The following is a 52,183-nucleotide window of genomic DNA, read 5'->3' as shown; positions in this document are numbered from 1 at the left end:
ATAACACACAGGCAGGTTTATTTAGTGGTAAATAACATATAGGCAGGTTCATTTAGTGGTAAATAACATATAGGCAGGTTCATTTAGTGGTAAATAACATATAGGCAGGTTCATTTAGTGGTAAATAACACATGGGCAGGTTCATTTAGTGGTAAATAACATATAGGCAGGTTCATTTAGTGGTAAATAACACATGGGCAGGTTCATTTAGTGGTAAATAACACACAGGCAGGTTCATTTAGTGGTAAATAACATATAGGCAGGTTCATTTAGTGGAAAATAACATATAGGCAGGTTCATTTAGTGGTAAATAACACATAGGCAGGTTCATTTAGTGGTAAATAACACACAGGCAGGTTCATTTAGTGGTAAATAACATATAGGTAGGTTTATTTAGTGGTAAATAACATATAGGCAGGTTCATTTAGTGGTAAATAACACACAGACAGGTTCATTTAGTGGTAAATAACATATAGGCAGGTTCATTTAGTGGTAAATAACATATAGGCAGGTTCATTTAGTGGTAAATAACACATGGGCAGGTTCATTTAGTGGTAAATAACATATAGGCAGGTTCATTTAGTGGTAAATAACACATAGGCAGGTTCATTTAGTGGTAAATAACACATAGGCAGGTTCATTTAGTGGTAAATAACATATAGGCAGGTTCATTTAGTGGTAAATAACACACAGGCAGGTTTATTTAGTGGTAAATAACATATAGGCAGGTTCATTTAGTGGTAAATAACACACAGGCAGGTTTATTTACTGGTAAATAACATATAGGCAGGTTCATTTAGTGGTAAATAACACACAGGCAGGTTTATTTAGTGGTAAATAACACATAGGCAGGTTTATTTAGTGGTAAATAACACACAGGCAGGTTTATTTAGTGGTAAATAACACACAGGCAGGTTTATTTAGTGGTAAATAACACATAGGCAGGTTTATTTAGTGGTAAATAACACACAGGCAGGTTTATTTAGTGGTAAATAACACACAGGCAGGTTCATTTAGTGGTAAATAACATATAGGCAGGTTCATTTAGTGGTAAATAACACACAGGCAGGTTTATTTAGTGGTAAATAACATATAGGTAGGTTCATTTAGTGGTAAATAACACACAGGCAGGTTTATTTACTGGTAAATAACATATAGGCAGGTTCATTTAGTGGTAAATAACACACAGGCAGGTTCATTTAGTGGTAAATAACACATAGGCAGGTTTATTTAGTGGTAAATAACACATAGGCAGGTTTATTTAGTGGTAAATAACATATAGGCAGGTTTATTTAGTGGTAAATAACACATAGGCAGGTTTATTTAGTGGTAAATAACACACAGGCAGGTTCATTTAGTGGTAAATAAATGTAAATGTATTTTATTTATACAGCCCTTTACAAACAATCCTTATGATGTACCAAACTGGTTTACAGCAGGTAATAAATAAAGAGAAGAATATTCGAGGTGGTACAAGAGTTTAAATACTTAGGAATCACTCTTGACTCACAACTTCTTTTCAAACGACAGATAAAAAACATTGTAAATAAAATTAAGTTCAACTTGTCCAACTTTAGGTTTATTAGAAACAATCTAACTCTTGAGTCAGCCAAATTGTACTTTGACACTATGATCATGTCACATGTCCTATTGTGTAACAAGTTGGGCATCGGCCTGTAAAACGACACTAAAACCGATTGAAATAGTTTATAAACGAGCTCTGAAAGTACTAGATAAAAAAAACAAAAACGTACCATCATTGTCAGATACTAAAAAAAACATGAGCGCTTAAACTGGGACAACACTGTTAAACACACCGATAATATCTTGATTTACAAAATCTTCCACGGCAAAGCTCCTCCTCCATTACAAGAATTTGTGAAAAAAAACTCAAACAGATCAACAAGAGCTCTAGAGGTGACTGAGTAGTTCCTTTCAGAAAGAGTGTCTTTAGTCAAACCACGTTTGTGCTTCTCACACTTGGAATTCAATACTGCTAACATCTTAAAGCTCGGCTATTTGGAGGAACAGCACTGTTGCCACAATCCTGCCTAAACATGTATATGTGTTTCATGATCCACTAAACTCTTCATTGTTCTTGCTTTTCTGTTTTATTTTCTGTCCTGTTGTGTTTTCTCTCTGTAATTATTCCCTCTTTTCACACTGGCCATGAAGGCCAACTATTCTAATTGTTGTTACTGTTGTTGACAACATTCTGTCGAAGGGACTAAAGATGGAAATTAGCCATTGGCTATAATCTTGCATATTTACATGTATATGTTCATTAATATGTATTTTCCCTGCTTTAAATAAATAAACTCAAACTCAATAAGGAAAAACAAATAAAAACAATAAAAGAACAGTGAAAGCAATAAAATACAACAAAATCGAATAAGATAAAATAAGATAAAAGCGTCATCATATAATAACACACAGGCAGTGTTGCACAACCCTTTCTTATTTGTGTTGCATCACTTCCTGAAGGTCCTGTGCTCCTTTGCCAGAGCTATGAGTCATCACCGCCCAGCTTCGAGCCTCTCTGGGCTTTAAAGTTTTATCTTGATGTTTCATCAGAGCTGATGCTGGATTGGATCCAAAACTGAGTTTTTGGTATCGGTTAAGAAGCTCAACCGATACTCTCCTGTTCGTTCACTTCCTCGTCCCATTTGCTCTGACAGCAGACTCCAGTTTAGCACAGCTACCAGCTGATTTTCATGCACAGACAGTTGGTTTCAGACTGGGGTCATGATCCACCATTATGTGACAGAAGCATCACTTATTATTGGTTTGATCCGTGTCACGTCCATGGGGTTTTTGCCATGTTTTTAGTTCCTGTTTAGTTCTTAGTTTTATGAGTTTTTTAAGTTTATCTCATGTCTTTGTTTTTAGTTCATGTTTAGCTTTTAGTTTTATCAGTTTAAGTTTATCTCATCTCTTGGTTTTTAGTTCATGTTTAGTTCTTAGTTTTGCCATGTTTTAGTTTTCTCTCATGCCTTAGTTTTCTAGTCCAGATCCGGTATTTAGTTTAGCCATGTTTTCCCATAGTTTCTGTTGCTTTGCCATCACCTTCATTCACTTCACCTGTTTTTCCCCTCAGCTGCACTCACCGATCACTCACTCAGTATTTAGTTTCCAGGTTTCCTCATTGTGTTTTGCCAGATTCCATCCGTCAATAACCTTCATGCCAAGTAAAATATTTCATGTCAAGTCAAGTTCTTTGTTTTTTCTCAGCCATAGTGATGTTTTGTTTTCTCACAGTTTAGTTATTGTCATCCGGGTCAGCCGCGCTTTGTGTTAAACTTGTTTTTTTTTGGAATATTAAATTAAGTTTGCTTTTTGAAGTCTGCATCATTGTCCTTTTACCCCTCGCAACACTCAAACCTGACAATACCGAGAGACGAGGAGGCCAACATCGGTGACACACAGGTTTTCCCCATGGGAGAAGGCCATCACTGTTGTCCTCGAGCCGTTTTCAAGCCAAGGTAAGCTGGCACTGAGGAGGGATGCCACGCTTTCATCAGAGAGGGACAGAAGGTTTATGGGATGGGACTTTCAGCTATGTTATTGGCAGTGAGTTTGATCATGTAGACACACATTCAGCTCCTTCAAATAATCTCTATATTAGGTGTAGTGACTATTTGTCTATGAAAATAATAGAAAAAAACTTTTAACTTAAAGGGATAGTTCGCCTCTTTTGACATGAAGCTGTATGACATCCCATATTAGTAATATCATTTCTGAACATCTTCTTACCCCCTGCTGCGTCCTGTGAGCAGAGTTCCAGCCTCGTTTTGGTGTTGACGAAGGTAGTCCGGCTAGTTGGCTGGGGTTTGAAAAATAAAGTGTTTTGCTTCTCAAAACAATATGCGTTCTAAGAGTAATACATTTGCATCACAAAATCGTTCTCCAGGAAAAAGTCAGACCTCACAATCACTTGGCCCTATTTTCTCTCCCTTCGTATCAATGCGTTCAGCCACCTGCCGACAGCCGCACCTGTTACGGTGTTTGCTGCTCGGAAGCAGGGGACTGCTCGGTCTGCACTTCGGTTTGCACAGTTTACACAGCACGCAGTGATACGAAGGGAGAGAAAATTGCGCCAAGCGATTGTGAGGTCTTACTTTTTCTGGATTAACGATTTTGTGATACAAATGTATTACTCTTTTGAACGCATATTGTTTTGAGAAGCAAAATTTTCGGGACCCCACCCAACTAGCCGGACTACCTTCGTCAACCCCCAAACGAGGCTGGAACTCGGCTCACAGGACGCAGCAGGGGGTAAGTGATATGATGTAAAACAGCCACCAAAATGCAGAAAACCATCACAAAGAGATTCAAAATGGCTGCAAACTGACCACTAAAACATAAAGGAATCACAAAAAAATGTAGAATAATTCGTAAGACTGCGTAAAGCAACGTTAACCAAGAGAGGCGGTAAGCAAGTGCCTACAAATAAAATTCCACAAGAATATGCAAAACTGCCCCAAACAGACACAAAACAACCACATAGAGGCATAACATTACAACTGAAAGGCAAAAAATGATAGCAAAAAGATATAAAAACAACTGCAGACTCTTAAACAAACAAGAACAAATCAGCAAAAAGACTCAGTGCATAAATTATTGGAATACAACAGGACACAAAGTGCCAAAGAAACCTCAAACAACCAAGAGGAACAACTAAAGCTATCACGAAATACAAAGCAAAACAACAAAGTGATGCAATAAGACTACAAACTGACAACTAAGAGAATAACTTCACTGATTAAGAGCTTTAAGTCAGCAATAAGAGACAATGCACACACCACAGATTACAGACTTCAGGCCCAAAAAGAAGATCTGGGATGTTTTGGAGAAGACTTCACGCATTGATCCGACTCTCCCATCGTTATTACAGGATCAGAGTAAAAGCTGATCAAAATGATGGCAACAAACTACGAGTCTGCAGCAATTTTTTTAGGCCAAGCAGTGGAACAAGAAGACACACAACAAAAGATCTAAACAAAAAGAATAAAAGAGCCGAGAGATGTGACACACCTGCTAAAAGCTACAGAACATCTGCATATCAATCATAGAAATATAAAACAGGCACACAGTCTCATTATCCATCATTCTGTTCTTGCCCTCTGTGAAGGAGGACGCATTTCTCTCTGTTCTCCACCCTCCCTTTTTTTTGCCCTGCTTCAGCGTGTCTGAGTTTTGTTTTTGGAGCCTCTCCTTACATATCATACGAATTCAAGAATTATGGATCTGGTCAGCTGGTCCCTCAACGCAGCTGAAAGCAGCTTTTCTGCCATCTTAGTTTAGTGTTTTACTTAATTCAGCTTCTCACCTGTAGATTCTATTTGTACATAATAAATTACGCTCTTATTAACTTAGAAGGAACCACCTCTACCTTTCTGACACCTGTAGCTCAGAAAGTACCAACAGCCCCATGTACCATGTTCATGTTTTAACACCAGGGGATGCCATTGCACCACACCTGCAGCCATAAGAGGCGCACAGAAGAATAGCACTGTTCAAGGGATGATAGCAGAAGAAGAAAGCTGGAATACTGGATTATTCTCACAGTGAGCACTTCTGTTTTTACTTTAATTTTACTTTATTTCTCTGGTATCGCCCTGGACTGGTTCAAGTCCTACCTGGCAGACAGAACCATGTGTGTAAGCCTTGGTGCTTCTGAGTCCCGCTCTGTCATATGGGGTTCCACAGGGTCCAATTTTAGGGCCCCTGGGTTCTATCCTGAGAAAGCATCTCTGGATCTCATTTTGTGATGCCAATGTATTACTCTTTTGAACGCATATTGTTTTGAGAAGCAAAACGCTTTATTTTTTAAACCCCAGCCAACTAGCCGGACTACCTTCGTCAACGCCAAAACGAGGCTGGAACTTGGCTCACAGGACACAGCAGGGGGTAAGAAAATGTTCATAAACGATATTGCTAATGTTGGATGTCATACAACTTCATGTCAAAAGAGGCGAACTATCCCTTTAATGCTCACTTGTTGGTTTTGTATTGATATTTGTCATTAACATGTCAGTAACACAGTGGAAGAATAAGGGGGAGGGTTACAGAATAATGAAAACACAAAACAAACTACTTTTATGTCAGACTGCAGCTCTCAGCACACAGACCGACATATATATTTGAGTTCTCCAAGTAGTTTAATAACAGCAGTAATGATGATTAAATCGTTTCTCTTTACTCACTGGGATTCTTTTGCCTCTGCCACAATGGTAACTTCCAGTGTCTCATTGATAAAAGCGATCAGCTGAGCCCCGTAAGCTGGGGTTGGAGGAAGAAACCTGGGCAGGTAGAGTCCCTCCGAGCAGGACGGCGCAGCAGGGTCAACTGTAACAACACAGAGATGACAGCGACCATTACACCCAAGAGCAAGATGGTTCGTAGCTGAAGAAATATATACAGAATATTCCCGTTTTCACACAATGAGCTGACCGTTTGAGACCGTCCTTACAACTCGAGTTGCAGCTTACAGTAGCTCTCACTTCATTTATCCTTTGCCAAGTGATTTTACTCCTACATTACTGAGTACTTCTGTGTCTACTTCCACCCTGAAGTTTACCAGTTGCAACTTTAGAATAAATACTACCTATCAAAGCAAATCTGACTGGTATTTTGCTGAGAGCGTCGGTGGGACTTCTTGTTGTCTTCACGCCGTCGACCTGAATGAGGGAAAGACTCTGGTTTGGGAAGTCCTCCATCTCTATCTGCACTGCTTACGGACCTTCGCTCTCACTGCCGGTAGGGGAGAGCGACAACGTGCACGACTGCCGAAGGACAAAACAAGAGACACGTTATAAGTTGAAAAACCAGCCCAGAAAGTGACATAACAGGAAACCGATTAACCAAATCTTTTTGGTTGTTGTTTTTTAGCCGCCCTTCATGACTTTCAGACTGTTTCTGCGTCCTGAGTTTCTTTGGCCTGACAATTACCACATACACACACTCATCAACTCATCAACGCCAAAACGAGGCTGGAACTCGGCTCACAGGACAGTTTTGCTAGGGTCCCGAAAATAAAGCTTCTTGCCTCTCAAAACAATATGCGTTCAAAAGAGTAATACATTTGCATACAAAATCGTTCTCCAGGAAAAAGTCAGACCTCACAATCGCTTGGTCCTATTTTCTCTCCCTTCGTATCACTGCCTGCTGTGTAGACCGAGCAGCAAACACCGTAACAGGCACGGCTGTCGGCAGGCGGCAGCAGGCAGTGATACGAAGGGAGAGAAAATAGGGCCAAGCGATTGTGAGGTCTGACTTTTTCCTGGAGAACAATGGTGTGATGCTGTCACGCCCACGTGACTTTTCCCCTGTTTTTAGTTTTGTGTTTTATCATGTTTTAGGTCTTGGTTTTTGAGTTCATGTTTAGTTAGGTTTTGCCATTGTTTTTCACTCACTCAGTTCGTTAGCTTCACTCACTTCCCTCACTTGTGTTTTCCCCATCAGCTGCACTCATTCACTAATCACTCCCAGGTCCCTATTTAGTTTCCAGTCTCCCCTTTCAAGTTTGGGAGATCCAACCCGTCTTACACCCTTCATTTGCACTCATGCCATGTCACGACCCTTCCTCGCTAAGTTAAGTATTTATTCATGCCATGTCAAGTCTTTTGTTTTGTTTTGTCAAGTATTTATTCCTCAGTTTAGTTTTTTTTTTGTTATCCGGCTCAGCCGTGCCTTTTGTCTAACGTTTGTTTCTTGTGAATAAATCCCAGTTTGCTTTCTACATCCTCTGAGTCTGCATCCGTGTCCTACCACCCCCCCCCAACCTGACAGATGCAAATGTATTACTCTTTTGAACGCATATTGTTTTGGGAAGCAAAACGCTTTATTTTCTACCTTCATCAACACCAAAACGAGTCTGGAACTCGGCTCACAGGACGCAGCAGGGGGTAAGAAAATGTTCATAAATGATGTCGCTAGTATGGGATGTCATACAGCTTCATGTCAAAAGAGGCGAACTATCCCTTTAAAGAGCTGTAAATGCTGCACATGAATACCTGATTCTGGTTGAGAGTCTTCACTTCAAACCCACAGTTATCTCATAGCTGGAGCCTGAATACGTTTTGATAAACAGCTGAAATATAAGGGTTGTGTGACTGTGACGGCTCACCTTGGCACCTGAATCAGCAGGTGCATAAAGGAATCAGCCAGGGGGAGCTTAGAGGAGTCGCCTGGGTAAGCCTTCAGCTTCTTCGCCTTCAGGACTTTAAGGACTTAAAAGCAGATTCTGCAAAAAGAAGTCAAGAACGAAGAACAACTAAATTTAAGAAGGATCCTGCTGCCTCCACAATACCTCTACACGAAAACGTGAGATTCTACACGAACATGTAAGAATACGTCTACACGAACATGTGAGAACATGATCAACACTGAGGTCAATAAGCTGCATTACTGTATTAAGCTGTATTATTAAAGATCATGCTGAGCTCATCGTGAAAGACAGTGACTTAAAGCCTAAATGAAACCTAGACAGAGTGGTAGTTAAAGCTGAAGAGATGAAAATTAAAGGAAAATGACTCAGTGGGACATGTTGTGGCACATTCCCGATCTCAAACCGTCGGCCTCTTATGACCCAACTTCTGGAAAAGGTATTGAATGTAGCTTTTTAACATCCTCTGGTAAGTGCTACTCTATGGGCCAAACAACTCTGTCTGTAAATACGAGGTTCATGCGAACAGTTCTGATCATGAAACAGGGAAATAACACAGAGATGCAGCCCAGAGTCGGTGGATAAACATCCGTGGAATTTGGGCTGGCCTGAACAGTGTTATCTGTTTTCCGTGTGTGGAAACATCCAGAGACAAGAAACCCAGTGACAACAGCCTTTATCGATAGGCATGGCTGCTAATTTTGTTTATGATAAATGATGCAGTTCTGCCACTCCTGCCTACTTCCTGTTATTGCTGACGCTAGACTTTCTACTCCCGTCTCATCATAAGAACATGTGCACGTTGCTCCAGAGTTGGTAAAAACACGAGAACAAATTAATTACTCATCATATTCTGTGTTGAAACTTGTGAAAGATATTTTATATATAAATATTGTAGGTATTTTATTATTTTATTGAGCTCAAACTTAGCGCCCTTGGAAGCAGGAGGTAGGAGACAAATGGTGTGATTTTCATGTAAAATTAATTACTTACGTTCACTACAAATGATTCATTTAAGTTTAAAATGTAAACATGGTTCTATGCATTATCTGTGAAATATGGTACTATGGCATTTGTATTTTTTGTGTCCATTTTACAGTTTTCACGGTGCCAAAATGTCGGTGGTGAAAAGAGGAGAGAATTAAAGTTGCACCAGTCGAAGCTCTGAGCATTTTGTGTGATTAATCCAAGTGGGCCGCTACAGGCATGACCGGACCTGACTGTGTTTGGAGGCATCAGATAAAGCTGATCGTATAACCCTGGTGTCAGAGCAGCGGAGAGACAGGGTGAAACTCTGAACGTTATTGTTGGAATCTTACCAACCGTCTGCTTCTCTTGCAGCCCTGAGTCAGAGAGGCCTTCCCAACACATCTCACAGTGTCAGGAACTATTCCCAGGCCTCCCCACGGGGAAGGTGGAGCTGCTCGGATCCACTCCAGCCACTGTTGGGCTGTGTTCGAAACCGCATACTACATACTTGCATACTTCCATACTACATACTACATACTGCATACTGCATACTGATCGATCAGACAGTATGCAGAGCGTTTACCCACAATGCATTTCGCTCCTGCCCGAGCCTAAATCAGCCGGCCTGAAGCTGATTTCGCTTAAGCTCTAAACTCTGTAAACTTTAGCAACATTTGAAACATTTTCAGGCGAGAAAGTAGTCGTTTAGATCCCCAACGTGTTGAAAACCTGACAAAATACCGAGTATTTACAATTTTGTTCCCACGAATTCGGCGCTACTAAAGCTAGCCGCAGTGAGCAACGCACTTCCGGTTATTTTCACAAAATAAAATACCCGTTGCCTTTTATCATGGGGAAAGCCATTACCATACAATTGGTGCTTTTGTTTTGAAAACAGGAAGTGAAGCTACCCTCGTTGTAGCTAGCTTGAAACTGCCGTTTTGACAGGAAATGACGATCGGCGACGTCACGTCCCGTTGCATCTTGGGTAGTTTGAGTATGAGTAGTAACCTCATGATGCATACCCAACATTTCGGCGAATCTAGTATGCATCCGGGAACTTCTCGAGGACTCAAACTCACTAACTCAAAAAGTTAGTAGCAGTAGTAGGAGAAGTATGCGGTTTCGAACACAGCCGTGCTCCCATACCTGTCACGTCCATGGGGTTTTTGCCATGTTTTTAGTTCCTGTTTAGTTTTTAGTTTTACCATGCCTTAGTTTTCTGTCATGTCTTTAGTTTTCAAGCTCATGTTTAGTTTTTAGTTTTCTAGTCCAGATCCGGTATTTAGTTTAGCCATGTTTTCCCATAGTTTCTGTTGCTTTGCCATCACCTTCATTCACTTCTCCTGTTTTTCCCCTCAGCTGCACTCACCGATCACTCACTCAGTATTTAGTTTCCAGGTTTCCTCACTGTTTTTTGCCAGATTCCATCCGTCAATATCCTTCATGCCAAGTAAAGTATTTCATGTCAAGTCAAGTTCTTTGTTTTTTCTCAGCCATAGTGATGTTTTGTTTTAAGAACGCCATTTACAGTCAGGCCGACTTACCGAGTTCAGGGAGAAGCCGAAGCTCCTGTCCTCTGTGGCCCGAGGGGTAAAACAACCATGCTGAGGCTAATAACACACGATGGTAGAGCTCCCCGCAGCATGGGACTCCATCATCACCTCCATTCGTACCACGGACATCACACTTATTGAGGGTTTTTACATCTCCTTAGAAGGCCATCACTGTTGTCCTCGAGCCCTTTTCAAGCCAAGGTAAGCTGGCACTGAGGAGGGATGCCACGCTTAAGGAAAAAGTCAGACCTCACAATCGCTTGGCCCTATTTTCTCTCCCTTCGTATCACTGCGTTTTACTATTACTGTGTTTACTGCTTGGTCTGCACTTCGGTCTGCACGGTCTACACAGCAGGCAGTGATTTGAAGGGAGAGAAAATAGTGCCAAGTGTATGTGAGGTCTGACTTCTTCCTGGAGAACGATTTTGTGATGCAAATGTATTACTCTTTTGAACGCATTTTGTTTTGAGAAGCAAGACGCTTTATTTTTTAAACCCCAGCCAACTAGCCGGACTACCTTCATCAACACCAAAACGAGGCTGGAACTCGGCTCACAGGACGCAGCAGGGGGTAAGAAGATGTTCATAAATGATGTTGCTAATATGGGATGTCATACAGCTTTATGTCAAAAGAGGCGAACTATCCCTTTAAAGGTGACCAAACTAAAAATAAACATAACTCAAATAGTCACTTGATGGACTTTGGGTTTCTGGTTTACGCAGTACAAAAAGGTCCAAAACATCAAAAAATGTAGTTCATCATGGATTTATTCCAAGTTTGCAGGTAAATCCAACATGGTTCATGCTTCACAGGATCCCTTCCTGCCTCTCCTGCCCTGATTCCCGCTCTTTCTGCCTGCTTGCCTCACCTGTTCACCCACTGATTGACTGACTGAGAACTGGTAAAAAAAAACCATGTGACCACCCAAGTGCGTCCAGAGCTCCCTAAAACCTACGTATTTACGTGTGAAACGCCCATTTCCCCAAACAAAAAATGAATTTAATTTATTAAAAACAATTATCCTAAACAACTAAAATTAAACAAAAATAGTAATTATCAACCAAAAACTAAGCAAATAATATAAAATAAATCTAAATACTAAGACTTAACTAAAAATAGAGACATAGCTCCTATAGCTTGATCATTTGTTGTTATGCATCTCTTCAGCTGAAATACCATCATCTGGTTTACTGTAGAATGGTTAAAAAGGTGGAGAATGTGGGGGGTAAAGTCCAAATGGAACTATTTAAAATAGATTTCATATGAGAATTAAAGCGAAAGAGATGCTTAGTTAGCATGGAAACAATTAAAAACATCTAATTTCTCTTATCCTTAGATTGTATAGTTTCCCTGTAGCATCTCTGGTCATTTATGCTGTCTCCTTCCTGTAAGATGATGTATTAAAGATCACTCAGACAGTTTGTCTCAGCTCCTTATTTGTCCGAGTATTTCCACAAGACAAGTGCGCCCACTAAAAAAGATGAGGACAGATGAACAGACATTTAATGTTACACATAAAGATTGCAAAGAACCGGGCGAGGGTCAGACTTAGTGCACGCCACCAAGTACACACATGAGAGCTATTATTAGTAAATGGAAATATCTTTTAACTTATCTAGACTGTTGCCTGTTTTTAAATTCATTTAAATGATTTTATTTGTTTCTCTTTATATTCTTTTATGTATTTTTAATGCTTCTTGCACTCCCTGCTGCAATACTTTTATTTTATGTAAAGCACTTTGAACTGTTTGTACATGAAATGTGCTATATAAATAAATTTGATTTGGTAGGTAGGGCTTTAGGTGTTAGTACATCGCGCCAAAATCCGAACTCCTTCCTGAACCGCTGCGTTCAGAGAGGCTTCCAGCGTCAACGAGGACTCGCCCAATGAGCCGCGCCTCGGTGAGCCGCGCCTTGATGAGCATTTCACTAAACACTTGTTGGACTTCTCAGCACAAGCTTCGGAGCACCGACACAGTCCATCCCACCACCTGCCTCCTCATTTCTTTATTACAGGTGAGTAAAACGCTTTAAATTACGTAGCCTGGCAAGTGCTCCAAGGAGGGGAAAACCATCTGTGCGCGCGAATTTTATTTATTAATTGAACTGGTTTTGCAATAATAATGCGTGTGCACGGTTTGTAAAACCATAAATACAGTTTAATAATAATAATGCGGAACGCAATGTCTGTGTGTGTTTATTTTTTTTGAGAACACAAAGTGTGCTTTTTGTATTACTTTGTTACTGATTTATTTGAGCGCACCTCACATGTGTGAATGTTTAGACCTGCTGTGAAGTCCTGTTGACTATTACTGATGAGAACGCGCACAACGTGTGGATATGTTTTGTGTTAATACTGTTTTCGAGAGATACATTCTTTTGAATGTTTGTGGAGGTGTAACTCTGTTGAAAATAAATTTGGCACACCCAATGTCTTTTCTGGCTCCGCCAGTGGTGCTCACGGTTTGTAAAACCATAAATACAGTTTAATAATGCGTATGCACAGTTTGTAAAGCCATAAATAAGTTTAATAATGCGTATGCACAGTTTGTAAATCCATAAATAAGTTTAATAATCTGTGCGCACGGTTTGTAAAACCATAAATACAGTTTAATCTGTGCGCACGGTTTGTAAAACCATAAATAAGTTTAATAATGCGTGTGCACGGTTTGTAAAACCATAAATAAGTTTAATAATGCGTGTGCACGGTTTGTAAAACCATAAATAAGTTTAATAATGTGTGTGCATGGTTTGTAAAACCATAAATAAATTTAATAATCTGTGCGCACGGTTTGTAAAACCATAAATACAGTTTAATAATGCGTGTGCACGGTTTGTAAAACCATAAATACAGTTTAATAATGCGTGTGCACGGTTTGTAAAGCCATAAATAAGTTTAATAATCTGTGCGCACGGTTTGTAAAACCATAAATAAGTTTAATAATGCGTGTGCACGGTTTGTAAAACCATAAATACAGTTTAATCTGTGCGCACGGTTTGTAAAACCATAAATAAGTTTAATAATGCGTGTGCACGGTTTGTAAAACCATAAATAAGTTTAATAATGCGTGTGCACGGTTTGTAAAGCCATAAATAAGTTTAATAATGTGTGTGCATGGTTTGTAAAACCATAAATAAATTTAATAATCTGTGCGCACGGTTTGTAAAACCATAAATACAGTTTAATAATGCATGCGCACGGTTTGTAAAACCATAAATAAGTTTAACAATGCGTGCGCACGGTTTTCCACTGTCTTTGTTTTTTTTACTCCTGGTGCCACTCGCCGGGCTTCGTATATAAGTAAAGGTTTTGCCTTATGAGTAAATATGAACCAGTTTGGCAAAGACAATAACTCAACAGTAACATAATGTCTGTACATTAAAAATGCAGTTTGTGTCTAATGCTGTAAAATCTGTTGATGATGCTTAAAAAACTAGTTAAAGGGGAACTCCGGTATTTTCAACATTAAGCCTCTTTTCTGAGTCGTCTGCAATGTTTTAGAACCCCCCTCACCGCTTTTTTGTTGTTTACTGCTGTCTCCGGTATTTGCCTAATATAAGCCCTTTTCACACTGCGACCCGCTACTTTAGCGGGTCCAAATTGCACCTTCGACCCGCGTCGAGCAATGTGAACGCTTGGCGTGTCAGGGTGACCCGTGTCGCCTGAAGCCGAGTTCAGGGGGCGTTGCCTAGTGGCAGAGCGTCACACGAAACACGTAAAATGCTGGGCGTGTACAATGACGTAGGCACAAGCCATGCGTCGGAGGTAGGGTGAAATACACCTGTCTGCATCAATTTTTTCAAACAAACGATGGCGGGACACCTTGAGAACTCATTTTTGCAATGCAGTTCATGGAGATGTTACTTTACGGTGCGTCTTGCTGCATGGGAAACCGGGCTCTCCCATCTTTCTCGCCAGCCCTTCCAGCAGAGGTCCATCTTTCACCGTCCCCGACATGTGGCGGAAAATAACGTCCTCTGCTCGGGGGCTGAGGAGCTCGCGGACCTCCTTGTCTCCCCAGTTGGCCATATTAAAAAATGTCTCCAACTTGGTGTTGGCTAAAACAGAGTAAAACTTGTCCTCACCTGTTGCTGTTGTTCTGAATCAGCTGTCCATTCTGTCTTTTAAACTCCTCACGTCACGCCCACGTCCGACCCGCGTCGATTGTGTTCACATCAAACTCGGCTCGGCAAAAAGACTAGGGTCCGACGCGGGTCGAAAGGCGAGTCGAGTTGACGCGGCAGCCCGGGTCAGCAGTGTGAACACAACAGCGGACACGCTAAATTCGCGAATTAAACGCGGGTTATTCGGCAGTGTGAAAGGGGCTATAGATTCTTCTCAACCTGCTTCAGAATGGCAAGTCATGCATGTCTTAAAAGGTCCGTAAAAGCACCATAAACGTCCGTTTTCAAAATCATCAACTCATCGGAGCGGTTACTGGTGTGCACTGGTAATCCATATCAAATTTCGTTGCGAAAAGTTGCTTCTGTCGTGTTTTATTTGGCAGCTCGTTCATGCTCGCACTATTTTCTTAGCGGTGGCGGAGTAATATCAACGAACATCCAGTACAAAATGTCAAATAAAACACGACAGAAGCAACTTTTCGCCACGAAATTTGATATGGATTACCAGTGCACACCAGTAACCACTCCGGTGAGTTGATTATTTTGAAAACGGACGTTTATGGTGCTTTTACGGACCTTTTAAGACATGCATATGACTTGCCATTCTGAAGCAGGTTGAGATGAATCAAAATTAGGCAAATACCGGAGACAGCAGTAAACATCAAAAAAGCGGTGAGGGGGGTTCTAAAACATTGCAGACGACTCCGAAAAGAGGCTTAATGTTGAAAATACCGGAGTTTTCCTTTAATGACGGTTACAGTTAAACAGACAATCAGTCTAAGAACACGGGTTAATGTGCTTATTACAGACTCGGTATGTTCTGGAATGTCTTGTAATATCCTGAATGCGGCTTAAAGCATCACTGCTGGAGGTCATTTTCTGATGAAAGTTAAGGAACATGTTGGAAGCAACGCGTCCTTGCTCAGTGTTCAGGTTTTTACTGGAGTGCGGAGCAGAGGATAAGCAGAACAAACCCGCTCCATCTTCAGCCTCTTGGCATATTTATCTAATAAGGTGCGAACTGATAGAAATGGTCCCGGTGTCGTCTCTTCCCCATGATTAACACAGAACAATTGGCGCTCACCTGGAGCGTGGTGACATCATGTCGTGTACGTACGGTAAACTCTAAACCAGTGTTTCCCAACCTTTTGCGATGATTCTCCAAAAGTAGAGCAACACAGTGGTTATTACATGAAAATCATTTTATTTAATATCCTTAACTTGAACATAAAAATTCTCAGGCTTTCTCTCTCTTTTTTTTAACCTCAGTTGAATTCAACATAAGAATAAAAACCTTTTTCTTGAAATATAAATAATTAACCAAAATAGTATAAATACTAAATCAAAATAACCTTCCTTTGTTATCTAACTTAAACAAGTAACATTTCTCTCTCTTTTTAAGAATACATTAACAGGCCTAACTCATGTAACATTTATCACAAAACTGGAGTCTCCTTCATAAACAGTCCTCCATAAAAGTGTGACGCCTTAATAAATAAAATAAATTAAAAATAGATAAATAAAAAAAACTCCCCGTGTGCCGCCAACCCCCTGCAGTACATCCGCGTACCCCCCCGGTTGGGAAACACTGCTCTAAACAATACAGCAGAGCAGTGCATCAGTTTACCGTAATATAGGGAGTAAGGGCGCCATCCATTTGCAACACTAAACACTCAGGGATGTTATGGCCAAATGTTTTAGTTAGGAAACCTGAAGTGTGTGCAGAGGAAAAATTAGCCCTGCTGCTGGGATGCTAACACAAGCTCAACATGTGTGCCTCCACTTCTCTTTAATAAAGACACACGTTGAGAGGACAACAACTCTAATACCAGCATGGCTGCAGCCCTGCTGCTCACTCCTCTGTTCCTGCTGGGTGGGGTCCAGGCTTCCCACTTCTATGGAACAGTGATGACTTTTACTCCAAAGGAAACCTGGGAAAATGGCTCCATCATGGTAGGCACCGTTCAAGTAAATATGCATCTTCTTTTGACTTAATTTCAATCATTGGAAACATCATTTGTCCTTTTTTTTTCAAATCCAGTTAGTGTTTGTTTTCTTACCTTTTACATTTAGTTTCGAAGCAATAGGTGTTTCATTTGGTAGAAACTGACCTGCAAAGATTCTCCTGAATGAAAATATTCCATTGTTAAAAGCTAGGCCTGGGCGAGTTAACGCGATAATAACGAGTTAACTCCATGATTATTTAACGCTGATAAATATTTGATTTTTAACACAACATTAACACAGGTTTTATTTAAAAAAAAAAAAAAAAAAAATATATATATATATATATATATATATATATATATATTTACATGCCATTAAAGGCACAAAAGCCCCCCCCAATTTTTATTTTTTAAAATTTTTTTGGGGCTTTTGTGCCTTTAATGGATAGGAACGTTCAGAGAGACAGGAAGCAGGGGGCAGAGAGACGGGGAATAACACGCAGCACAGGGCCGTCCGATGCGGGACTTGAACCGGGGCCAGCTGCAGCGAGGACTATAGCCTCTGTACATGTGGTGCCTGCTCAACCCACTAGGCCACGGACCCCCCCTGTTTTATTATTTATTTTATTATTGTAAAAGTCTGTCTCTGTCTGCTGTGGAACCGGAAAAGAAAGTAATCGGCAGATCCACCAAACATGGAGAAGGGTACGGAACTTTTACTCGGCCATTTTCATTTTAAAGTTCTTCCAGACGGCGGAGTCGACAGAACCAAAGTCATCTGTAAACACTGCCAAGTTGAATTGTCTTCTCAGCGTAGTAGTTCCAGGCTAAAATATCACTTAAAGGCAAAACACACAACTGATAGCAGCAAGTCATTCAAGGAAACAGACAGTGGAGCGAGGCTTCTACATAAAAACTACAGAAAGATGCTGATGTTAAAAGTGTGTTTGCACAACAAATGTTATGGCACTTTCATTCATATGGCAGCACATTTAAAATAAAACTAAATGCTAAAAGCTATACGCTACTTTTGGATTCATTTTCGGATTTTGCGTACAAATGCGATTAATCAGGGAAATCATGTGATTAATTAGATTAAAGATTTGAATCGTTGCCCAGCCCTATTAAAAACATATGACTGAGGCTTAAGCAGATCAGCCTTGAATTCTCAGCCTAAATGCTGGTTTCCACATAAATACACAGCCGTGGTCACCTTTCATAACATATTTTGCTCCAATGCTGCAGGTGGTGTTTCGCTATAAGCTGAGCTTTCGCTCATGCACAGATGAAGATTCATGGAACTGCATCAGTGGGGATTGCGGGTCTGAGAAAGTGGAGCTGGAAAACGTGGACGAGGAGACTGGAGAGTGGTGTCAAAGGGAAGGAGTCATGACTCGGCAGGTTTTCACCGATGCTCCATTTCAGCTGCGGTCAGCAACACGCCACAAAACACAAGCTGAAATAGCACTGACAAAAGTAAAACCAGCAAACAAACAGCACCTGCTCATCTGATTTATGACTCTCATTCAAATTTGAAAGGTTGGACGGTGGCAACTGGTTAGACAACATCCAAAATGGTGTCAGCAGCTGGAGAGCAGTGACTCAGGTGGACTTGAGGACTCGGTCTGACACGGGTAAACCCAACAGATCGCCTCAGACCACCATCCTGCCCGCCCTACGGTGAGCTTCTCTAGTATGTATACTGTAGTACATCTCCCATCAAAACAGTTAAAGGGATAGTTCGCCTCTTTTGACATGAAGCTGTATGACATCCCATATTAGCAATATCATTTCTGAACATCTTCTTACCCCCTGCTGCGTCCTGTGAGCAGAGTTCCAGCCGAGTTTTTGCGTTGACGAAGGTAGTCCGGCTAGTTGGCTGGGGTTTAAAAAATAAAGCGTTTTGCTTCTCAAAACAATATGCGTTCAAAAGAGTAATACATTTGCATCACAAAATCGTTCTCCAGGAAAAAGTCAGACCTCACAATCTCTTGGCCCTATTTTCTCTCCCTTCGTATCACTGCCTGCTGTGTAGACTGTGCAGACCGAGCAGTCCCCTGCTTCAAAGCAGGAAACACCGTAACAGGCCCGGCTGTCGGCAGTGATACGAAGGGAGATAAAATAGGGCCAAGAGATTGTGAGGTCTGACTTTTTCCTGGAGAACGATTTTGATGCAAATGTATTACTCTTTTGAACGCATATTGTTTTGAAAAGCAAAACGCTTTATTTTTTAAACCCCAGCCAACTAGCCGGACTACCTTCATCAACACCAAAACGAGGCTGGAACTCTGCTCACAGGACGCAGCAGGGGGTAAGAAGATGTTCATAAATGATGTTGCTGATATGGGATGTCATACAGCTTCATGTCAAAAGAGGCGAACTATCCCTTTAAGTATGCAAACTCTAGTATGTATACTATAATGTAGTGCATCTCCCATCAAAACAGTGAAGTATGCAAAATACCTTTGTATGTTTTGAGCAATGAGACTCATGCGATGGTGGTAACGTATTACTTTGAAGTCTGTGAAAGCACAAAATAACGCATGTGATGTGTCTGTGCCAGAGTTCCCTCAAACTGCCAAAGAGACTTCAGATTGTTGGCCTTTGACCCGGACGCAGACCGAGTGAAATGCAGATTTGGAAAGACAGCAGCAGACGAGTGTAGTCCTTGTTCACCGCCGTCTGTTCTGACCATCTCACCTGTGAGTTACACTTTCTGTCACAAAGTTACACAACGATCCAAGCCTCCATGCCACAGGAAACGATGAAGAAAAGTTGCACGGTGCTGTGGTAGTTAGCACCGTCGCCTCACAGCGAGAGGGTTCCAGGTCCAACTCCAAGCTGGGGCCTTTCTGTGTTCAGTTTGCATGTTCTCCCCGTGTATGCGTGGGTTCTCTCTGGGTCCTCCAATCGCCAACTCCAACAATACTCCAACAATCTTGCTCTTGGAAGTAATGGTTCCTCCCACTGTCCAAAAAACATGCATGTTTGGTTAATTGGCGCCTCTAAATTGTTCCGAGGAGTGAGTGTGAGTGTGAGTGTGGGCTGGTGATAGGCTCCAGCCCCCCTGCGACCACAGCAAAATACCAGTTAGATTTGCTTTGATAGGTGGGATTTATTCTAAAGTTGGAACTATCAAACTTCAGAGTGGAAGTAGAAACAGAAGTACTCCTTAATGTATGAGTAAAATCGCTTGGCAAAGAATAAATGAAGTGAGATCTACTGTAAGCTGCAACTCGAGTTGTAAGGACGGTCTCAAACCGACAGCTCATTGTGTGATAACGGGAATATTCTGTATATATTTCTTCAGCTAAGAACAATCTTGCTCTTGGGCGTAATGGTTCCTCCCACTGTTCAAAGAACATGCATGTTTGGTTCATTGGCATCTCTAAATTGTCCCTAGGACTGAGTGTGTGTGTGGTAATTGTCAGGCCAAAGAAACTCAGGACGCAGAAACAGTCTGAAAGTCATGAAGGGCGGCTAAAAAAACAACAACCAAAAAGAATCGGTTAATCGGTTTCCTGTTATGTCACTTTCTGGGCTGGTTTTTTAACTTATAACGTGTCTGTTGTTTTGTCCTTCGGCAGTCGTGCACGTTGTCGTTCTCCCCTACCGGCAGTGAGACCGAAGGTCCGTATGCAGTGCAGATAGAGATGGAGGACTTCCCAAACCAGAGTCTTTCCCTCATTCAGGACGACGGCGTGAAGACAACAAGAAGTCCCACCGACGCTCTCAGCAAAATACCAGTCAGATTTGCTTTGATAGGTAGTATTTATTCTAAAGTTGGTAAACTGGTAAACTTCAGGGTGGAAGTAGACACAGAAGTACTCAGTAATGTAGGAGGAAAATCACTTGGAAAGGATAAATGAAGTGAGATCTACTGTAAGCTGCAACTCGAGTTGTAAGGACGGTCTCAAACGGTCAGCTCATTGTGTGAAAACGGGAATATTCTGCATATATTTCTTCAGCTACGAACCATCTTGCTCTTGGGTGTAATGGTCGCTGTCATCTCTGTGTTGTTACAGTTGACCCTGCTGCTCCGTCCTGCTCGGAGGGACTCTACCTGCCCAGGTTTCTTCCTCCAACCCCAGCTTACGGGGCTCAGCTGATCGCTTTTATCAATGAGACACTGGAAGTTACCATTGTGGCAGAGGCAAAAGAATCCCAGTGAGTAAAGAGAAACGATTTAATCATCATCACTGCTGTTATTAAACTACTTGGAGAACTCAAATATATATGTCGGTCTGTGTGCTGAGAGCTGCAGTCTGACATAAAAGTAGTTTGTTTTGTGTTTTCATTATTCTGTAACCCCCCCCCCCCCCCACTTATTCTTCCACTGTGTTACTGACATGTTAATGACAAATATCAATACAAAACCAACAAGTGAGCATTAAAGGGATAGTTCGCCTCTTTTGACATGAAGCTGTATGACATCCCATATCAGCAACATCATTTATGAACATCTTCTTACCCCTGCTGCGTCCTGTGAGCAGAGTTCCAGCCTCGTTTTGGTGTTGATGAAGGTAGTCCGGCTAGTTTGCTGGGCTTAGAAAATAAAGCGTTTTGCTTCCCAAAACAATATGCGTTCAAAAGTGTAATACATTTGCATCACAAAATGAGATCCAGGAAAAAGTCAGACCTCACAATCGCTTGGCGCTATTTTCTCTCCCTTCATATCACTGCCTGCTGCTGCCTGCCGCGCCTGTTACAGTGTTTGCTGCTCGGTCTGCGCTTCGGTCTGCACAGCAGACTGTAGATACAGACAAGTTATTCTTCACTCAGGAGGATAATTGAGATTTTTGACAGAGATAATTTTACACCAATGAGGACTCATTTATGAATGAATATGTTGATTTGAGCTAATAAATTACTTAATTTATTACATAGTGTCCCTTTAAGCTAAAGGCTTTTCTAAAAAGGTGTGTATCTCGTCTTGCATTAAATAGCAATTCAGGTTGGACTATTATCACATTTGATTGTTTTTTGTTCCATATAATTATGGATGGCAGGCTGGCCAGTTTAATAACTCTAACTATGGAGCTTTGATGTAATCCAAGCTAACCTTTAACTGGAAAATATGGATGTGAAGCAAATGTTACCCCAAAAATACATATCCTGTAGCATTAAAAGTGCCATCACATCAGAATGTTACCCGTTCTAACCTCCTTGGACCATCATTCATGCTGAACAGATAGATGGTTTCTTTCATCTTTTGCTTTTGAATTTATTTAACTTTTTTTTGTAAAGGATTTCTAGGCTCGTGCTTAGTGGGCCTCATGGTGTTAAGAGCCGCCCTGAAGGATCGAACGGACAGTTCATTCTGGCTTTGACCCCATCAGAGGAACAAAATGGAGAAACCCACCCTGTGTGCTTTGTGGTCCAGTCAATGCACAAGTCAGTATGATCACTGGAAATAATCTATGAAGATATAAATACTCTTTACTTAGCATTTACTCTGTCAGAGTTACTCTGAATGGAGTTCAATGTCTTCTGTTTGTGTGATTTTCTCTTTAAAAAACTTTCCCCAGTTCATTCAGGTACCACTCTGAGCTACATTGTGTGATTGTGACCATCGACACCAGTGAGTGGCTGTTTCTTCACTTTGGCATGTTTTTTTTCATATTTTCCCTCCCTGCTTTTCTCACTATAAGTTTTCACATTTGTTTGCTATGTTTTCAGGACCAATCACTACAGTTCCTCCATCAACTTCAACCTCTGTGCCAACAACTAACCAAGAAACCACGAGCACCTTTCCATCGAGTATGTGATGGTAGATAATCATACAACTTGTGTTGAGCAACAATTCCTCTGGACATGGTGCAATCATTTCATTCTTAGACTCTGGCCCCTTTTTGCACGCTTCATACCCCAGAATAGTTTGGGATTAGATCTGAATGATGGAACACAGGATCTGGCTAATGTGTCCTCTGATTCGTCGAATTCCTGGAGGTTTGCTCAGCGTGGTGGGAGGGTGGTGACTAGGGCTGTAGCGATACACGAATGTCATGATGCTATTCGATGTGATGCGATTCGATTCGATGCGATTCGATTGATTGGACTGGTGTCCGTCCTTTGAAGCGGAAGGACAAACGGAAACAAACGTGAGAGCTGTGGACTTTATACAACATTTTTATCAACTAATTTATCACTGTTTTGTAGAAAGTGACCCCCTGGTATTGTATTGTATTATATTAATGTTCTGTGTTTTTACTAATTGGAACGGCTGACGATTCAATAAAGTTTGCTTTAAAATAAATAAATAAATAAAATAAAAATTTAAAACTCGATACTTTATCGGGAAACAAAATATCGATATATATCGCAGTATCGATAAAATTGCTCAGCCCTAGTGGTGACGCTGACACGTGAACGCCCACTAATTGTAGACTAATATAAACCAACAGCACGAGAAAACACTGTTTTCAAGCGTGACAACACATGAAATGCAGCCGTAGATGCTGGAGTCAGAATCGGATCCCAAACATCAAAGTGAGCAGCAGGATGTCTCTGGCTGGTAAATATGTTCAGTACCTGCTGAAGCTAAGCTGCCCTTTCATTCATGATGTTTCTACTAAAATCCATTCATACATCTCATGCCAACCCAACACAGACATTTGAAACTGTTTCACAAACTGCTTGAGGTTCAGATTTGTGTCCTTTTAGTGTTGGAACAGCCTCAACTTTTAGCTACAGTCTCCCTGCAGAGGCCAGAATCGTACTGGTGCTTGAAGAGTGAAACAAATCCAAACTTTTTCTCGACTGTAGCTGGAAGGAAAAGCAAACCACGTTCACTCATCCAAGATAAGACATGAACAATGGGCTGTAGCTCTATTTGCTAAGAAAAAGAAAAGTTCAAATATGTGTCAGAACACACAATACGTTGCAGTTTATTTCATATGTGGCAGTGTAGCTGCAGACCAATCAGGGCTCCCAGTCAGAACCGGATCCAATAAATAAGCTTCTGGCTGAGCAGTGTAGGATGATTCGCTATGAAATCTAATGTGTGGATTTGAATTTTCTGCTATTTAACAGCATCTGTAAACCAGAGAAAAGATGGTGACAAGACCAGAACCCTGGATGAGGCCTCTGTAACAGGTATATTGATCTTTTTTATCTTTATTTTTTAACCATATTTATCTTTTTATCTTTGCACTCAAATCAAAAAACAAACTTTTCCGCTATACTTGATGCTTCTTTGTCCTTACACACTCTCAGGGGATAAAAGCAGTGGAGCTGGCAAAGTAATTGGTGTTTTATTTGGAGTTGGAGTCGTTGCAGTGATTGCTGCAGCAGCTGTTTGGGTCTTGAGGAAACGTAGGATAGATAGAGTAAGTTACAAGGCTTTGTATCTGATCGGTTGTGCAACCTCTGGCCTTTGCTAATCTTTCTCTTTTTAATTTCAGAGACTCTAGCATGATGGCCGGCAGCGAAGGCAAAGCTGGGGAAAAACCTGTCTGTCAAGAGTTGGCAGCAAAGGAGGAGAACCGAGTACATTCATTTTATTTGCTCAGATTTACATCACAAAACAGTTTCGTACATTTTATTGTACAGATTTCATCATGTTCAATAAACCTTCTTTATGTTTGCTGTGATCGGAGTCTCTGTGGAGGGGAGCTGGCGCAAAATGCTAGAACTCATGAGCTTTCAGGAGTTGAGATATATTTGATTTATTTATCTGGTAAATAGTGCCTTCTTCAAGTTATTGCTTCTTTGCATGTTGATAATTGTAGTTGTCATGGGCTGTGTTCGAAACCGCCTACTACATACTTGCAAACTGCATACTCATTCGATCAGACAGTATGCAGAGCGTTTACCCACAATGCATTTCGCTCCTGCCCGAGCCGAAATCAGCCGGCCTGAAGCTGATTTCTCTTAAGCTCTAAACTCTGTAAACTTTAGCAACATTTGAAACATTTTCAGGCGAGAAAGTAGTCGTTTAGATCCCCAACGTGTTGAAAACCTGACAAAATACCGGCTATTTACAATTTTGTTCCCACGAATTCGGCGCTACTAAAGCTAGCCGCAGTGAGCAACGCACTTCCGGTTATTTTCACAAAATAAAATACCCGTTGCCTTTTATCATAGGGAAAGCCATTACCATACAATTGGTGCTTTTGTTTTGAAAACAGGAAGTGAACCTACCCTCGTTGTAGCTAGCTTGAAACTGCCGTTTTGACAGGAAATGACGATCGGCGACGTCACATTACGTTGCATCTTGGGTAGTTTGAGTATGAGTAGTAACCTCATGATGCATACCCAACATTTCGGAGAATCTAGTATGCATCCGGGAACTTAAAAAAAGTTAAAGTTAGTAGGAGAAGTAGGCGGTTTCGAACACAGCCTTGGTTCATAATTTGGGTTGTGACATTTGCTTTAATGCGCCAGCAGGTGGCATTTGTACCATAATGAACCCTGGACACTTGGTATTTCCTAAGAATACTTCCTGATAAAGACAAAGAGTGTTTTAGCAACAGAACACAGCAGAGCAGCCTCCCTTCACACTAAAACACACAAGTTTCCAGTCACTGCTGAATACAAAACACAGTTTTTGCAGCTGATACTCACTTTAAAGACACTGAATCATTTAAATCATCAGTTTATTTGATGTTTTTCTTCCATCCATTGACCTGTTTGTGGTTTAAAAATGGCACGGCATCCTCTCTTCAAAGAAACAAACAGCCTTTTTTTTTTCTGATAATCTAACCACAGCCGACACATATTCAGAAAAGGACGATTCAGCTAAAGGCAGACCATGAAACTTCCTGTTTTTCACTCAAAGATAAATAAAAAATAAAAAAAATAAAAAATACGGCTGTAAAAAAGAAAAAAAAAAAACTATAGAAACAACTGGGTGAAACCAAACCACAAACACCTCTTTAAAAGCACATGCAGGGTCCCGGTCCTGCCTTTACACGCTCAGCTGCCACGAACAGATGAAAACTTACATTTACACGATGCTTCTCATCTTAATTAAAACAAAAACAATAACCATCACTCAGACATTTAATCAGGACTTCTACATTTGATGCTGCCTCCTTAAGTGACTTCCTGTGGTGTCACTTTCACCAGTTTGGGTGTTAGACCAACTGCAGCTATACGACCGTTTCCATGACGACGTCGGCCCTGCCTTTCCGGTCCGTGACCGTCTGTGCTGCTGCGAAGAGAAACAGAGGAACAACATCAGCGGTTAAAGTTTCACACCTGCACGTCTCAACAGTTAAAATCAGGTAAAAGCTTTAAAGGTGTTGATCCACCCACATGTTGTGTTGCAATGACTGAATTTCCCTCGCATCTCAGCGGTGTTGGCAATGTGCTTTGAAATTTTGTTTTGCTGTAGCTCCAACATGTTTAAAATTATATATTTTGCACGGGGCTCAGTGGTTAGAGTGGGTCGTCCAATAACCTGAAGGTTCCCACTCTCACCACTCAAAAAGATCGGTGAAAGTCCACCTGATCTTAATCTTAATCTTAATGACAATAAATCTGATTTTAATCTTAATCTTAATGACAATAAATCTGATTTTAATCTTAATGACAATAAATCTGATCTCCATCTTAATGAGAATAAATCTGATCTTAATCTTAATCTTAATGAGAATAAATCTGATTTTAATCTTAATCTTAATGACAATAAATCTGATCTTAATCTTAATCTTAATGAGAATAAATCTGATCTTAATCTTAATCTTAATCTTAATGAGAATAAATCTGATCTTAATCTTAATCTTAATGACAATAAATCTTGATCTTCAGCAGAACAAACTCTGTGGGACCAGAGGACGAAGACGTTTGAACTTCTTTGGGATCTTTTCACTCTTTTGGCTCAGAGGCTTTTAGAAAAGCCAGGCATGGAATACGTTCTTAAATGCAAAACTCGACCTAATTTCGGAAACGTCTAAAGATTTTTTTTTTCTCTGCTCCACTGCCTCCCAGTCTCTGCTTTGGTCTGACAGGTGCAGCTTCCTCAGCCACCAGGACAAACAGAACCTATTTACAACCTAATTCCACAACGTTGGTGACCAGGACTGCCATTCAGCTCCTCCCGTCCACAGCACAGCTCCATCTGATTGGCTGATATTAAACACTGGCAGGCCTGCGTTAACACTGGGAAGGTTGACTCTACCTCTCTTCCTGTCTCTGTATACGAGTCCTAACAAGATGGTGGACAACAGGTAAGGCGCTCCCACCACCAGGTGGCACAGAAGTCTGGAGGTGGACAATGTCTTTGGGGCTGCAGGCGGAGCTGAAGGTGGCGGTAAAAGAGGAGCTGTAAAGAGAAACAAACTCTTTTAGAAAGAGATGATTTATATTCTAATTTTGCTTTTCTTTCAGCAGGGTTTGGTCTTTAACCCTAATCCCTGATAGGGGACATTTTTGTCCACTTGGGGTGTACTTTCTCCTCTAATTTCACACTGGAGATAGTGATACTCATCATATTTGGTCCAGTTGTGCATTTTTGACTATTTTTTCGAATTTCAAACACACATCATATACAATGCAATTTTTCATTGTGTAGAAAAAAAACTCCTTAATTTCTGAAAAGGGACATTTTTGTCCCCTTTTAAAATGACCTAAAAACATCATATATTAATATTTTTTTCCACTACCAAGTTTTCAATTATTTTCAAAAAAATTAACCCTTTCGATGCCAATTTGAACTTTTTAGCCCAAAATTTAAGCCTTTAGGTGCCAGTATTTTCAAAATATGGAATGCAAAGTGGAATTATTGAGTAGGGATAATTATGGTCTGGGATATGTTAATGATTAGCAACAACAAAATGGATTTTTAGGGATTTTTATTTTTTTGTCATGCCTGATTTAAAAAAAAACAACAAAAACTCCTTTATTTCTGAAAAGGGACATTTTTGTCCCCTTCTAAAATGATCCCCAAAATACCATATGTTAATATTTTTTTCCACTTTTATTTTCAGAAATCTTTTCTTGCACTTCAGTTCTGATCATAACCACCAAGTTTTCAATTATTTAAAAAAAGAAATAACCCTTTAAATACCAGTGTATATGAGGTGAACACCAATTTCTGTTACACCCTAACCCTAAAAACATGTGGTTAACCTTAGCCCTTCGTATCACTGCCTGCTGTGCAGACCGAGCAGTAAACACCGTAACAGGCGCGGCTGTCGGCAGCAGGCAGTGATACGAAGGGAGAGAAAATAGAGCCAAGAGTATGTGAGGTCTGACTTTTTCCTGGAGAACGATTTTGTGATGCAAATGTATTACTCTTTTGAACGCATATTGTTTGGAGAAGCAAAACGCTTTATTTTCTAAACCCCAGCCAACTAGCCGTAACTACCTTCATCAACACCAAAACGAGGCTGGAACTCGGCTCACAGGACGCAGCAGGGGGTAAGAAAATGTTCATAAATGATGTTGCTAATATGGGATGTCATACAGCTTCATGTCAAAAGAGGCGAACTATCCCTTTAAAGAGGGTTAAATCTTTCATTACAGAGTCTCCAAAAACATCCATCTTCTATGTACAGTCCATGCCAAAAAGGACTGAAAATAACCAGATTTTGCAGGTTCTCACTGCATTAATAGATCGTTTGTTTACATTTAGAAGATATAACTAATAAAAAAGTAGATAAACACGGTAAAACCTTCCAGAAACGTGTGGAAATGTTTACCTGCTCTGCTCTTGCCTTTGGCAAATAGATGCACATTCGGGGGGAAACAGAAGCAACATCATTGTGTCTGACTGACATCCTCTCAGATACGATGAGACACTCTAAGAGTGACACCAGAAGAAGAGGCTAATTTCTGGGATTTTTTTAAAGGATTGTTTCTTTTGCTTGGCTAAAGCACGGAAAGCATCCGACAGGCTTCTCCTCCCTGAGCCGCGTCACCTGTGACCGTCAGCCAGCTGCCGGCTGACTCTGCGCCTCCGGAGATGCTGCAGGTGTAGAGCCCCTCATCGGACCTGGAAGCGCCGCGAATGCTCATCTCTCCTGAGCAGTTGCTCCTGACGGAGCGGCCGTCCTTGTGGAAATCGTACGTGTGGTCCGAGGGGTTCGTCTCAGCTCTGCAGCGCAGAGTCACAGCGGCGCCCTCCGACACCGGGAGAGCTGGACTCTCCAGGATCACAGGCCGATCTGTAGAAAGGAAAAGCACCACGTTAGCGGTTCTAATACACTGAAAAAATTGACTTTTTGGTGAAGTAAACTCTATTAGAGAAACTGTCAAAATTTCTACCTTGTATTTTTAAGATTCAGTAAGAACTAGAGCTTCTTAAAGGGACAGTTCGCCTCTTTTGACATGAAGCTGTATGACATCCCATATCAGCAACATCATTTATGAACATCTTCTTACCCCCTGCTGCGTCCTGTGAGCAGAGTTCCAGCCTCGTTTTGGTGTTGACGACGTTGGCTGGGGTTTAAAAAATAAAGCGTTTTGCTTCTCAAAACAATATGCGTTCAAAAGAGTAATACATTTGCATCACAAAATCGTTCTCCAGAAAAAGTCAGACCTCACAATCACTTGGCCCTATTTTCTCTCCCTTCATATCACTGCCTGCTGTGCAGACCGAGCAGCAAACACCGTAACAGGCGCAACTTTAGATAAATTTGATATATCTGTAGTATTTGCTGTTATGAAGTAACTTAGTAGATTTTAACGATACACTTTCAGAGTAAAGTTTATGTAGTATTTCTAGGTTTATGTACATACAACTATTAAACGTTTAAATTGTATGAGGAAACCTAAGTAAAACTTACTCTTCCCCCATAATTCATGTATTACGTTAATAAAATGTTTAATTTTACTTAAGAAGCTCTAGTTCTTACTGAATCTTAAGAATACAAGGATGAAATTATGACAGTTACTCTAATAGAGTTTACTTCACCAAAAAGTCACTTTAGCGCTTTTTAAGTAAATCTTACGAGTTGTTTTTTCCAGTGCACTGACATAGATTCAGGTGTAAAATCTGCATCGTTTAAGGCGGTTAAGTTCAACTCATGTGTGGCACATCAGCACTTGAAAGACTTGTTTCTATGCAGTGTGAAGCACCAGTGATGGTGATGTTGACAGCGATGCTCCTCTGCTCCGTCTCCGACTCGCACCAGTACACCCCGGTGTCCGTCGGGTAGGTGGTGCTGATGATGCAGGTGGAGCCCGAGGAGGTGGAGCCCCAGCCGGAGGAGCAGGCCCGGACACCCACATCTGCCGTCTTCCTCTTGACCCTCCAGCCGGTGGAGTTGAACTCATCCTCACAGCTCAGAGAGATGGAGTCATAGCGGAAGAACTGAGATCTGTCGGGTTGGACCTGGAGACAGGCTGCAGGGAGGGGAAGAGGAAGGGAAGAAAGAGAGCAAAGAGAGAGAGAAAAAGGGAAGAAACAAGCAAAAAAAACATAATGAATTGTATGAAACAGAGAAGGCAAACACAAAAAAGTAAGATAACTTTCAAAGAAATAAAAAGGGGAAAACAGAGCTAGAAAGATATAGAGAAAAAGAGAACACTGGAAAAAATGCCCCTCCAAAAATAAGTAAAAAAAACAACAAATAAAAGACGTTTTTGCTTGAAATAAGCAAAATAAATCTGCCAATGGAACTAGTGAAAATCAGCTTGTCAAGATTTCTTGAAATAAAATGTGATATTTAGGACTTTTGAGATGAAACAAAAGGAGGGATGAAAGCGTCACAAAAGATCGAAAAATTAAAAAAGAATCGAGAATAGAAAGACAGGAAAATGTTAGAGGAAGCGTGTCGGGTAAAACCGAAAAGTTTGAGGAATAAAAACACAATGGAGAGAGCAAGAAAAAAAGAGAGAATGAAAGATCTGTGGAACAACTAAAAATAAATCCACTGAAAGAGAAGCAACGTCCTGATAGAAACATCAGCGTTGGAACTCACCCAGCATCATGCAGAACGGTGTTACCAGCATCCTGCTCCAGCAGCGAGTGAGAAGCTCGCATCTCTGCACTTCCTGTGAGAAACGCCGAGCTCAGCGCTTGGTGTCACCACAGCTGCTCGCTGAAAGAAGCCGTCATCTCTGTTTCCTCCGGAAGAAAAGCTCAAATGGAACAAAACAAACTCAATCGACTCATTTAGCAACATTTATTTCAACCAAATGGGGTCAGCTTACCTTTTAGGGGTGTTTTTTTTTTGTCTATTCTGGTTCTTAAAACACTTATTTAATGCAACATGTCCACCAGCCTCCTGTTTAATGCTTTACAGATGTGCATGTTTGGCTTTGAGAACAGCTGTTTCAACTTGTCGAGCGGTGCGGAGGCAAAAACCAAGGAATAATCCTTTAAGTGGCAATGAAGGTGTGTTTAATGAAACACGAGCAAAATCCAAAATCTTTACAGTAACAATCCTCATCAGTCTCAATCCAAATCTCCAACACTCTACCCTTAATCACATGACCAATTAGACCAAACCACTAACAGGTAGGTTCAGATATGTACATTATCAATAATCATAAATATGTACATCCATCCATATTTGCAATATATACACAATATAATCACCAATTAAAAAAAAAAAACTAAACTATTACTTAACACCCAAACTTATATACATGAATAAACATCTTTACACATTTACACACTCCCCCCTCCTTCTTGCTACTGTTCTCCGGAACCATATTTAAGGGGTCATGTTCCCGGGGACCTCTTTTGATGTAACACCCCTGGAGCGCAGAGCAGCCGGTTGAGGTAAGTTTCGCCTTTGTTTTGTTACCTCCATTAAAATATCCCTTCACCGTTTGTTTTTCCCAATCACATCCCACTCCTGTAGTGAGTCTGGCTGTGTTCGAAACCGCCTACTGCATACTGCATACTACATACTACATGCTGCATACTGCATACTACATACTGCATACTACATACTACAAGCTGCATACTACATGCTGCATACTGCATACTACATACTGCATGCTGCATACTGCATACTACATACTGCATACTACATACTGCATACTGCATAGTGCATACTGCATACTACATACTGCATAGTGCATACTGCATGCTGCATACTGCATACTACATACTACATGCTGCATACTGCATGCTGCATACTACATACTACATACTGCATACTACATACTGCATACTGCATACTGCATGTTGCATACTGCATACTACATGCTGCATGCTGCATACTACATACTACATACTACATACTGCATACTACATGCTGCATACTGCATACTGCATACTACATGCTGCATACTGCATACTACATGCTGCATACTGCACGCTGAATACTGCATACTACATACTGCATACTGCATACTACATGCTGCATACTGCATACTACATACTGCATACTACATGCTGCATACTGCATACTACATACTACATGCTGCATACTGCATACTGCATGCTGCATACTACATACTGCATACTACATGCTGCATACTACATACTGCATGCTGCATACTACATACTGCATACTACATGCTGCATACTACATACTGCATACTACATGCTGCATACTGCATACTGCATGCTGCATACTACATACTGCATACTACATGCTGCATACTACATACTGCATACTACATGCTGCATACTACATACTGCATACTGCATACTACATACTACATACTGCATACTACATACTGCATACTACATACTGCATGCTACATGCTGCATGCTGCATGCTGCATACTACATACTGCATACTGCATACTACATACTACATACTGCATACTACATACTGCATACTACATGCTGAATGCTGCATACTGCATACTACATGCTGCATAATACATGCTGCATACTACATGCTGCATGCTGCATACTACATGCTGCATGCTGCATACTACATGCTGCATACTGCATACTACATGCTGCATACTGCATACTCCATACTGCATACTGCATACTACATACTGCATACTACATACTACAGACTGCATGCTGCATACTACATGGTGCATACTACATACTACATGCTGCATACTACATACTCCATACTGCATACTACATACTACAGACTGCATACTCCATACTGCATACTACATGCTGCATACTGCATACTGCATGCTGCATACTGCATACTGCATACTACATACTACATGCTGAATACTGCATACTACATACTGCATACTGCATACTACATGCTGAATGCTGCATACTACATACTGCATGCTGCACACTACATACTGCATACTACATACTGCATACTACATGCTGCATACTGCATACTACATACTGCATGCTGCATACTACATACTGCATACTGCATACTGCATACTGCATACTACATGCTGAATACTGCATACTACATACTGCATACTGCATACTACATGCTGCACACTACATACTGCATGCTGCATGCTGCACACTACATACTGCATACTACACGCTGCATACTACATACTGCATACTGCATGCTACATACTACATGCTGCATACTGCATACTGCATGCTACATACTGCATGCTGCATACTGCATACTGCATGCTACATACTGCATGCTGCATACTGCATGCTACATACTGCATGCTGCATACTGCATACTACATGCTGCATGCTGCATACTACATGCTTAATACTGCATACTGCATACTGCATACTGCATGCTACATGCTGCATACTACATGCTGCATGCTGCATACTGCATACTACATGCTGCATACTACATACTGCATACTACATGCTGCATACTGCATACTACATACTACATGCTGCATACTGCATACTACATACTGCATACTACATACTGCATACTACATATTGCATGCTACATGCTGCATACTGCATACTACATACTACATGCTGCATACTGCATACTGCATGCTACATACTGCATACTACAGACTGCATGCTGCATGCTACATACTGCATACTACAGACTGCATGCTGCATGCTGCATACTACATACTGCATGCTGCATACTACATACTACATACCGCATACTGCATACTACATACTGCATACTGCATTCTACATACTACATACTGCATGCTGCATACTACATACTACATACCGCATGCTGCATACTACATACTAATCGATCAGACAGTATGCAGAGTGTTTACCCACAATGCATTTTGCTCCTCCCAGAGCCGAAATCAGCCGGCCTGAAAGTTCAACCTGATTACAGTAACATATCAGCACCTATATCAGAGGTATCCAGCTTCAGGTCATCTGCCGGTAAAACACAGCTCCAAACTCCTGGGTTAGATCTACTGGAAGTCGAAGGGAATGTCTACGCTGAGACAAATCATGACCCTGATCAAGCAGGGAACAGTTATCACTCTTCGGGTGTTTGGAGTCTTGCCTTATCGCTGCACTTCTGGCTAAAAAGAAATGCCCTGAAGTAGCCAAAGCGGACTGAACTGGACTGCTGTTACTGCGTCTGTATCTATGAAGCGTTTGGCCTCCGGCTAAATCGCTGTTCTGTCCTTGGATCTCAAGCTTTAGACCCTTCTTGTGGGCTAAATTGAAAGTTCCTGAAGGGTTCCCGATCGTTGAGGCCGTCTGTTTTGGATTGTGTTCACTGGGTGAGTTGCTGTCCTTGGTGCTGAAGTCTAAAGATCGGCTCCGGGTTTCGGTGTAGCTCTGGACTATTGTTGGTCGGTTGGCCTGGCAAACCACCCGATGCCTCTGCAGCCATTCGTTGGGCTGTAGTCGGTGGTTGGTGGAACTCTCCTCGGTCGGCTCGCTGTCAGCAGTGCACGTCATCCTTGGCGGCTCCAGGAGGGATTGGTCCTCAGATCCGTCACTCCTTGTACTTTGGTCCGATGTCCTTTTCCCCCGAGCTGCATCAATGCAAACAAAGATCTGCGGTTAGGATATCGAGCAATTATGAAAGGATAGCGTGCCAACTCCATATAGGAAGGTTCCAGCCAGGATTCACACCACCTGTTAGCTGAGGGGGCGGAGCTAAGAACCACACCACCTGTTTGCTGAGGGGGCGGAGCTAAGAACCACACCACCTGTTAGCTGAGGGGGCGGAGCTAAGAACCACACCACCTGTTAGCTGTGAGGGGGCGGAGCTAAGAACCACACCACCTGTTAGCTGAGGGGGCGGAGCTAAGAACCGCACAACCTGTTTGCTGAGGGGGCGGAGCTAAGAACTACACCACCTGTTAGCTGTGAGGGGGCGGAGCTAAGAACCACACCACCTGTTAGCTGAGGGGGTGGAGCTAAGAACCACACCACCTGTTAGCTGAGGGGGCGGAGCTAACAACTACACATGTTTGCTGTGAGGGGGCGGAGCTAAGAACCACACCACCTGTTAGCTGTGAGGGGGCGGAGCTAAGAACCACACCACCTGTTAGCTGAGGGGGCGGAGCTAAGAACCACACCACCTGTTTGCTGTGAGGGGGCGGAGCTAAGAACCACACCACCTATTTACTGAGGGGGCGGAGCTAAGAACCACACCACCTGTTTGCTGTGAGGGGGCGGAGCTAAGAACCACACCACCTGTTTGCTGTGAGGGGGCGGAGCTAAGAACCACACCACCTGTTTGCTGAAGGGGCGGAGCTAAGAACCGCACAACCTGTTTGCTGAGGGAGCGGAGCTAAGAACTACACCACCTGTTTGCTGTGAGGGGGCGGAGCTAAGAACCACACCACCTGTTAGCTGTGAGGGGGCGGAGCTAAGAACCACACCAACTGTTAGCTGTGAGGGGGCGGAGCTAAGAACCACACCACCTGTTAGCTGTGGGGGGCGGAGCTAAGAACCACACCGCCTGTTTGCTGTGAGGGGGCGGAGCTAAGAACCACACCGCCTGTTTGCTGTGAGGGGGCGGAGCTAAGAACCACACCACCTGTTTGCTGTGAGGGGGCGGAGCTAAGAACCACACCACCTGTTTGCTGAGGAGGCGGAGCTAAGAACCACACCGCCTGTTTGCTGTGAGGGGGCGGAGCTAAGAACCACACCACCTGTTAGCTGAGGGGGCGGAGCTAAGAACCACACCACCTGTTTACTGAGGAGGCGGAGCTAAGAACCACACCACCTGTTTACTGAGGGGACGGAGCTAAGAACCACACCACCTGTTTGCTGTGAGGGGGCGGAGCTAAGAAACACACCACCTGTTTGCTGAGGGGCGGAGCTAAGAACCACACCACCTGTTTGCTGTGAGGGGGCGGAGCTAAGAACCACACCACCTGTTTGCTGTGAGGGGGCGGAGCTAAGAACCACACCACCTGTTTGCTGAGGGGCGGAGCTAAGAACCACACCACCTGTTTGCTGTGAGGGGGCGGAGCTAAGAACCACACCACCTGTTTGCTGAGGAGGCGGAGCTAAGAACCACAACACCTGTTTGCTGTGAGGGGGCGGAGCTAAGAACCACACCACCTGTTAGCTGAGGGGGCGGAGCTAAGAACCACACCACCTGTTTACTGAGGAGGCGGAGCTAAGAACCACACCACCTGTTTACTGAGGGGACGGAGCTAAGAACCACACCACCTGTTTGCTGTGAGGGGGCGGAGCTAAGAAACACACCACCTGTTTGCTGAGGGGCGGAGCTAAGAACCACACCACCTGTTTGTTGTGAGGGGGCGGAGCTAAGAACCACACCACCTGTTTGCTGTGAGGGGGCGGAGCTAAGAACCACACCACCTGTTTGCTGTGAGGGGGCGGAGCTAAGAACCACACCACCCGTTTGCTGTGAGGGGGCGGAGCTAAGAACCACACCACCTGTTTGCTGAGGAGGCGGAGCTAAGAACCACAACACCTGTTTGCTGTGAGGGGGCGGAGCTAAGAACCACACCACCTGTTTGCTGTGAGGGGGCGGAGCTAAGAACCACACCGCCGAGCAGCTCCAGAATGAAGCACGTCTTTTAAAGCGTGAACAACGCTGCTTTGTGTGGCAGATGGATTATATCTGGGTGAAAATAGCAGGAAAATGGGTGATGTGTTCAGACTACCTGCTTTTTATCTCCAAATTAACATTAAAATTGCATTTGATATCAGTTGGGATCGTGCATCATAAGCCCAGCCGCTACATCTGATGAAACACAAGGTTTCCCATGTTTCCCACGGTCACTTTTAGAGATTTATATGTTCACGCACAGCTCAGATATATCACACACAGTTGGGTTCAGCACGTATATACGAGCCCTGAAGTAGTAAGCAGCATTTCATCACATCTGCTGAGCTGAACCCAACTCTGTGTGATACACTGGAAAAAATGCCCCTCCAAAAATAAGTAAAAAAAAACAACAAATACAAGACGTTTTTGCTTGAAATAAGCAAAACAATTTGCTGATAGAACTAGAGAAAATCGGCTTGTCAAGATTTTTTTATATAAGATGTGATATTTAGGACTTTTGAGAAAAGTATCTTGAATATCTTGAAATTAGCTTAAAAACCTCTTCAAATGTAAAAAAAAAAGCTTGTTTCAAATGATATGTGACTCAAAACAATTTGTTTTCAAGACTTTTTCATTTAACAAGATATTCCAGATGTATTGTCTTCAAACAAGTCCCTATATCTGGCTGAAATGGTACTTGTTAGGCAGTTGTGTCTTATATTAAGTGTAATGAGATATTTTGACTAGAAATGAGACAAATATACTTGGTAAGACTTTGATTTTTTGAGGATATCAGGTGATATAAATCATGTGTTCGATCACAGAGGCTTCACTGTAAAACGTAAAAGTTGATTTCTTTGAAAAATGCATCATAGAATTACACTAGAGGCTAAAGAAAATGTCCATCTGCCGACTCACTGATGATTTTCAGATTCCCAACGTGATTATGTGAAAGTTCGCTGCCCTTTACTGGATAAAAGGTTCGAAGTCCTGGACCTTCAGGCTGGAGAACGCTGATTCAAACCCCGTCCTTCACCATCTTTTCTCTTGTCACCATTTCTTACTTCTATGCTTCCCTGCCACTCGCTAACGGTCGTTTCAGGAGCCAACAGTTCAGGCTCGGGGTTGGAACTGATGTAAAAGGTCCTGAGAGGAGCTCTGCTGCCACCTGGTGGCCGTTGCACTTTACCATAAAACATTGAGTTTGACACAGAAGAGGGAACACTGAGCTGGTTTGTCACTTGTTTTGTTTTTCTAAATGAGAACTACGACTCACCGGGTTTGTGATTTATCCAGCAGAACACAGCCAGTCCAGCTCCAACAAAGCAGACTAACAGGGTCCCTGCAGCAGCAATGATGAGAGGGAAGTCGGACTTCGTGCAAGCGGCTGAAATGACGACAAACATTGAGCACATTATCTGCCTGTGAACTGTTGCAAACTGCCGACCACTTTTCCAAATCCACGGATAAGAAATGGACTAAATGGAAAAGAGCGTTGATGTTTCACTAAGTGGTGGGATTGGAATAAATATTGAGTGCCTTGCCTACGCTTTATGTGCTTTCTATGACTGATACAGGCTGAAGGTCTGGAAGCATTAAACAAAACTAGGGCAGGGCAACGATTAAAATGTTTAATCTAATGCTGCGTGTACACCAAGAGCGACCTCCGCTACCTGGTAGCCTGGAAGCTTCGCTTGAGAATTTGCTTTGGTAGCTCGTGACGTCACAATTCTTAAAGGCCCCGCGGCTGTGCAGCACCCCCGCGAAAAAGAACATAAGGAAAGAGAGGGCAGGGACACGAATAAACGTGTTGTTATTTACAATTTGTTATACAAGATATACATCACGTTACAAATTATGTAAAACTACATTAGGTACACCAGCGAAGAGCAGGAATAGCAGAGGCAGCTGTGAAAAAGAAACTAAATTCGAAATAAAAGCCGAAATAAATCCGAAATAAAACTTAATTGCAGTGAGAAAGGTATGCGCGGGGTTACTACACTATTGTATTGAAGCACTCGACACGGCAATTGCAAGAGTCTCAGGATTAAACGACTATTGTTTGGATAGGAACTAAAGTTTAAACGTCTGTTTCCGCGAACCCCGCAGATTGTCGGACCCCTACAATCTGTGGATTGTCATTGGTTTTCGCCGAAACGCGTCATAGCTCATTACCATAAAGTTAGCTTCAGTTTAATCGCTGGAATCCGCTCTGGTAGCGCAGTTAGCTCACCCTCCATAGAGAAATAATGATTTCTGGCGCTCAGGTAGCGTAGGTCGCTCTTGGTGTACACGCAGCATAATTAATCACATGATTTCCCTGATTAATCACGATTAGCCCTCATACCTGATTTAAAACGCAACTTAATTTCTGAAAAGGGACATTTTTGTCCCCTTTTAAAACGACCTAAAAACATCATATGTTCTTTTTTCCGCTTTTTTTATCCAATACTACACACATATCCTTATAAATATAAATGTAAATATGAATATATATATATATAACTATCCCCGTAAATAAATATATACCATATACTAATTAAATTACAATATAACAATTAACACTATTCTATTCATATATTTATCCCTCATCGTCCTCCGTTAACATACTTCCTCTTCCATTTACTTGTTTAAAAATATTAACGCGATAATAACGAGTTAACTCGCCCAGCCCTAAACAAAAGTCCACAAGACATCTGAACTCATACCACGGACAAAGTTGAAACGTTTCCACTCGATGTAAGTCTTGTAAAAGCAGGCGCTCAGAAGCCTTTTGAGTCCATCCCACCATCACCTTTCAACCCATAATGTGAATTTAAGGCTTGGTTAAACCAGCAGGTGGGACATTAAAGCTCTTGCATACCTGGTATGAGGATGTCTGTGGTCCGGCTTTGGTTGAACTCCAGCTGGTCTACTCTGCAGACGAGCCTGTGAAGACAAATGCATCCCCGATAGATTTAGATTGTTTAGTCTACAGCTGATGAAGGGCGTTTATGGGATGTAAAACGCAGTTTTTAAAAATCATTTAATTCTGTTTAATGGCTTAAATGTAAGACACTTGAACCATAATCAGCATACATTAGTTTATCTTTTCATTACAGCAGAAGCCTAAGGCATGTATGCCCCACTTTCTTTGAGAATTTAGTTTTATTAGTTTTATTTAAGGCAGTGAACCCACTAAAATGTACATTTTTAAACTGGTCCCCACACTTCTGATCCACGAGGTACAAAATGCTGGTTGATATGTGACCCTGGCTGAAATAAAAAAGGGAAAGATGGTGCCCTACAAGCCAAGAAGACCAGCATCATCAGTGTTGGGATTAAACTGAAGGAAAACTTATCGTCTGCAGTGGATGAGCCCCTGTTGGTGAGAGCTTTTTGTCTGGAAAGCAGCACCAGCCTCTGTGGCCCTGAAGCGTCCTGCGTGCGTCTGCATCATGTCGGCCTCGTAAGGATTTTACCCTGATAGACCTCTGCGCACGATGGCAAAGAACAAAAGGCTCGAGCTCAAACATCCAACAGCGGTGCAAAGGTTTCATTCTCAGGAGTTTTTGTTTAAATATCAAACTGAAGACCAAAGAAAAGAAATGTAGAACCTTCTGAATTAAAGGGCCAATCCTGGATCATCAGAAACATAAAAAAAAAAAAAAAGGGCAAAAGATCACACGACTGCAGCAAAGTCAAATAGACTAAAAGAGCTTCTTTCCAACTGCTGTCAGAGCCATAAATGCCTCCTTACGGTGAAGTGCAATATTGTGTTTAAATACATAGCCATATTGTTTTTATATTGTTTTTATATTTAGTATTTATACTTTTTTTAAAATATATAGTACATACTGTCCCTTTATAGTTATATTGTTATTCGTCTGCACTGAAAGGCCTGCACCTTACTTTTCGTTGTACTCGTTACTATGACGATAAAGAAAATCTGAATCTGAATATTTGACTTACCCCCCCGCTGCGTCCTGTGAGCCGAGTTCCAGCCGAGTTTTGGCAAATGTATTACTCTTTTGAACGTGTAACAGAGTTAAGGTGTAGTGTGATTCTACTTGCCTAAAAAAAAACTCTTCACACAACACACAAAATTAGTCCTATGGTACTTAAATGCAGCACATCTGGAGATTACGGTTGTGCCCCCCCCCGGGGGTAAACAGCAGTCGGACCTTGCTGTCTCCCTGATAGGTGCACGAGTTATGAGCTCAACTATTGTTTTATATCAATTACTTTAATTAATTAAACTTTAATTATTACTAAGGTTTAAGTTGTATTTTATAAAGCTATAGCTCCCAAACGGTTGAGCACGTTCTTTTTCATAAATGTTGACGGTATTTTTGTCTTTTCTGTTTATAAAATGGCTCGTGCTGCATGTCTTTAGCTAACCTGGACTTTCCTTTCACATTTTTCAGATGTGTGTGTGTGTGTGTGTGTGTGCGTGTGTGTGTGTGTGTGTGTGTGTGTGTGTGTGTGAGGAAACCGGGACTGACTGTCTTAATTCCCCACCAGAAATAAAAGGCAAGTTTGCCAACAGTGACCGTCTTCTTCAGTGATAAACACAACGCAAGTGAGAGTAAAAAGCCGTTCCAAACGCATATTGTTTTGAGAAGCAAAACGCTTTCTTTTTTAAACCCCAGCCAACTAGCCGGACTACCTTCATCAACACCAAAACGAGGCTGGAACTCGGCTCACAGGACGCAGCAGGGGGTAAGAAGATGTTCATAAATGATATTGCTAAAATGGGATGTCATACAGCTTCATGTCAAAAGAAGCGAACTATCCCTTTAACCTAAACTGAATTAGGTACTAGTTCTAGGACTGAAAACGTGTGAAACCTCCCGTTCTCTGTAAACAGCCGTGCTTCACCTGCTGGTGGGACTCTGGATGGTGACTCTCTGTCTCGTGGTGTAGCACCCGCCGGCATCTCGCTCTCTCTTCGGCTCCTCGGAGACGACGTGGTTCCCACCGTCGTCCAGAAGCTTCATCTGTGGCGCCGGCAGCCAGCAGCTGGCCTCGCACTGCACCGTCACCGCCCCGCCGGCGGATGAAACCACAGAGAGCGTTGGCTCAGACACTGCAACTGCAGAAACAGGAAGCGTTCACGGCATGAACTCTGACCTCCACTCAACACATCTCAGCACCGGCTTAAATAAGCGATTTGAAGTTAAATCTATGTGCCTCCACCTTCTCATGGATTAGCTTTGGGTCTTTTAAAACCAGTTGGTTCCTGAGTGACTGACAGAATCAGCCTGAATCAGCTCGCCATTGAATCTATGATCACACCGGGAGAGTTATAATTTGTAAGAACCAACCTTTAATTCCATTCAATTCAATTCAAAATGTATTTATACGGCACATCAAAACAACCTCAGCCGACCAAAGTGCTTCACAACTGCATCACATATTAAGAGAGTCATCAATAACATAGCAATAAGAATGACTTCATCACAGATAAGAATTAAATTTGAGATAAAATTAGCAATAAAATAACAATAACAGTAGAAAGCCAAGGTGAACTCCATTTCAGCTAGTGGAAGGCCAGGGAAAAAGAGATATGTTAATCTTTGATCAAACCTTTAATTCAAAATGTATTTATACCTGCTTTAAACCTGCAGAATCACACTGATCACGCCTTGGTTTCAACCAACTCTTTGCTCTGTAAATGAGGCATCAATGGAGTCAAAACATCCGTTTAATCTGGAGTCAAATCTGTATCATCACAGCTGGCACGTTTGATTTCCTCCAGATGTTTTAATTCAGAGAACAAACTCTGTGAGAGCACAGCGCATTTCCTGTTTATGCCACCAGGGGGTAGCCTAGAGCTAGAAGTTGGTCTGAATCTGACAATTCTGGTTGGAATTGAGTAGAAAATGGTTTAAGACAGCGGTTTTCAAAGTGGGGGCCACCACGGGGCGCTAAGGGGGCCTCAGAAAATTGGAGGGAAGATGAGAAAAAAATGCAAAAATAGAATCTAATTTTTTTAATCAGTATTGCAAAATACAATTTATAATAATATATCATATCGAAATGTTATTTGCCATGCTTGTCTTTCTGATTGGCTGCTAGTCAAAACATCGTAGACCTGGCAGTTTGCGCCTGTTCTCAAGCTGCTCTGAAGATTTTTGACTAGGAACGTTGTTTATTGATCTTTGATCTTTGTTCTGTATGTTATTTGTTCCCAACCTGAGGGGGAGAGATGATCCCCGCACTATATAAGGAATGGGTGTGAGACTGTTCTGGGCTCACTGTCTGGCAGAGCCCAGGCAGGAGACTTCAAAAGCTTTGGTGCCTTTGAATAAAACTTACAGAAAGACAAAATCTAGATTTTCTCTTGTTATTGAGTAACTTCTTATCCACCTTGATCAAAAAATCCACTACAAGACCGAAGGAACAGACCAACAGCCCTGCTGTGGACGACGCTGCCGCCAAAAAGAACCTAAGAACTGGCCGACTAAAATCAGAAAGTACGAGGCAGCATACATTAAGTGTGGCTTTACAGCCGTAGAGAAAAAGGGCCATGATTGCCGAAATGTCTGGAGAGCCTCTCAAATGAGTGTTTAAAACCTTCGAAACTTCAGCGTCACTTGATGTAAAAACATCCGGCAGACTTCTTCAGACGTAAAGAAGAGCATTTAGTCTGGCTGCATTCACACGGCGAGCTACTGTCTGTGAATAAAAGAAAGAAAATACGTTGTAAAAGTTGATGTTTCTTTACATATTTTGTAGCATTGTCTGTGGTTTGCAAAGGGGGCCAGAAGCTAATACTGTTTGGGGGGCCTTGGCATGGAAAAGTTTGGGAACCCCTGGTTTAAGATTAAAGGTGGTGTCTTTAAATAGTTGTTGAATTTGATCAACTGGACAATGTTTCTGACTTTTTAAAAAAACAAAAAAACAAACAGAAATACTGAGGTAAAAGGATCTAAAATGAATGCTTCTATTTCCATTTTTTTGCCTAAACGCAGGCTGAGCAGGAAAGTTGATTTTTCCTGTTGTGATTGTCTTTGTTTTTTAACCAATAACCAAAGCCAGGGCTCTCAAGTCTCACGCAATGAGCGTGAGACACACGCATTTCAACAAGTTCACACGCTCACACGCCACACATGCCATTTCTCACGCTGAGAAATGATCAACTTCGTCGCACAGAAATTCTAATGGCCGATACTATAAACGAGTCAATGGCAGGTTTCTGTGCGCTCGTACAGCTCAGAACTATAGCTCTGGTACAGCTGTCTTGATTTAGCAACCCATCGGCAAATCACAAAATAGAATTTCTCAGCCAATCAGAAAACAGAATTTCTTGTTGCCGGGTTAGGTCTGAAATAGCTTTAAGCTGCAAGCACGCGTCCCATGAATGCACAGCGGACATAGCCTATTATGCTCTGAATGCGTGCAGAAGTTGTAGACGAGCTGGAGGTGGAAGAGAACCGTCAGGATCATCAGCAGGTCATATCTTCATTTATTTGAATCTTTTATTAGTTACTATAGTTTTCCTACTCCTTGTAAAAGACCAATACCTGCCGATTAAAGTGTTCGTTGGAGTAGTAGGCCTAAATATTCAGCACACACCCTTTGACATGAGCAACTTAATGAAAAATGAAAAATATGTAGGAGTGTAATTAGGCTTCCGTGGTTCATTTTTTTCAAAGGTGACTGGTATGAACAGATTCCCAATAAGGCTATCTACAATTGCCAAACTGGTATTAGTTCTGCCACACTGAAATGCTGATGCAGAGAGGGTTTTTTCCATGGTGCTCAATAAAACCAAGACCAGGAACACGTTGGCTCTGAATGGAACTCTGAATGGAGCCCCCAATATCAGTCATCAAGCATCAAAATCTGCCACAAACACTTACAACAACACTCATAAACAAACACACACAGAGGGACTGCTCAAGGGGCCCATTTGGGGTTATGTTTGTTTTTCTTAATTTAATTTGTCTGTTTTTTTGTTTGTTAAGACTTTGCATACCTAAAACAATTTATTTTAAAATATAGCAGAATTTAGTGTAAAAGTGAAGATTTGTGATTTTGGTATAAATAAAACAATTTCTTTGTTCTTTAAGTAGCTAGTTTATGGCAATGGGATACTGCAAGGGACCCCCCCCCAAAAAAAAAACGGAAAGAAACCCCCCCACGCACACGGCCCGGCCCCTGCCCCGCCTGAATCTCACTCCAAGCAAACTTGAAAACTTGAGAGCCCTGATCAAAGCTGATATTTAACGAATTAAAAAGAAAAGATGGATTTCGTTGCATTCACAGCATTGTTTTTCATGCTGCTGCTCATATAGTTCCTGAGGGTCTGAGCCGAGTTAACTGCCTGAATCTCAGTGTGTGAACCTCCTCCATCATGGAACGATGAGAGTTCAGGTTTCTGCGATTGTAAAAATACTGAAGCGGACATAGCTTCTTCTTCTTGTAATTTATTGGCGGTTAGCATCCGTAATGTTGCATTACCGCCACCAACGGTACAATTATGTAAATGCGGGTGTGGAGCGTCAACATAGGAGTGACAAAATAAAATAAAAGAAAGAAAGAAAATAGTAGAGAATAAATAAACAATTCACTAAAATAATAAAAAAAAAAAATTAAAAAAAAATAGTAAACTAAATCATACCGACGACCAGCTCCACTGCTGTAGTTTCCCGGGGGGCGTTCTTCGGGAGTCTCAGGCATCGGTATTCCCCCGCATCGGACAGCTTCACGTTGGAGATCCTCAACGAGACGTTTCCGTTTTTCACTTCTCTCATGAACAGATTCGTCCGGAACTCAAAGTCCGGGTTCTTCATCTCGAAGGTCTCGGACCCGTCGCGATACAAGAAGACCACGTCTGGCGCCAGGCCTCTCTTGGACCACTCCACGTCATCCATGGCATTGCTGGCGGCGTTTCTGAAACTGCAGGGCAGAATGACGTCCCCCCCAGCAAAGGCCACGACCCTTTCTGCGCGCCCCGAGGAATCACCTGGGAAAGAAAGGACCAGAATTCAAGATTCAAAGGTTTACTATCATATGTGCAGTGAGAAAAGTGTTTCCCTGTACAATGACATTCTTTGCTTTGTTGCCCGCACTGGATTGTCCAAATATAATAAAAGATAAGTTAAAATAAGCATGCAACAACATTATAACAGGATTCTTAAATAAAATAGAAATATAGAAATAAAAATATAGAAATCTAGCCTGTGTACATATCCCACGTTATTAAAAAACACTAAAGCAGACATCATAAAAGGTTGGGTTTTCAGGATGTAGCGTATTTGGTCTCCTTATATTGTTGTAAAACATATAGATATTTACAATAAATAAAGCCATCCTTCTCTCAGCCGCCTTCAGCTGGTGCAGAACGCTGCTGCCCGGCTTTTAACCAACACCAACAGACGTGTGCACATCACTCCTGTTCTTAACTCCCTCCATTGGCTTCCTGTCCTTTATAGAACTGATTTTAAACTTTTAATGTTTGTTTTTAAAGCTCTTAGCGGCCTCGCCCCGTCGTATTTATCTGAGCTTTTAACAGTCCTGGTAGAGCTCTGAGGTCAACAGATCATTACTCTATCACCACAAACCTTTACATCCACTGCCTGACATAATAATTGATGTGCTTTGAGTGTTTATTGAATTGGGCAAGACTGTTTTCTTGTGGCAGGCTACCAAAAGTGGATCACTTGCTCTAGCTTAGCAACAGCGACCAGTGGTTTTACAAGGGCTGCAAGGAATAAAAAAAAAAATAAAATAAAAAAACATCTGTACACATTTCTTACACTCTGGTTGACTCGGAAATGAGGTCCAATGTCGAAAATTCCGGAGTGTCGCTTTAAAGGAATGGTTCGGTGTAAAATGATAATTTGAGCATCACATGGTCATGCCACATAACTTCTATGGGTGATGAGCCTTTCTCCGAAGTTGGCTATTTGGAAGTGTTTTGTTAGAAACGCAGCCAATGCAACTGTACGGAGCCAATTTGGAAAATATAAGAAATCGGTTGTTTTTCCGCGATAAACAAGCTCAAAAGCGCTGCATACGTCAGCTGTGTCACAACAAAGGCCTGGTCAAGCAAACCGAGGCACAGAGAAGTTCATCGGACGTCCACACAGCCTTTCACTGGCTTGTGTTTTCACCAAAATTCAAGAAAGAAAAAAGAAGATACCAATTGTTAGCCAGGACAGATACTCACAGGTATGTGCCAGCAGGAAACTCTGGCAGTGTTTGTGTGGAAGGAAAAAGACCACGATGGAAAAAAAAAAGGAACAGTTACACAAATTGTACCCTTAGGCATTGATTTTAAGGCGGTCCAACTGCAGAACTCACCCTTCAAGTACGGCACGAAATACTCAAACAGCGCCAATTTCCATTGACTCCTACATAGTGGCAACAGGTGGTATTGCAGTGAGAAGTTAGACTTGATAGTTCAGGACTTCACAGTTATTTTGGTTGAACTAACAACACAAAAAGTGTGTACAACGGACAAAAGTTGTCTTGTTTGGAAAGAAACTGGCCAATAAATGTCCAAGAACAAGTAAAAATGACAAATTGTGTCATATATTTAGCTCTATTGTTTTAACCCTCCTGTTGTTCTGCGGGTCAAAAGTGAGCCACTACCATGTTTAGCTGTAGAAAAAATACCTTAAACTATCTTTTTCAAACTTGAAATGTTATGACTTTTCCTAAAGGGACCCCATCATTAGAAAAAGTCAGACTTTATTTTTGTTTATGTTGCCATGTGGGCTGTACACCACTAGGGTACAAAGATTGTCTTATGGGTCATTTTTGACCCGTGAATTATAAAAACATTTAAACACCAGAAAAAAGTTCACTGTTTTTTTCCCTTTCAATATAATTAATTCAGAAGTAATTACTTCACATTTATATAACAGCAATAATAAACCTTTATTATGTAAAAAAAAATGAGAAAACAAGAAAACTGTTGGTCCAACTGACAGTTGGTTTGTAGTAAAAAAAAAAAAAAAAAGTGTAATCCTGAAAACTGGTGATTGTTTTTTGTATTGTGTAACAAAAAATACATGATAAAAAATGTATTGAATTGAGTTGAATAGATAAATAACAGGTGGCTTCATCATACAAAATTACGGTGGCCGACACGTGCAAACAGCAAAACAAATCCAACAGTAAAACGCTGCAAGAGTAAAATGCGGCAATCACAAAAACGTCCGGAGCACACGCGCTGCAAACCCCAAAACACAACGGAAGTTCGCCAGGCCAGTAGGCGGTCTCGACCTGTGGGATCGACTATGAGAGATCGACCATATTAATGAAAGAGAAGAAAGTCAAAAGGTACGTTGTCATTTTTATGTCTTTTTTTAACACTTGGCTGTAATATTTTACTTTATTATAGAAGAGCAGCGGAGTTATGTCGCTATAATAAGGTAAAAGATTACGGCCAAGTGCAGCGTTTTATTTGTTTCGCCGTTTGCAGCGCGTTTGCAGCGCGTTTGCAGCGCGTTTGCACGTGTCGGCCACCGTACAAAATAGATTTTGGAATTAAAATTCAATTAAGTTGCTTTATTTTGGGGCTTTGGTAGGGCGGGTCATTTTTGACCCATAGGACAAGGGGAGTAAACACAATGTTAAGACCGCACAAAGGTTAAGTATACACACGTTAATACACAACTGGTCCTGCTACTTTACCTCCTTATTACATGGTCACGTGATAAAACAAAGTAGAAAGTTAATGTTTTGCTCACCGAGGTTTTATCTCCTGAGTATTTTTCAGAGCTGAAACTTGACCCGGGCACATGCATGGGACGTGATGGGAGTGGTAGCGCACATTTACAATTAAACACGCCTTCAAACTGCTGTCAGCTCGAGGCTGGAAAAGTACCAGGTGAGTGCACGAGGTGAAGTTTGCAGCTTCCAGCAGGTGGCAGCAGTGAGTCTTATTCTGTGAAACTCAGGAACTTTCTTCCAATAAACATTTAAAAATAATAATAAAACTTATTTTATACTCACAGCTTTTGTAAGTACAGACTAAACACGATCTTTCATGTTAAATAATGTTCTTTAGAGGACAGATTTTCCGTGTGGTTGTAGGCGGAGCTTAAAGCAAACAAGAAAACGAATGAAAGACGAAAAAAAAAAAAAAAACTCCCTAAAAATGCAGAAATCATCCAAACTCAGATGAGAGTTGCCCCCCTATAAAGGCACAGATCCCACGGAGAGCAACCACAACCACCAAAGATTTCCACGAGGAAACTGGAGGTGGAAAGATTTTTAAGGATGAGAGAAGAATCTTGAATAACTGGAGCATCGTGTTGCTCAAAGGCAGAAGGATGTCACACTTTGAGGCCCCAGAAGGCATCAGCGAGGTTAAAACTTTCCACTTGCAGAAGCACAGACTATCATGTGACTAAGAAAGTACACCCTCCCCCAATTCTAAGGTTTTACACACCAGGACATGGCATGAAAAATCATCTGGTCTGCTCTTAGTTAGGTGAATAAAACCCTGTAACTTATAACACCGGGTCATTATTTAGCTCACAAAAACCAGATAAAAGCCAGTTTTATTTGTCTCATACACAGTACAATGTGCAGTGAAATGAACTGAGACAAAACACAGAAGCAGAAACTAAGTGAACCCCTCCTGCTTCCATTGGAATTAAGAAGACAAGCAGCAGCCAGGAGCTGCTGATCAATGCTCTGATTAACTGATCATCAGTCAGTGTGAGCAGCTCTATGAAAGCAGAAGTTCTGCAGCGTTCAGGTGTGTGTTAACACGATGCCAAGGAGGAAAGACATCAGCAGCTGCTGCTGCCCATCAACCTGGGAAGGGTTAAAGGGCCATTTCAAAACCAGGTTGTATACAGGTATAAACAAGTTAAATTTAAGACTTTTTAAGACCTTTTAATACCACTTCTAAATTAAATTTAAGACCAAACGTACGATGACGGTTGAGTTTAAGAACATCGACTAAATGTGTGTCATGCGAAAAGATCACAAAAGTGTCATCACTGCCCTAAATTAAATTTATTACAATATTTTCAGAACATTTAAGTCCCATGAACAAATGCTTATAAAATCAAGTAAATATATTTTAAAAAAATACCGTTCCTTTAGAGCAAAAAAAATATAATACAAATATTTAAAGGATAAGACCGTTTTTTTGACATTGGGCCCTTGATTTCACATTATAACATGATGTTCTACTCACCCCTGATTGTTGTTGAACATTTGGAGCTGTTCCGAAGATATTCGCGAGGCGTCTGGCTGCTCTCTTGAGATATTCGGCCATGAAACGGTTTCCTATGGGCAACGTTATACAGGCACAAACTATGCTGTTTATAATTTATTAATTACTGTACACTAGCACTGATAACGTGGAGGTGCGTCGCTTACTTAAAAAAATCCGGGTTAATGTAATTTTGAATTTTAGCCGAATGAATAAATAGGCAGCAGGTCTGTGGGCTGTCTGTGGTAGTAGCACGACGAGGACGTCAGTAACACCCACTTTACGACAAAAAAAATCAAAATTACAATAACCCGGATTTTTTTAAGTAAGCGACACACCTCCACGTTATCAGTGCTAATGTACAGTAATTAATAAATTATAAACAGCATAGTTTGTGCCTGTATAAGCTTGCCCATAAGAAACCGTTTCATGGCCGAATATCTCAAGAGAGCAGCCAGACGCCTCTCAAATATCTTCGGAACAGCTCCAAATGTTCAACAACAAGCAGGGGTGAGTAGAACATCATGTTATAATGTGAAATCAAGGGCCCAATGTCAAAAAAACGGTCTTATCCTTTAAGACCCATGCAATCTGAATTTAAGACAATTTAATACTTTTTAAGGTCTTATTTTCAGGAAAATTGATTTACGACTTTTTAAGACTTTAAGGACCCGCGGCCCCCCTGCAAACTATCTGGAGTCCATCGTTCTACAGCACAGGTGTCAAAGTGATCCGGGAAAGGGCCGGTGTGGCTGCAGGTTTTTGTTCCAACCCTGCAGCAGCACAGCTGACTTGTTTCATTCAATCAACTGAACTGTTCAGTTGATTGAATGTTGTTCAGTTCAGTTGTTGTTGGAACTGGCCATGGGCGTCGCACCCGTGGGGGATGGGGGACACCCCCACTTTTACAGCAAGATGATTTAAGCTTTTTGAATTTGCAATGACCAAATAAAGTTTTAACAAATCATAAAATATGTTTTAAAGACCCTGTACCCTCTTTAGAATAATTCCATCCAGATTTGAGCAGTGTAACTATTGTAGTTTCCACACAGGATCTAGTTTAGGGCGATCAAAATGCAAAAAAAAATGCAGTAAAATGGCCCTGTTCTAAATTTTTACAAATCAGAAAAAGGTTTCACAAATCCCAAACAAGGTTTTAATGAATCTACAGCCTCTTTAGAATAATTCCATCCAGATTTGAGCAGTCTAACTATTGTAGTTTCCATACAAGATCTAGTTTAGGGCGATCAAAATGCAAAAAAATGCAGTAAAATGGCCCTGTTCTGCACATCGGAGGCCAACTTCAGCGTCGTGTCTCTGGGCTTGATGTGGCGCTCATGTGGGCCCCCCCCCCCCTGTAACACCCTCACATTTAAAATCGCTGCTCCACCCCTGGAACTGGCCGTCACCTGATGACAGTGAAAGTTTTGTAGTTTGCGCAACTTTCTCCGTCTCTGTTTGATTTGGTCTGACTGCAGCACTGAAAGCGCGTTAAAAAGCTCCGCCACAGCATGGCTTCATTCTGAGCTTTTATTTCTGAACAGAAAGTAGTCAGGAAGTAGAGGAAGTTATATCAACACTTCAAAACTCCGTTTAAATCCATTTAGAAACTTTATTATTGTAAAAAATACTCGCTGTGGCTTGCTGCGGGGGCGCCATGTAAAGTAATAATGCACTTAATAAATACCTTCAACTTTGTTTTACTATACCTTTGTGTGAGAGTAGACCGACGAGTAGGAAGAGCCGATAATACATCACCGGATCATTGAAGCAGCTTTCTCTCTTCTCGCTAAAATAATCACAGAAGAATGAAAACAGTCCGACTCATTCATGAACAGCCACAGAAGCCGGAAACACTGCGACACAAGGACGGAGTTTCATTCACAAAAATATGTTCTGAACCCGGCAGTGCGATGGTGCGTTCAGGGTCACTACGGAAACCTGCCATTTAGGCTTCAGGACCGAAAATCAAGTCAATGAATATGCTGTATTGATATAGTTCTTTCAAAACAAGTGTAAAATTAGGTTTGCTGTCAGTCCTTTTCCTTTTGTGGATATGAAATTTACCTAAAAATAAAACAAGTTGTACAAAGAAAATTAAATCGTCAAGACCCAAATCGATGCGATCTAAAGAAAATACACAACCTCCCTGGAGGAGTGGAAGGCGTGAACACAACAGGTTAACTTCTGACACCAGATGGCGCCACGTACAGAAGCCTCAGAGAGTTTGTGAGTAACAACCAAAAACCCACTGGTGCTGGACAGTGGGCTCCTGCAGTCTCTGTCCGTGGTGCTGAACTCACCGCAGATCCACTGACTCTGATCACTGAGGGGACTTTGTGCTTTTAAACTGAGAAAGTAACACGAGCTGACCTGTTTTAAGACCGAGGTAAATGGTTCACACTCAGATAGCAGCTTTCTAAGCTTGTCCCGGTTTAACAAAGCGCATTACATGAGTTCATTCACCCAGACAACATGTGAATTACCCAGTGATGCTGTAACATGTGGAAACGCTGGGGACT

General features: G+C 41.6%; 2 protein-coding genes across 2 annotated transcripts; one reads left to right on the top strand and one right to left on the bottom strand.

Moving 5' to 3' along the window:
- Positions 1 to 18,147: 18,147 nt before the first annotated feature.
- LOC142369129 (uncharacterized) lies at positions 18,148 to 24,317 on the top strand. Its single transcript, XM_075451390.1, has 10 exons — positions 18,148 to 18,193; positions 18,303 to 18,443; positions 19,327 to 19,465; positions 20,351 to 20,528; positions 20,789 to 20,930; positions 22,011 to 22,157; positions 22,292 to 22,344; positions 22,443 to 22,523; positions 23,796 to 23,858; positions 24,167 to 24,317. The coding sequence occupies exons 1-10, from the start codon at positions 18,153 to 18,155 to the stop codon at positions 24,178 to 24,180; spliced, it is 999 nt and encodes a 332-aa protein (XP_075307505.1). The 5' UTR covers positions 18,148 to 18,152; the 3' UTR covers positions 24,181 to 24,317.
- A 522-nt stretch (positions 24,318 to 24,839) lies between these two features.
- Positions 24,840 to 51,504, bottom strand: LOC142369505 (uncharacterized). Its single transcript, XM_075451850.1, has 11 exons — positions 51,371 to 51,504; positions 45,102 to 45,446; positions 41,354 to 41,567; positions 39,357 to 39,421; positions 37,770 to 37,880; positions 33,874 to 34,493; positions 30,632 to 30,704; positions 29,787 to 30,053; positions 28,628 to 28,873; positions 26,887 to 27,030; positions 24,840 to 25,917 (listed from the first exon to the last, which is right to left on the bottom strand). Exons 1-11 carry the CDS (start codon positions 51,414 to 51,416, stop codon positions 25,856 to 25,858), a joined length of 2,193 nt encoding a protein of 730 aa, XP_075307965.1. The 5' UTR covers positions 51,417 to 51,504; the 3' UTR covers positions 24,840 to 25,855.
- Between the last annotated feature and the right edge of the window lie 679 nt (positions 51,505 to 52,183).

The sequence above is a fragment of the Odontesthes bonariensis genome, chromosome 19 (assembly GCF_027942865.1).
Source record: "Odontesthes bonariensis isolate fOdoBon6 chromosome 19, fOdoBon6.hap1, whole genome shotgun sequence".
NCBI classification, from domain to species: domain Eukaryota; kingdom Metazoa; phylum Chordata; class Actinopteri; order Atheriniformes; family Atherinopsidae; genus Odontesthes; species Odontesthes bonariensis.
The sequence above is the reverse complement of the archived record's forward strand: the minus strand, read 5'-3'. Positions and strand labels throughout refer to the sequence as shown.

Bases quoted from the DNA above. Each gene is read 5' to 3' on its own strand.
- LOC142369129 (XM_075451390.1), top strand. From the start codon at position 18,153: ATGACTCGGCAGGTTTTCACCGATGCTCCATTTCAGCTGCG. The intron at 20,529-20,788 runs GTAGTATTTATT...GTGTTGTTACAG, and splicing joins AGTCAGATTTGCTTTGATAG to TTGACCCTGCTGCTCCGTCC. The intron at 22,158-22,291 runs GTCAGTATGATC...AACTTTCCCCAG, and splicing joins GTGGTCCAGTCAATGCACAA to TTCATTCAGGTACCACTCTG.
- LOC142369505 (XM_075451850.1), bottom strand. From the start codon at position 51,416: ATGTATTATCGGCTCTTCCTACTCGTCGGTCTACTCTCACACAAAG. The intron at 39,422-41,353 runs GTGAAGCACGGC...TTGTCTTCACAG, and splicing joins ATCCAGAGTCCCACCAGCAG to GCTCGTCTGCAGAGTAGACC. The intron at 25,918-26,886 runs GTAGAGTCAACC...TTCTCTTCGCAG, and splicing joins ATACAGAGACAGGAAGAGAG to CAGCACAGACGGTCACGGAC.